The 54,618-nt window shown below is 39.9% G+C and overlaps 1 protein-coding gene across 6 annotated transcripts; it reads right to left on the bottom strand.

The window, feature by feature from the left end:
• Positions 1-4,997: 4,997 nt before the first annotated feature.
• epb41l5 (erythrocyte membrane protein band 4.1 like 5) lies at positions 4,998-52,000 on the bottom strand. Of its 6 annotated transcripts, none has more exons than XM_053496248.1 (26): positions 51,827-52,000; positions 49,733-49,936; positions 40,815-40,919; positions 37,405-37,447; positions 36,733-36,811; positions 36,596-36,640; positions 36,438-36,490; positions 32,709-32,829; positions 31,752-31,839; positions 31,519-31,607; positions 31,345-31,414; positions 26,609-26,778; positions 25,355-25,461; positions 25,215-25,239; positions 24,304-24,343; positions 22,866-22,990; positions 17,520-17,671; positions 16,236-16,327; positions 15,207-15,335; positions 12,681-12,745; positions 12,238-12,324; positions 10,162-10,243; positions 8,592-8,669; positions 8,410-8,466; positions 7,275-7,402; positions 4,998-6,339 (listed from the first exon to the last, which is right to left on the bottom strand). In XM_053496248.1, the coding sequence occupies exons 2-26, from the start codon at positions 49,910-49,912 to the stop codon at positions 6,276-6,278; spliced, it is 2,274 nt and encodes a 757-aa protein (XP_053352223.1). In that variant the 5' UTR covers positions 49,913-49,936; positions 51,827-52,000; the 3' UTR covers positions 4,998-6,275. The 6 variants fall into 6 exon arrangements, with proteins under 6 accessions (XP_053352223.1, XP_053352224.1, XP_053352225.1 ...); XM_053496249.1 differs by having other exon boundaries at positions 7,275-7,399; XM_053496250.1 differs by having other exon boundaries at positions 8,410-8,463.
• Between the last annotated feature and the right edge of the window lie 2,618 nt (positions 52,001-54,618).

Here is a 54,618-nt window from a genome sequence, read left to right as displayed (position 1 = left end):
TTCTCGGCTTGACAATGGTCCCAAGTTTGTGGGCACCTCACTAAAACACGTATATGGTATGTTCTTGCTTAACATCTCATTTCACACAATTACTGTACAAGGTAGTCAAAAAGTTTAGAGATTTGCACGCCACAAATCCAGTCGCTTTCGCTCAGACACCTTACAGTAAAACCCAGCAGTAGAATTGGCTATTGACGGTCTGGCCCCTGAGGACGAATGATGCACATTGTTGAGAATGTCAAAAAAAAGATGATAAGCGCGCATTTGGTCTAGCTGTGGACCTGCTTTACCTTTTTATTTTGGTCACAGTGATGATCGAAGGACTGTTGCTTCGTCTTGGGGTCGTGCCCATACACCCAAGTTTTGTCATAGGACGGGTCATCTACAGCATGCTGACGGAGTTCTTGGCAGATTTCAGCGCAATCTTCCTTCTGCTCCTGGTTTAGGAGCCTGGGAACGAACGTGTTGTCCATGATTCAGCACCAGTTGCACAGCTCCCGATGTACACAGGACCATGTCTTTTGGCACACTGACTTATGGAGGTTGGTGCTCCCTATAACTGTTCGTGCTGCCATCTGCCGATGTGTTACAAAACTAGTCTCAAAACATTTTGATACAACCTCATATTTTTATTCCCCCTGTGCTATTATAAAAACCTCCACTTTTCTAAAAAGGCTCTCCACTAAATTTAAAAGCGTTAGTGAGATCAGGTGAGGAGGTCCCGGGTGCAGTTGGCGTTCCAGTTAATCTGAAAGGTGTTCATTGGGGTTGAGGTGAGGGCGTTGTGCAGGAGTTCTTCACTCCACATCTAAATGAACCATGTCTTCATAGAGCTTGTGTTGGTCACAGGGGTATTGGAACAGGTTTCAGCTGCTTAGCTAAAGGGAAAGGTCCACTTTTTGGATATGCTTCCACTGGACAATATCAATCAAAAGCATGGCATTCTCATTCCTCTCACTCTTTTCTTGGCAATTATTCTTCTGCTGCTGGCTAATATCCCAGTAAGGGATACATTTGCACAAGAAAACAGACATTTGTCTTATTATTTTTTTTAAACCTATCCTTAAATCCAAAAACAGTTCAAACAATATTACAATATTAGTCACACATCTATTTTGAGTGTCTGATGTTCTACATTATGTATAATAAATAAATCCTCTTTTGCATGTGGATAGCTACAGAACACAACAGAAGGTAGTTCCTAGTCTGCTTATCAGTAAAAAGAAAAACTGAATCACATCACCACAGGTTTCGCCTCTCACCACTGACTCGCTGTCCTTTACAGGATCCATATTTTATTAGATTTACTCAGGGAGGTTATATTTTGAATCGTTGTCTGGTTACAGGATTATCTTACATTTACTTTCCTGAAAACCTTTTAATGGATATGTTACTGAATGCAAGTGTTTAAGGGGACTTCAACCCAGGAGTAGACAAAAGTTTTGGAGCCAGAGATACCATCCATCCATCCATCCATCCATCCATCATCTATTTTTATCTAGGCCAAATCAGGATCACAGTAGTAGCGGGAAAAAGTGGAGATATCCCTGTCTTAGGTTTAGTAAGCAGTAAAAATAACTATATAACCCTATAATAACCATGATATAAGTTTCATATAAAAAAAAAAAAAAAAAAAGTTTACCCCCAGGTTATGTTTTATACACTCAGTCAGAGCTGGAGTATCAGTAATGAAGCCTCTGTCCCCCCCTGCTGGGAGCTCATGGCTCCTGATGGTGCTGTACTTGGTGGGACCTGATGGTTCACTCTTAATTCAATTATTACATTAACATTCTACATCATTTAACTAAAAATGAGAGAGAAAGGGGGATCCTTTTGTTTCCTTAGCCCTGTACACCCTGAGACTTACAGTCTTTTCAAAGCATGGTTTTACATTTTTCCCCCACTACAGTTGCTATGACAACAATCGTTGATAAAGTACACTTTCCATCCATGGTAAAAAGTTTTAAAAGCTTGAAACCACAATCCTGGCACTCTAGCATTGTGTATACTTGTGTATTAAATAATAATGACCTTTAAGCAGACACACACACAAACACACCATCCAAAATATGTTGTGTTCCATTAGGGCTGGCTATTTATAAGCAAGAACTATGCTTGTAACATAACAGGACACAGAGAGAATAGAAACATCAGCCTATATTCATTACAAACCTTGAGCAGGTGAATGTAATACGACAGTGGTAACCTGTTTAGGGTAACTCTTAGCTATGAGTATTTTATATACTGTAGGGCAAAACTAGTAATATTTTGTTTAATTTAGTGTACCTGTATTTCAGCTGTTATAATACAGAAAATATTAGGAAAATATGAACCTACCAGACATTTACAGTATTTTTCCTGTATAGATGGAGACATAGACCCTCTGCCATTCACCCATTCCAAGTAACTGCTGTATTCTCACCAGGAGCATGGTGGATCTGGAGCCAGGAATATTCCTGGATGTAAGTCAAGAATACATCCTCGATTGAAAGCCAAACCGTTGCAAAGCACCATGCACACACAATACTACACTCATAAGCACCAAGGGGCAATTTAGCCAAGGCCCACTATCCACATGCATGTTTTTGGGAGGAAACCAAAGACATGTGGCTTGGGATAAAACCAGAAAGCCTGAGGCAGCAATGCTACCCACTGCACCATAATAAGACAGAATCTTTGTCTTTGCCTTACATACTAACTTCATATCAAGTGTAAAAACAAATATAGTATATTTTATACATATAAAATTGCAAGCAGCGATGAGTGGGCCCAAGCACTTATCACCACCTAGGCACATGCATTCAATGGGTACATACTGTACCAATACCATTATGAGTTTAAGGCATTGTCATGCCTGACCTGTTTGAGATATCAAAAATCCCTCCACAATTTTGCATCCTTGGTGTATTAAGATCACACAGACCAGGTTTGTTGGCAATCGTATAAATTCCCTAGGAGGAGTATCTCAAAACCCATTGGGTTGGTTTTGCAAACGACCCAACATAACTGACTTCCAGTTAAATGGAGTCCATAAGCCCAAGCAATGCAAAAGCTCAGTGAGATCTAAATGTCTACTGGGTTTCGTATGTTCTGTGGAAGTGATATACACAGCTACCATTAATCACACATCTGTAAGATAGCTGATCATGGTTAAATATGCAATAAACATAGGTACCATGAAGTACCAGTACCAATAGTATCATGTGTATGTCAGCAAAATATGGTAGACCATAGGTATATTTCCCAAGGGTTCAGTATTTCAGCTCACAGCTTGCTGGGTTTTCCATCTAACAATCTGTCATTATCTGGAGTCTTATATTTCTCACTCACAACTCTGGACTTTAATCTTCCAAATCTTGTTTCTAAAGTCAAAATGGCGTGTTTTCATTACTTAGCTGTCTGTTCTGTGCTTCGCTGTCATTTCTTGTCTGTTTTTTCCCTCGAATAATTTCAGGCTATCCTCCATTGTCTGATGCATTACTAATGGCCTAGTGTCATCTTCTATTTCTACTTTGGCTCCTAAGGCAGAACATTTAACTTTGTCTTTTAAACAAAAATAAATAAATAAATAAATCATTCTGTAAATTCTGCCTTAATTCTTCATGGTGTAGCTAAAAAACATTCCTTGGAGATTCTGGCCCATATTGACATGAAAACATCACACAGTTTCTTCAGCAACATATCGATAATGCGATTCTCCCGTTCCGCCACATCGCAAAAGGTGCTCTACTAGACTGACACCTGGTGTCTCTGGAGGACATCTCAGCACACTGAACTCGTGGTCATGTTCAAGAAACCACTTTGAGATGATGAACCATACCATTACACCACCAACTCCAGCCTGAATCGTTAATACAAGTCAGGACGGATACATGATTTTATGATGTTTACCCCAAATTTTGACCCAACAATCCGAACAGATATTTATTTCCTATATTACAGACTAACTGCAGTATAGTGAAGTTTTCATGGATTCCAAAAAAAAAAGAAGGATAAATCATGGAAGTTTTGAATATTTACGAATATCTAGGGTTTATAATATTTCCCATCTACAACACAGAAATGTCCATCCCTATTGCTTCTGTACATCACACTTTTGTCATCATTAAATGAACCCGCTTTAATACAGCACTCTGTGACCAGCCAGCACATTCAGAGATGATCTTCTGTGTCTTACCTTCCAGGTACAGGGTGTTGATGATCGTCTTCCCCATGATTGTGGTTGCATGTGCTGAACACTATACAGCGAAGCTGTAATTAATATGAAATTAAATGTTAATATTTTGAAAAACTGAATAAATTTTTTTCCAATAGCTGTCCTCTTTAAAACTAAAACCACAAAAATGGCTAGAAATATTAATTTTACATGTAATGAATCTAGAATATTAGAATATCATACTGTAGCATGATAGCTTTTTATATTCTAATGTCCATTAAAATGCTTTAAAAAAAAAAAAAAAAAAATCAATGCATTTTTAGTTTGACTTTATTTATTTTTGCATTATCTGAGAAATGCCAGGACTATCCAAAGAATGGCGGCGTTCCCTCCAATATTTACTGGATCAACCACTTTGTATAAACAATGGTGGTTTTCTGTCTGTAGTATTGGTATTTTATTAAATCCATGTCTGGCACTGAATCTTCTGCGTTCCTGACATGATGGATGAATGAATGGATGGATGGATGAATGAATGAATGAATGAATGAATGATGCATTTGATTACTCACTCTTTGAGCCTTTGACCTTCATAGAAATGCAATTCTGGCCAAACTTCCTAAATAAAAGGACACATTTCCCTCCAAAAACCATTAAAAACAATTTCTATCCATCGCACATAAGAGACCGAGAAATAAAGTTTATAGTCATACAGTAAAATGAGATCAGGGATCAGGATTAAATCATCTCTCAGCTCGATTTGTGTGTAGGACGACTTCTTCCTCATGCTTTCATTTCAAATGTCTTTAGGAAGGTGATACATGACAAAAAACAACAACAGTAGTGTTAAAATACATTTTACTTGGAGAACAAGCTAAACCATACAAAATGACAATAAAAGGTGCTCTATTGTTCTTCAGTGTAAATAAATGATATACATCAGTACAGTGATATCTAAAGAAGTCAGAAATATATCTACAGGGTGAGACAGCGTGCTCTTACCATAGAGAGAGAGAGAGGGAGAGAGAGAGAGAGAGAGAAAGGGGGAATAAATTAAAGACAGAGGGCATAAGAAACTACCACAGTTGTAAAGAATTTGACAAACGGATAAGCTGGTGGATATGAAAACACTTAACATTAATGAAAAAAAAATTATACAGTCTTAGAGCATACATATCAAAATTATTTTAGCATCTAGTGATATTTCAATATTTTTTTCCAGCTAATCTTCTAGGTACATGACCTGGATAATAAACGGTATGACAACGAGACGCTCGAAAGTTGACGATAACGAACACAGCTAGGTTATATACTAGCTAGCATTCAGCGCCGTCTCAGCGTTCACAGTCCCTATAAACAGTGTCGTGACTAAATGACGATTATCGTTACGTACCGCTAGCACTACATTTCCAGTGAATTGTCGTAGTGAATCGAAATCAGTTCCAGAAAACGAGGATTAATAAAGAAAAATATAGATTTATACGGTAACCAACTATAAATGTAACACCTGTTGCATACACTGTTAAAATAAGGCAGGTCTTAACGCAACTACGAAAATAAAACCAACACGGGTAGTGTGGATTAAAAAAATAATAATAATTATAATAATAAAATTGGCTCAATCACTTAAAGACTGAATGTTGTCCAGTATTACATATGTGAAGTGTTTAAAAGCTTATACTGAATACTGAACACTAAATGTCTCGTACCACAAGAAGCCGAAGGTAAAAAGATCATGTCATTACTATAAATTAAAGTTTCCAGTGTCAGGGATCCACAGTGGCGCGGCTGCTTGCTCTTTTCACAGTGAAGTACCAGGAGGATGCGGGAGAACAGCAGAGGGCAGAGCGGCACCACGGCTCACAAGTCCTCAGAGTCACTGTGATGAGAATAGCGGGAAAGTAGTGTCGTCTTCTGCGTCCTGCCTTATTATTACAGCGTGAGATCGCAGCGCAGCGCCGGAGGTGGGTCCTGGTATCATGGCTATTCTTGTACACGCACTCTTTCGAGTCTCTGCGCTGGAACGCCTGCAAGCGGTGTTCCTCTGGAATGTTTGTTGGGGGGGATAATTATTTTTTTTTAAAGGGCAAAGTAGTCAATACTGCTGGACATGAGTTTCTTAGAGTTCAGTGGTCAGCAGGCCCCTGGGTCTGTGGTTGTTCCTTGGGGGGTGAGCCACAATGCTGAACACACAAACAGAACACACAACATTACAATAATAGTACTAATACATTTAATGATGATGTAAAAGATGTACAGTCTTTCATTTATATTAACTTATAAAATAAAAAAAACCTTTGGATTCTTCATTCCGATTGGTTGCGTTTCATTTTCTATTAAAGTACTTTAAGCTCTAATCAGGTTTTATGATTATATGGTCGCTCCAGGATGTCGTAATGTCCACAGCAGGTCAATCACAGGGACGTTTATGGTAAACTCTACACATAATCTAACCACATAATTCCTGGGGTATAACTAAATGTTATGTAACATACATTGAAATTGTAAAAGTGAAAATGTGGAGACATTTTTTTTAATTTATGGAATGTTCCTGTGTGTCAACGCTTTCACTAGAACGGCTCTAGAAAGACTTTCTGATTATATATAAAAGAAATGAATAAAGAATTAGAACAGACATTATTAAAATGTATGCATTATTATGTAATAACATATAGGCTATTATACTGAAATAAAACATGGTTACACTTCTTATACTTGTAGTACATCAGTGAAGTACCCAAGAGGTGTTAGTAATGTCGTTAACCAGTCAGTGAAGTGATATTACATCCTTATTAAGTTCTTGCTTTACCCACGTCATCACCTACCATATTGTAGGGTTAGATACAGGGTTTATTTCTGTTTTTGCCTGTTTCTCTACTTTTCAAATTTTTTTTACTATAAATAAACATCCGGTGGTTAAATTTTATTTAAATTTCTGTATTCTGATAATACATTTGGGGACATGCGATTGCTCAAAAACTTATGCACCACTGCATTACTGATGGCTTCCCCATATATTCAAGTTGTGTTCCTTAAACCTGATTAGGAAAAACTACCCACACTAGGAGTTAGATGTGAAAGTTGCTGTTACATGACAATGACAAGGACCGAGACAAACCTGGTGGCAATCACATTATGAGTGTGAGAAAGACGCGGGAGCGGGGCAGGAGCGCCCCCTGTGCTATGCTGCGCTGCCGTCTTTACTTTGTCAAGCTCTAGGAGGCCGTTAGTAAAGGTGTCGGTCTGCTAGAAAAGGGCAGAGAGATGTGAAAGGCAAAGGAGGTCACTATGTTCACTATGTGTGAGCTGAAAAGTGAGAAGCGCACTAGATGACAAAATTAAGACAAAAAAAGGGCAAAAATGCTTCCTAAGACATTGTTATAAGTTATTAATCATGTCAGTAAGGAAATCGCTTTAAAATAGTGTGTATATGTACACACACAGAGAGAATATTCAATAATAAAAATAGTAAAAAAAGAAATATAAAATATTTCAACAATTACTTTAACATGAGCAATTTTTTTTTTTTTACATATTTTAATACTATAATTACTGCTATACGTGTTATATATATATATATATATAAATATAAAACACGTATAGCAGTAATTATAGTATTAAAATACGGTTAGGTTTTACTGAGCTTGCTGGAGAATTAGTTCTTCTGGTGACCTTGTCACACTCGCTCCTGTCTTTTTTTTATGCAAATCCCAGGAGTGTACATTAGGGTTTTTTTCCCATCTGAAAACTGGTCTGTCTTGTACTATATATTTCTTTCTTTAAAGCCACGCATATATTCCCCTGTAATGTTATTTATTCATACAGTATGGAGATACTGTATGCATATGTATTATGTTATATATTATTACGCATATGTGTGTGTATATATATACTATTATTTTGAACACAACTGTACACACACACACATACATAAAATGTAGTCAAAAATAACAAAAGACTAAATGTTTATTCACATTAAATTTCTTTTTGTGCCTAAAGTAACCAAGATGACTAAATGTGAAATGTTATATGCTTATGTGGCCTAAAGGGAAAAGTTTTTTTTTTTTAAACTTGTCATACTTAAAATGTTGCAAAATGCTAAATATATCACATCTGCATCTCCATATGTTTGAAAAGCTATATGCTTCAGTGCTGGAGTAATTAAATAAACAGGAACATGACTATGGCATATGGAGCACATGTGCTGTTCTTCCTGTCATGTGAACACTACTGCACTGTAACGGTGAACTTACTGGAGCTGCTGGAACTATCCACCGAGGTGTAATAATGGGTTTGGGCGGCAGCACCTGCTAGAGTAGCGAGAGAGAGATTGCCATTTCAGTTTGTGTACAAATGATAAACGTGTCACGTGTGCAGTCTGTCATCCTGCATTATAGAAACAGCGGTGGTGTAACCGCACGGTTTATGGACTTACTGCTGGTGCAGGATCAGTGAAGTCTATCAGGTTATCGACCTTGGGGGCTTTATGCACCTCCCACTCCTCTGTTTTGTCCTGCATTAGGAAACATCAACAACTTAAAACATTGTTCATCTTTTAGGCACTAGTTTTGAAATCTGCATGTGTCCTAGATGACCAAATGGCATCCGTCATATAATCCATTAATCATGACTATCTGAGCAGATCATAATTATCTGGGGTCAGTGAAATCAGAATTATGTTCAACACTAACTCACTCACTCAATCTCTACGCCATTTATCCTGTTCAAGGTCGCAGGAGGTCAGAAGCCTTTCCCAGGGAACTTCTTTATGCAATCTTTATGCTTCCTAGCAAACCAAATCCTTTTTCTTTCCCTGACTAGTCTCACTAATAATTGTTTTTCTTATTTCTTAAACACACAGCTGTTTAGTCCCAAAGTCACCTAGTCAATTAAGTTATCTCTGATCATGGTCGTTCCTCCCAAGTTGACATTACAACACTATCCCTCCAAATTTACTTTCCAAATACAGTTCTAAACCGAATTCTATAAATTTTAACATTTTCTTTGTTTGATGTAGGCTAATCGTTTGATTGGTCCCTTCTTAAACATTTTATTATTTTTGACAAACTGGTCTGTTGGTACTGGCTGTGGCATATTAGAACTAAAACACGTCAGGTTGTTGTGTTATTGAAGAGTTATCCCCTCTGACACTGCAAAACAACCTCAGAATCGATTTTGTTCCTATACATCTAATTTCTTACTTAACTGCGAGTTGCATTTCCATAAGTGTCACAAATTTATTTTGATCAGAAATAAAAAGATGACGGATGACACTGATCTTACTGACTAGAATAGAGAACTGCTTAAGCTCAGTGACACACATGAATACATAAATCAATAACAGCAGAACAGAAAAATGCCTTGAAAAACATTTTCAAAGTCAAACCGGGACTCATGATAAAATTTCTCATGAATGAAGCCACAAAAATAATTGACATTTACAGGCTGTACACATCAGTGAATGACGAGGGGATGGATCAGAACCCCCTGTTGCTGTCGTTCCAGTGAACAGTGAGTAAAACGCTTGATTCTTAGAACTCAACAAAGGACTTCCATAATCGTACAGAACTGACCTCGCTCCAAGCCATTTCCACATGTTTGGGCAATTAAAGGAGTTCCTGGGAGGCCAGAACTTCAAACGTGATCATGGCTAAGGCTACCTGAGAAAACTTTCTACCTTGATGGTATCCAAGCACTAGTGAAACACTGGGCAAAGTGCATTAGTATAGCAGGGGATTATATAGAGAAATAAAGTGAGTTTTTACTCTCATAACTGGGTTCTTATTCTGCACAACCAAAAGTTCCGGTTTGACTTAAAGGCCCCTTGTGGTTAATTACGCAAAAATCATCATGCTAACTAGCTCCCATAACCTACTTCATTCTATTGGGTGAACTATGCTATTATAACAATGAGTCTCTAATAGCATTTTAATTGAGTGCCTGAGAATGAGTGATAATAGACTCCCCATTCCAGAGGATGGAGCAGCTGGAGTAAAGTCTGTTACCTTGGGTGGGGGGGCTTCATTCACTGGTTCGGCAGGCACACTAGATAAAGAGGAGAAGGACTCATCTGCTCCTACTTCGGGGCTGAGGGAAGACAATAACGCACAAATGAAGCATGGATCAACATTTCCAGAAAAGCATTCAGAAAGTCAGACATGTTTGGGTACCCGCTAGCAAACCTCCATGTCACACTAACTCAGACCTGGAGTGTTGCATGACTGATATAAATATAGTTTTTTGCCTGTTCAGCAATTACCAGCACAGGGTACACGGAATTGCCTTCAAGAATTGATGAAAATCCTGGCATAGACGTTAAAAACATGAGATGTCTACATTAACAGGATTCTTTCTGGTCACTGAGGTTAGGGATATGCTTAGGCCTAGCATTAAAAAAACCCACAATAATATGGAAGTCAACTGAAATGCCCTAGTAGCCTGTGTGTGTGTGTGTGTGTGTGAGAGAGACAGAAGGATGGATATATAAGCAGCTCTGACTCACAGCTGGGATTCCAATGTGGAAATGAGGATTAGAGAACACCGCTACAAAGACAAGCCGTTTCCATGAAAAGATTATAAAGAACCCGAGACGGAGGGATTTGAGCGAGCGTAAATCACCGCCCCGAACCGAGCATTTTAGCATGCATTGTGTGCGCAACGTTTGATGCCCGACATGAAGGACATCCTTCTTTTTCATTTGGAAATGAGATTATGATCACATTTCATTTCCAATCTCTCCCCAGCTGATCCAACACCCCCTCACCCCATTTCATTCAAAATTCTAAGAGTAACAGGGATCCAGGGAACTGGTGTGTGTATAATCCTAAAGTATACATTTAAAGCACGTAAGCGGCGTTCGCTGGCCTTGTTCACATCGGCTCGCCTTCTGCCTTTCCAGACATAATCGAGTCATTCAGACAGTCGCAAAGGGGGAAATAAAAAGTGCAGAACACATTAAAAAGGACAAATGAGTCAAATCCTGAGGGCTTAGTGAGGACAACAGAACGTACTCTTCTGTCTCACCTTATGTCTTTGTGAATATCAAGTCTGACCAGATTCTGGACATTTTACTCAACTAACTGCACATCTATCTGTTGCATATAAATCATGTGGTTAAGTATGGACATGTATCCGGGCAGAACTGGGGTCATGTGACTTGGTGGCCGTCACAAACCAAGACTTCCTCTAGATGGCAACACATAGCTGGGAATGCGACTGCACTTCCTGCTGGGTCATAGTTTATATGTGTAAGTTGATTGCTGATATTCTTATAAATTATTTTTATAGATATTTTTAAAATACATTAATTTATAAATTAAATGATTTTATTAGAATAATCTCTTGGCTTTGTTGGTAAAAAAAATATTTATTTCATGGTGTAGAAAAACTTTTGAGAAGAAAAAAAAAAAAATATATATATATATATATATATATATATATATATATATATATTTATTAATTTCTTTTTTTGGTGGTGGGGGGGGGGGGGTTCCTGTAAAGTTTTGCTTGTGAGAAATGCTGTAAAAATGAATTAATAGAATTTATTATTATTATAGAATTTATTATTATTATTATTATTATTATTATTATTATTAATAATAATAATAATAATAATAATAATAATAATAATAATAATAATAATAATTTCTGGTAATCTAGAAACCATGTTTTTGTCCCCAATATAGAAGAATATTAATATTAATATATAATAAGAATATTAATATTCCCAATATAGAAAAATATTTCATACATGACGGAGTGATTGTGCTTAGTGGATGAGGCTTTAAATGTTTTTATTGCAATTTATAAAAAGACATTTGTGCATGTGTCCAACTATGAACTTTTGTGCAAACAACCCTTCCATATGATATAGTCATCATCTCTCAATATTAAAATATCCCAGAATCCCTTTCTGCACAGTAAGATAGACGGCCAGATGGCCCCTTTTAATCGGAGCGTGCCCCAGATCCTGTCTGTGGTCAACTGTCCCAGCCACAGTCCCAGAAGGATTACAGAGACTACGCATACACGTGGTCATTTAAAACTTAAAGACTGTTTGTAGTGATGTAGTAGGGACTTGCCTGCTGGAGCAGCTCTGCATCGGCGCCTCCCGACTGGCCGAGGTTAGAGAGGAAGTGCTCCCCGTCTGCCCCCCTCGACCCTTCAGTCTACGAGAGAGAGACAGACAGATATGTTAATGTCTGACACTGCCTCTCAAACTTCAATGCACAAAATATCTTCTTTCTGGGACGATAAAGACTCTGGCATGAGAATCTAATTCATAAAAAAAAAATGCACCTTGGCAAAAGGAAATATCAATGACAGTAATGTGGGTAGATGAGATTGGTCAAGCTGATGCTGATGCAGGTGACATCATCATGAAAGGTTTATACACGAACGTCTAACAGATGCTATACGCATTAATGAGCTTCACAGAGGCAATGAGATTTGGGACACGTTAGAAATAAATAAATAAATAGCAACACCACAAACCCATCCCCGTCCCAGTCGTCTTTGGTCTCACCTGGTTGCTGCTTCCTGGAGGTTACAGTTCTTTTCTCCTGTGCCTCCAATCTCTTCTCTTGTCCCCTGAGTGGACACAAACAAACAAGCCATTTATAATATTTGAAAAGTTTAAAATGTTTATGTAAAAAGTCAGTCGAGATCCACATGCAAGCCACTGACTTCACCAGACCACGATGGGGTTTTGTGAATGGTGATGTTGAAATGGTGGAAATTCTGACGCTGGTTAAAAATATCACACCACAAAGCGAACAATTTTATTATAAAAGAACCATCTCTTTTAAATTTTGTCCAAATTAGGTACATATGCTGCTACTGGGTGACATGGACAGCTAACATACAGAACAGTATGGTATGATAACAAAGCTAAGAAGCAGTCAGAGAGATGTCACTGTGGCGCAGAGGACGTTTGCAAAATGTCTCAGTCACGTTATTCTGCGATATTGGAAGCCCTTACACTAAGATGCGACATGTACACCACCAGATTTTTTGTGGATGCTTTAAAAAATTTAGGAGTTAAAATGTTTGTGTGTGTAGATATCATATCATAGGACCGAGTATTATAACATCACTCTAGTTATTCGAATATACAGTACATTGTAGAGACTGACACCAAAGCCATCATGCCTGCGCTTAAGTATTAATTATACATTTTAATTACTTGCAAGATTTTAATCAACATCTTATGAAACTTAAATTAATTACATTTTAGGTTAATTACTTAAAACCTCCCATTCAGTTTGTGTTCTGGTCGAGGGGTCACCACGGTGGACCGAATGATCCGCACAACAGCTTGGCACAGGTTTTACACTGGACACCCTTCCTGATGCAGCCCTGCCGTTTCATCCGGACTTGGGACCCGCACTCCATCCAGTTTCCCATTGGTTGGGAATCGAACCTGGACTCCCACATGGCAGGTGAGAAACCTACCACTGAGGCACCGGGGCCCCTCGTATGGACACAAGTAATGGAGCGCTAAAAAAATATATCAGGTGAGGCACTGCGATAGCTGAGCTGCATTACTGGAAGGTTTAGTGCACACCCTGCTTACCAGGTACTGTATCACCATTTACTCATCAGTTTATTGATTCGATTTCTAAGAATTTCTCTTTTCATTAACTTCTGTGAGCATCAGTGATGGGCAGTCACCATGGGCAGTGGTAGCTCAAATGATTAAGGCTGCGAGTTACTGATCAGAAGGTCAGGGGTTTGAGCCCCAGCACCACCAAGTTGCCACTGTGGAGTTCTTGAGCACGGCTGGCTGACCCTGCACTCTGACTCCAGTTTCACTGGGCTGTAAGTACTTGTGACATTAATAATAATATTCAATTATTTATCATCATCAGTGGATGTGTTTCGGCTCCCCTGAAGTACATATCTTGCTCAGTACTTTTGTGTTGACTGGTTAATCATCAATTGAGTAATGAGAAAATCCATCCATCCATCTAGGAACCTCAGTAGTCCAACTAGGGACCATGGAGGCCATCGGGTGATGATAAAAAAAAAATCAGGATTATTGAAATTTTTATAAAAGGTGTTAGGGTTTTCGGAGACATCCTCTCAGAGATGTCCCCCTTTTGGATCCCAAGACTTCCCCATCTTCTTCCTCATGCCTTACATGGGAATACATCCTAAAGCCCACGCCTGGATGGATGTTTATGCAACTTCCTCCCTGTTTGTTCTCCCCGGAACATGCTAATTACTTTCTGATCTAACAGATGTACATAACATCTTTCCTGGCCAGCGAGCGTGTCGGAGCCGGCGTGTGAGCGCATCTGGGCGTGGCGGACACTTTGAGCCCTCATTTAATCCTAATGATCAGGAAATCTGTCAATTTTGTAAAACATGATGTAAAACTAAACCTTCTAGTTCTTTAATATGAACAAATCTTAAATTCTTTTCTATAGTTTTATTATTTAATACTAAATTACTAAATGTAATACTTTAATACTGTACAGTAGCTCAATGCACAATTATCCTATTAAGCTACTACTACCACTCAGTCAGGAGGGCCGAAGACCCGTTTTTTCTCCGAACCCCGTGACGCCAGCCGACCGCATATTTTCGAACTGCTCACTCTCACACCGTTAGGGTCGGCATTACACACTCGGATTACAGCGCTATCCGCTCCTTCCGCTTGCGTGAGCTCACAGACGCCCCGGATTGGCTGCAGAGCCATGATTAATGTGGGAGCACTAAGTACCTCTCATCCCTCCCCTCTGAGAGAACTCGGCCAATCAGCTCTCTCTAAGCCTCCGGCTGCAAGAGGTTACAGCATCACCCGGGAATCGAACCAGCGATCTCCGGATGATAGGGCGAGCTCAATGCACACGTTACTACTTTTATGTTGTATCAGTTCTGGAAATAAGGCACCTACAGTGGAAGCCTGATGAAAGCAACGTGTGTGATGTGTACAATGGACCGACTGGAGGATTTTTGACTGGAAAATTAACATTTCTCTTGCTACTGCGATCAAATTTGTGTGTGCGTGTGTGTGTGTGTGTGTGTGTATGTGTGATGGAGGTACCCTGAGCACTGCCTCGGCCTGTGCTTTGAGAATGTTGCTCTTGAGCTCATCTGGTGCCTTAAGCTGGCTCAGGACAGGACTGCTGCTCACACTGCTCAAGCTCTTCTCCGTCAGCTTCAGCACCTCCTCCTAGATAAACACACAGCGCCAGTAAGAAGGGACGGTGCGTAAACTGACCCTGTGGTTGATTTAGGATTTAAATAAACATGACGTGTTACATAAGTCTTCACCCTGTTTAAACTTGTCTACAGCTTTTCATACTACAATATTGAAAGAAAATGAAATTAACTGGCTTCCCTTCTATACGATTAATATAATGTTCAACCTCCAAAGGTACAATATAAATCACTACACGGTTTAATTAATTAACCAGCCGTTTCGAGGTTGGGTGATCATTCATCCTCTCCTGGCGGTGCTGAAGAATTCGTCTTTTTCAGCTTTGCAATTCCGGATGCTGAAACATCTTCTCATCCTGTGACTTCCCAATTTTTTATGAATTCCAATTTCCAGGTTGTCTCACTATTATTTTTCACAGCACTTTCTCCCCCCTCAAGGTCACTACGAACGCTTGCTCTATACATCATCTACATTTGCAGCAAGTCATCATTTGACACTGACAGTATAAAACATTCCTCGGACCTAAATCACCTTGAGTGCAACATGAATGAGCTCTATTATAATCTATAGATCACTGGAACTGCTGAGCAGAGACGAGTATTAGCATGGGAACCTATTAGAGATGAGCTGTGGCCTGACTCCAGGGCTCTACAGGACCCTAATCTGTAGTGTTGTGTCCTACTGTCAGCTTCAGCATATGGACCAGAACAGCAGGAGCAATGGAAAGAAACATCACTGAACACTGCGGGAATTCCCTTTCACGTTCTTATTTAATGTAACGTATCGATACTAACTGAAGTTTCAAATGAGGTCAATGGACCATGACGGTTGTGTTTATTCGGATGATTTGGTCAGAAGTGACCGTGCATGTGGACGCACACTAGTGCATTACTTCTAGGTGGTTGAACTGACCTGGTTGTTCATGTTGACATTGATGTTGGAGAGAGCGGGAGCAGAGGTCGGCGTGCTCTCGATCTCCAGCTGCTTTAGCCGAGCTGCCGCGTCTGATCGTTAACACAACGTAGATCATTACCCAATACACATGGTGCACACACACTTCAACTGAACTGAACAACCGCACATATCATTTACACGCTTATTTGATGAACAGAGCTAGCACATGTGGCATAACAACCCTTTCTTTCCTCTCTGCCCAATACTGATTATATATACTGTGGGTATTTGTTAGATGGGGAAACTGGTTTAAAAACAAAAACTACGTTTTCTCTGTTCTGTGTAATTGCTCTTTAATCTGTAAGCTGGCGGAGTTTTTTAGAACAGAGGAGTTTCTCAGTAACATGATAAGCTGCGGGATTTTTTTTCTGATTAACTTCGAGAGGGGGAAGAAAAGAAACAGGAACTGCTGTACAAGAAACTAACAGGAAATATCTGGTTCTGTGGACATTCCACAATATTCTATTTAATACTATAAAAAAAAAAAAATAATAATAATAATAAAAAAAAAGAAGTTGGCACTGCTTTTTGTCAGCTTGCATAAAACGATTCAATGATTATTTCCCCATAACAGCACAGATCGTGTTAAATTCCTCAGTACACCAGATCATTACTACTGCAAATACGCTGTTGTCTTGCATTGACTTGGGACTTGAAATGTGAATTGAAATGCTCCAGTATAAAAACTTACAAAGCAATTTCTAACAAAAATACGAAAATTATAACTTTAAAACAGGCAGAAACTGCCGATACAGTATGTACAAGGGGCGTTCAAGTCAAACAGGGACTTTCAATGGCGCAGTAACAAACACCAAACATGAAAACAAGCTTTATTTCTGTATATAATCCCCTACTAACCTAATGCACTTATCCCAGCATTTCACTAGATGTTGGATACAATCGAGGTAGAAACATTTCTCAGTGGGTCAGAGCCACAATCGGATTGCCTGCTTCAGGTCTGAAACGCTGACCTCCCACGAACTCCTTTAATGTAACGTGAGGCGTCTCTTTCGCAAGAAATCTCATCACAAGTCCCGGTTTGATCTGAACACTCCTTGTACCGAAAAATGAAAATGACGTTGCTTTACCACTTATATTTTCTAACCTTTTTTAAAATTGCAGCAATATGCCTAAAACACTCATGACAAATCAGTAGATTAACCACTGTACTTGTCTTGTATATGCTCCCTGGTTATATCCTCTGTATGTGTGTGTGTGTGTGTGTGTGTGTGTGTGTCTCACCAGCCAGAGACAGGTTCTCAACGCCTGTGCTGGGGGCGGACGCAGAAGCACTAGGCCCTGCCTCTTCAGACGAGCCTGCCGTCGCCATGGGAACAGGTGTCCGCATGATGTCGTCCACGCAGGTCTCCAGCAGGTCCACGACATCGGGCATGCTGGTCAGGGGAGTGAATAAGGCATATGAGGACCAGCTTACTGGATACTGGCGTAGCTCATTGGTTTCACTGTGACACATGCAACAGATCCACCTTACCTGGTTATAAAGCAACGATCCGCCATAATGAGCTCAGCCTGCTTTCAAACAGCTAAGACAGTACAGCAACCAGTGCTTGGCAAAAAACCAAACAGTATAGACGAATAGAAAATCTCCACACATTTCAGTTCTAAGAATTATTATAATAATTCATGTGAGATCTTGTTCAGGGTTGAAAGGAACCACCTTCATAAAACTAGCTGGGTAAAGCAAACTAGCGACTAGACATGGTCTTGCTATCCCAAAGCATGCATGTTAAAGCAACTAGTCTTTAATACCAAAAAATAAATGGATACATATTTCTGTATATAGCAGCCTATAAGATGGTTATGTAATAGGTCTGTGAGATATACTGATATACAAGTATCACAATCTTAAGAAGTAGACTTGGGATTAATAATAATATTGCTGATGTAACTGATGGAAGATCAATTTCTTGCAACTTGAATGCAAGATATTTTTAATTGCTAGCTGTAGAATTACCTGATTTCCTTGTCTTGTTCTTACAGTCTGTTTTATTCTTTTTATGCTGATTTTTATTACACTGCCTGGCCATAAAATAAAAAGTCTTTCTTCAAAACAGTCAATTTATTGGCCTACATTACAATGACAAGAATTGGGTTAAGACTTGTTCAATGCATCATTATAACTTGGAAATGCAGTGCTGAATTGTAAACGTTACTGAAGAAATGTGGACGGAAAAAGATGATCTCAAATGGTCATTTAAATGCTTGAAGTTGGGTCTTAAGTAGAGAGCTGAGCCATGTTTAATAGTGAAAGTAAGAGCGTTTACATACACACACACACAATGTGATGAGAGGTCACAGGATTGGGACTAATCACTCGTTAGCGAGAGGAATCAGGACAAAATGGTTTAAATTTGCTAGAGAGCTTGAAGATTGGACTTTGGAGAAATGAACAGATGATGAGTCCAGACTGTACAAGCCTCTGGAGGCAGTGTTATGATCTGAGGTTGCTTCAGTTGGTCAGGTCTAGACTCAGCAATGTTATGCGGCAATAATATAAAGTCAGCTGACGACGTTAATGTACTGAATGACAAGGTTATCATATCAAAGAACTGCTTGACCGACCACACACGCATGCAGATGTACACACACATCCACACGTACATACGTACTGTACTGGCTCAATCCTCAGTCCTACTGTACCTGCAGTACAGGTGCTACGCTTGAAGTTAAAGAAAAAAAAGCACCAGATTCATTTTCCATTTTCTTGTTTCCTTCTAAACTTGGTGATGTTGCATTACAAGGCAGTGTGTAACACACTCTGATCCTCTTTCACGTTCAGCAGCTCCAATGTGATTGGCCAAGGTTGCTGTGGTTAACGAGGACGAGATATACTCTGGCTACGTTTACATTACAAGCCATGTTTTTTGATTCAGATTTTTTGGTCATGTTTGCATGTTATGATTGTTCACCAGGGACACTGATCCAACTCGAATATGAATGTGTCGGATATACTATGGACGTGTCCAAGCCATATTTCTCGCTGATCACGCATGCACAGAGGCAAAAATTACAATAAATCATCTTTGAATCAGGCGGTAATGTAACAGTAGCTTGTGATCTGGAGAGTATAGTCCACTCTCTTAGACTTCCAACTTGCTGGGATTTGAACTTGCGTAAATGTACTGGATTAAATAGTATGAAGAGTTTCCAGACAGTGTTGTCTTTTTCTTACACTCACTTGACCTTAGATTCAATTATTTGGGCTAATGTAAACCTTCTGGTCTCTAAGGAACAAAAACGTGTACCCAAAACATGAAGGAAGAGCTTTTTATTGGCAATTAATGGAATAACAAGCGTCTTTTAAGAAGGAAATAGTGCTTCTTATTAAACCTGTATAGCATTATATAAGCAAACAGGCAAAGGTTGTTTAAAACCCAAAATACCCAAAATAGTGTTTATCCTACTCCAATTTTACAGAAACAAATTATATACTATACATATTATTTAAAAAAAAAAACCTTCATCTTATACTTCAACTAAAGCAAAATCGAAACCGGTTGTGTACTGGCCCGGTTGTGTCTGGTAACGGAGAGGTGTCGATGAGAAGGAGCAGGACTCCTGGTAATCAGCTGCTCATTATACATCACAGCCGCTCTGGCCAGTTTCAGTCCGAGGCTGACGGGAGAGTGGGTAAGTTGGACTCGGGTAGGTTCTTTCAAAACAGCAGGTCCTTCATCCAAACACACAAACACACACACACACACGCAAGCGCAGACTGGGTGTCGAGGACGGGCAGGGAAGAGGCGGCTTCCTGGGAAGATGGGTCGGAGCCAAGTCGTCATGCTGGTGGTCTGAGTGGGAGGGATTTCAGAGGAGGTAAAGCGAGAAGATTGGAATGTGGAAGACTCGGGGGAGTGTTTGCAGAAAAACAGGAGTAGGAACAGATAACACATGAACAGAGGAAAAGGAATCTGGAAAGACTTTGAACAAGGGCACATTAAAAGAAATCATTTTAACTCTTGTAAAGAACAGTTTTGCTGTGAATAGTTTCAGCAGGCTATAGGTCTCCTGTGTCTGAGCTCTATAAACACTGGACCATTACGGCCTGCCAGATGTGAAGCTATGAGTTTTCTTCATCAGGGATACAAGCTCCTCCATCTCCACACAAATCCTTCATATTTTACTGTATATATGAACAGTACACGGGTCCAGTTCAGTGATGCTCGTGCTGTGCATGGTTCCAATGTGCCCGTGGATAAAGTCTTACAGTGAAACGGATCAGAAAGATTACTTTACAAAACAAAAGAGTGGAGATACAGTATAAATACACCAATGACCAAAGTAAGGCACTTGCGAGCATAAAATTGCTGTTTAAATTAAAAAGAAACAGCATTTCCGGCCATGATTTAAGGTTAGTTAGGCATGCATTCCTGATCATTGTTACCAGTGCATGCGTGTTGCATAAAGAGATGCTCACAGACAAGAAATACCTCAACACTACCGGCATATTTTCAGGGAAAAATGTCTCTTTTGTTTGCTGAAGCTGAAGGATGTTATTTTTTGCTTGAAATTAACCAGCCCAAACGTCTTTCAGGATTGCAATGATCTTGTGCACAAAAGTGAGATCCATATAGACAAGGGAGCAATGGATGGAAAAACTCAAGTGCCCTGACCTCAACCCCACTGAACACCTTTGAGACGTCCCAGGCCCGCTCGCATTCCATCACTAACCTCACTACTCTTATGGCTAAATGAGCACAGATCATTTACGGAAATCCTTCTCAGAAGAGTAGCGGTTATTATACCAGCACGGGGAGACTGAATCTAGTCGAAGGATTTAGGGCAAATTTTTGGGTAAATAGTGTTTTGTATGTGTTAAGGCCATTAAGGTCACTCTGCTGACCTGGAGCATTAGGAACTGCTCTGATCAGAGGTGTATAAAGCAGATGGAAATAAAAGCATGTCAAATAGGATGTGCACTTCTGGGCGTAACTGGGAAAAATGGGGGGCTGTACAAATTAGAATTAATTAAAGGAAAAAATAAGAGTCATGTGTTATCTTTCCTGGTGTAATGCCGTATAAAAGGGTGTCAGATTGATGGTATTCTTAATCCATGATCTTAGATGTAGTGTTTTTAATGACTAACATTTAGGTACATGGAATGTATTTCTTGTTTTTGTATAATTCTATGATAATTAAATCATCAAACCTAATTCATGTCAGTGTGGTATTGGTACAGTAAGTGTCCTTGTTTACTTATTGCTCATATCAGGTCCATGATTAATGCTCAAGGATTCTTGTCCATTGTTTTCCTTTTTTTTGGCATGTGACTGGTTTTACAACTTATTTAGTCTAGATTACCTCGACTGTCTTTAATGTTAAAATTTATTCTTCTTATTTATATATGCAGAAACTGGCTCTTCCTGTAAAGTAAACAAGACACAAAGCAAGCGTCTGTAACCTAATACGATAATTCTGAAGGTGATTAACTGCACATACAAACTCAAACAGAAAAAGGCCACTAACTCCCAAGAATCTGTCAAATAAAATAAGTAAAGTCCATAAGACCATTAAAATCTGACCGTGGAAACACCATTATCTTCTCAAGAATTAAGAACTCAAGCTGAGGTTTGCTTTAGATCTACTATCCCGATCGATCACATTTTATTTGGGTTGTGCACGTTAATCAAACCTCAAGCTGGAACGATATTGATCTTTTAACACAATGTGGAGGTTTTACACTTTTTCTTTTTTTTTTTTCAGTTAGAGCAACTCCTCTCTGGCTGTTTCTAAAGCATGCTTATTATACAAGTAGATTAATAAAAGATCTGAAACCATGGTAGAGAAGAATTTTGATTTGATCAGAAAGAAGCCAAGGCTTGCAAAAGACATAAAAAAAGAGGAGCGGATCAAGTCGAATCATCCTTTAGATTTCTGAATGTCAAACACATTTACCACGTCCATTGGATTGGACTGATTGGGAAAGCGGAACAGGACGATGCCGTGCTGAACCCAAGCCGAAGCCCATCCAGAAAATCAACTGATCTGCGCACCCAGAGCTGTAGAACTAAAGAGTACGTACCTCACCTTATGGACAGGCCATTTCAGAACATCAGACTAGAAAAATGCACGCACAAAAAAAAAAAAAAACAAACACCAGGATACTTTAATAAGAAGTCAAAAGGGATCAAACTTTCATAAAGAAAAACCATATCCACAGTTATTTCAGTCTCCCCTTATGAAACACTATAACCTCATATATTTTTAATATTCCAAGATGTTTGAAGCAAAGCACCGAGATCTTTCAGATGGCCTCAGGAGACACAAAACCAAACTAAAAAACAAACAAAAAAAGAAAATAAGAGCGAGCAGGGAGACGTGAAGCCTGAAGGCACAAGCAATGGGCCACTCCAGAGCAGTAGCAGCTGGCGTCCTTATGTCGAAGCAAAGTCAAGCACACTTACAATCAGTCACAAACCACACACTAATACTGCACCGTCCCCACCATCAAACTCCAGTCTCTCACACACTCACGCCCACACTGCTGCACCATCTAAATGCTGGGAACGCCGAGAGCACGGTTAGAGAGAAGCTAGCATGATTCAGTTACAACTGCAAGGCACTCACCTTCTCTTCACTGATTGGCTACCGCCAGGACTCCTAGGGAGAGCTTCGATGGTCAGCGGACCCTGTGCCGAGGGCTGGCTGGAAACCGGGGACACTCCAGGCCATGCAGGCTGAGACTGGATATACTGTGCAGGAGAAAGGAAATGATTAATAAACAGTAATGAACTGTATCAATAAACACACAGCCAACAAAGACAATGTAAAACAGCAGCTAGGAATTTTAAATATTTTTGCACTAGCTTGTAATAAACCATGAGCTGAAAACAAACTGACCTGTAAACCAATTCAACCTTATTTTACATGTACATTTTGCACCCAAGTCAAGCACGGTATAGCATCATTTTAGATTGAAAAGGGATTAAAGAAAAAACGTTTCAGAACATTGCAGTTATATGTTTTTAATGATACACCAAAATAAAATCACCTATTCTGGATATGCGAGTGTATGTGTGAGTGGAGGGGGTGTTGTTTAGTCGTGATGTCTTAGTAACGGCTTTTGCTGCACGGCTTAATGCCACAGAGAGAATGCAACCAGGTACAGTGAAACCTCGGATCGCGAGTAACGCAGTCTTTGCTCGTTCCGCAAAAAAAAAAAGTTTTATTAAATTTTTACTTGGAAAATGAACAAGTCTTGGTTTACGAGTACCGAGTATCATGTATCACGCATTCGCTTCTTGTTTCGATGCCGAGCATCATGTGATCACAGCTGAGACAACGTTTTTTCTCTCTGTTGCGCTGCAGAATTTCGGGTAATTGTCTCCCCTGCTGGGTCTTAAGAGGGCGCGTCTCTTACTGGTATAATCAACATCCGTGCACACGTGTACTGTTTCTTAAAACACACGTGTCCGCGTGTGTAAAGCAAAAGAAAGTCTCATTACAGAGGTCAAAAATCCATTTTCTCCCTTAGCCCGTCGTTATGTGTGCGCGTGGAATTTGACACTGTGGCAGTTCACACAACTCTCTCTCTCGCACCTTCGATTGGAGTTGTCTCACTTTCTTATTGGACCGAATTGCTGGGAAAAGCTAAAAGTAACAGTGAGCCATTTACTGGTGCGACCTGCATTAACTGATTATGATGTTGATTACAAAAAAAAAAGGTAAATATAATACATTCACAATTTACACATTTAAAGAACGAGTTCAAAAAGTGATGAACAGAATTAATTAAGGGTTGCCAGATCGAACATGATGTTTCTAAACCATAATCAATTAAAACCGGACCCAATAAACAGGGATTAGGTTCAATCTGGCACCAAACGTTGAAACACGCAAATAGCGTAGAGGAACGCAGACAATAATCATGTGCATGTTATCTTTTTAGTTTTCTTTATGACTGAAATAGCTGCAAAAAAGGCAACTATTTCTATTTTCACCCTTTTTCGTTCATGTCCATGCAACCTAAGAAAATTCACTCCATCACGCTTAATGTAGTCCATACCTTTGTCTCTTGACTGGGACTTACTCCATTATTCTGGTTCCTGGAGAAATGAGAGATAAAACATTACTCACGGGATGTTTTATGAACTAGCGCGGAGTGCTTGACACTGACCTTGTGATTGGGTAAAACGATAGCACACGTACACACACACACACACACGTACACACACACACACAAGTACACACACACACACAAGTACACACACACACACAAGTACACACACACACACAAGTACACACACACACACACAAGTACACACACACACACACAAGTACACACACACACACAAGTACACACACAAGTACACACACACACTCCCCAGTCGAAGTCATTCACAAGGATAAACACGCAGCTGCTCTTATCTTCACCGTCAAAGCCACATTCTCACGTTGGGCGTTTGGTTTCAGTATGTAAGAGAAAACATCTTGTACATTTTGTCACCTAAGAGATGACAAGTGTGTTTTATTAGCCACTCTATGATTCATCACACTTTGCCTAGGGATGTTAGTTATAATCATGATAATCATCTGTAAACAATTTATGCAAGTGTCCTTCCTGTGGACGTTTGCCCCTTAGCCCTATCAGTCAGTAGAACAGTAAACCCAGGCTTAGTGAGGATCCGAACCGCGATATCCTCAGGCAGAGCTCACTCCTGAGGAATGTGAAGGTCCTGGATCGTTTTCCTCAATGAACTGCTCATGTGTATTTGTAGCAACTCTTATAGAGCAATGCGCATTTAAAAAATAGTAAAGACCCTGTGTTAGATATATATGATTGAAAAGCACAGACCTTAAATCAAACCTGGATAGACTACGCATGCACACTTTCTCTCTCTCTCTCTCTCTCACACACACACGCACACACACGTATAGAGAACTCACACAGAGTAAACACTACACTGAAAAACTTACGCTTGGGATTTGGGAACGTATGGACCTGTGAACAGACAGAACAACCAAAATTATCACATAATGTTGAAGGTCGACACAAAATTATCAGTTAAATTAAGGGGGGGGGGAGGCAAAAAAGCAGTTCCTTAGTCAGTCATCACCTCTGTTCTGCATGGTTCTCCTGGAGTAGCGGCGACTGGGCCGCCTCTCGAACGTAGCCGATCGCCGAGCTTTGTTACCCTTCGTGGTCTGGTACTCTGTCTTTCCACTGCCCAACAAAAATGTAAAGTAAGAGACTAATAAGATGATGAGAAAATGGAAACTTTAAGTACAAAGGGTGTTCAAGTCAAACCGGGACTCTTGGGACAGTGTGCTAGAGTAAGAACTCCCTTTATTTCTCGATATAATCCGCTGCTACACTAATGCACTTATCCCAATGTTTCACTAGTGCTTGGACACCATCAAAAAAAAGAAACGCTGAAGTTATTCAGTACACTGATTGCTTCACGTCTGACATGTTGGCCTCCCAGGAACTCCTTTAATGGCACAAATGTGTGGAAATGGCCCAGCTGCGTACTGGACTGCTGAGTGATTGTGTGTACAGTTCCCACAGACAGATGCGTCTCTCCCACAAGTTGCTAGTCGATTTTCAAAAATCAGCCGTTCCACTCACCAAATGTTCACGGCAACAAGTGCTGTAGCCTCCGAGCCGCCTTAGATATGAGTCTCATCACCGTGCATCACTGTCGATCGGTTCTACATCTTCATTCATAAAAATTTCATCACCCAGGAGGCCCAGGATGACTTAAACACCGCTTGTATTTCCATCATAAGCGAATAAATAGAAACGTACAGAGGAGAGAGTGGAGAGAGAAAGGAGACGGCTTTCTTTGTGAAAGGTTTAACTGGAGAATGTCAAAGCGTTAGGCTGGCAGCTGGAGATAAGATATGAATCCACAGGTAACATTTATCTACACACACACACACACACGATGGCCTGGGAAAACCTTTCAAAAGCTTCTGTGGCCAAATTGACGCAAAAAAAAGCCAAAAAACAAAGGAAGTGCAATACAGATGCCAAAATCACTGCTGCCTAATTATGATCTCACACACGTCATCACTGTTATTAAGAGACTATCTAGAGCGAGGTCATCAGCACAGCTGGTGAAAGTGAGACGGCTGGGACCGGTAATAAAAAACAAAGACAACACTGTTTTAAATAACTGAATAAGTGACACCGCCGTACATCATGACTGTGCTCTGAGACTCTGATCTCTAGCAGGTTTAACCCTGAACAGCTTTACGTAGCTAATAAAACAACCTGCTTAGACGGTGCAGGAAATCGGTCCGGTCAGTGAGCTGCAAGTCATTCATGCGCAACACTTTAATCCCAGGTGCTGCGAGAGATTCGGTACCTGTATCTGAAACGGGAGCCCATGCGGATGAAGCCCGAGCGAGAGGATCCCTTCTGGACGGGGCCGCGCAGCCTGAAGAAGGCATGATGCTCCACTGCACACTTCCATAAGTGCTTACAGGCCTTGGGATGATCCATGCGAAATACAAACGTGTGCTCCTGCTCTTTGCCCTGTTGGAGAGTCAAAAACAGCAGAGAAACGTTCAGTCCAGTTCCACGAAAATGTGGTTCTAAGTAAAAGAGCAAATCTTGCAGGTATCCGAGAAACAACAACAACAACAAAAAAAATAGCTGTGTTCCAAGAGAATAGTTTAGTAAGTGGGACTACAGAATATTTTCTCAAGTAAAGGGAGTCATTTTAATCAGTGCAATGCAAGCCAGGTTTCTTAAGAAACTGGACTGATTACAAGCTTATAAATCACATGGAGGAGGAAATGAAAAAGTGAAGGCAGCATGCTTGGGCAAAATTGAGTATTTTTTGTTTTTTAGTTAACTCGGTAATCAAGCATAAAGTTACGAAGTATAAAATCTAAGAGAATATTCAGAAAGACTTAAAGAGGAGAATAACAATGCACTTAAACCACAACTTTGCTGAATATAAAGGAAGAAATCTAATCATCTCGAGCAGGGAGCAGTGAAAGAGCTCCAAGTCAACATGCAGTCAGTATAAGCCATATAACACACAGCAATAACTGTCTTCAAGTGGACTTGGAGCACACTGCAGTCATTTCCGTGAAGTAGAACATTCTCTCAGAAAAAACAAAAACAAATAAAATCCTGGACTGGTTTGATCGCCAAACGCATTGTGTTTTTGCAGGACAAGGCAAGACTTCATACTGCAAACCGCAATGTTTGTGCATTACAGGAACTCGGCTGGGAGTTCTTGCCACATCTTCCATCCAGTCCTGATCTCTCTCCAAGCCATTGCCACATGTTTGGGGCCATTACCTTGATGATATACAAGCGCTGGGGTGAGTGCATTAGTGTAGAGCAGAGGATTATATAGAGAAATAAAGGTTTTTTTTTTTTTTATCACTCATAAATGTTGTCTGGTTATTCTGCCCAATCAAACATCCTGGGTTGACTAGAACGCACCTTGTCGTTAGCCAAAGTCTCAGCCGCTTTATAAGTTGAGTAGTTCCAGGAATTTTGAACAGCATCGGAGTAAGATCTGGACAAATTCTAGACTTAAAGACTATGAAGCAACCAGAACAACGGTCGCCAAGGATTACAAAAGCAGAAGACAGTTTTGAGTGATTAGTTCATCGAGTTTTCCAAGTGATGCATTGGAAAATCATTTCCAAGTCCATATCCCAGTGATGTCACAGCCATCCGTGGCTAAAAGTCCAAGTAGGACGGACGGCATGCCTTTCCTGTCAGATAACGCTTAATCGGGAATTTTCTACATATGCTTCTCTATGTTGAGCAACAGCTTAAAAGATGCAATTGGCTGGATTTATGCGTCTGAGAGGAAGCACGCATTAGCCTTTAACCTCCTTTTCTGGTAGCCATTAGATGATGAAGCAGAGCTGGCTTCTTTATGGATGAAATGGAGGAAACAACTTAAAAAATTGAAAGAGACAGTGGCACTACTGTGTGGTTAGTACTGTTGCCTCACATCTCCAGGGTTGGGGTTTGAGATCTCCCTTCTGTTCTGTTGTGCATGTATGGTTTCCTGATTCTTGCCGAGTTTCCTCTGGGGACTCTGGTTTCCTCCCACAAACCGAAGACCTCCCACAAAGGGTGTTGGTAGAGCACGACTGGGTGTTTGAGTGTGTAATGTGTTGACACCCTGCCCTGAGTTCCCAGGAATATGCTCCAGGCCTTCTACACAGGAACTTACCTTAAATAATGGATGGATGGACGACAATAACAGATTACCTAAGAACTTTTAATGGAATAAATAAATACACAAGACATTGTAGAATATCTATACTTCTAAAAAATAACCATTGTTGACAAATTTAGAAATAGGAAAGTATGGTCTACTGTTATGGTCTGGCATTTCTTTTGACTTTGGAGGAGTCCAAAACGGCTCACGGAGCTGAGACACAAAAACAACCGTGCTCACCTGAATAATCTACTGCGTAGACGCACTCATAAAAGTGGTCTAGTATCACTGGATGTCATTATTAAGGTGAATTATTGCCTATCGTCATGCCATTAATTGGACATGACCTCTCCCATGACCGCGTTACTGGAAAAACACTGCCATCTTTCTTTATTACGCTTCACCCTATTCGCCTGGCGTTCAATATTTAATTACGTGTTAAGAGAATTTATGCGCGTGGAGGCGTAGAGACCGGCTTGCATTTTCTTTGCTCTTAATGACATACATTAACTGAGCTTAAATCACAATGGGCTGAGTTAAGATAGTGCTGATGTGTGTGGCTGAGTGTCTCTCGGGACCCGTGTGTGTGTGTGTGTGTGTGTGTGTGTGTGTGTGTGTGTGTGTGTGTGTGATGGACAGCTTTTTATGTCCGCAGCTCCGATGCTTTATAGAGTGCTAAGTGCTCCAGATGCCAGACATGCCTGAGGGAGGGCAGTGGTTAATTAACTCCTGCTGGAGATGAGCCAACCTCGGCCAGGCATCGCTCCACCCAGGAGTAGTTGTGAAACGTAATACACACACACACACACAAACCTATAACCTGTATGTTATACTGTACATCATGTTACCAATATACTAAATACACAGAACCATACCACCAAGCATGCGTGCATCTTTGACATAAGCAACCACTATGGCTTTAAGATAACTGGCTTATTTTATCAATCTTTTATTAAAGCTGTTTGCAGATGTTTGTAAAAATTGTATAATTTTTCGTCTTTTAAAAGCTGATTCTCCTCTGTGTGCACGTTGAGCAGCTCAAAACATGTTCTCAACACAGCTTGTGTAAATTTCGACAGTAAAATATTTGAGATATATCTGTTCATCTGTTAGCAAGCTTTTGTATTACCTAATAAAAAAAAGCGGTAAAGTGCTCGGCCTATTATCTGGAGATCGCGAGTTCGATTCCCGGGTGATGCTGTAACCTCTCGCAGCCAGAGGTCTAGAGAGAGCTGATTGGCCGAGCTCTCTCAGAGGGAAGGGATGAGAGGTACTTAAGAGCCACATTAATCACGGCTCTACAGCCAATCAGGGGCGTCTGTGAGCTCACGCAAGCGGAAGGAGCGGATAGCGCTGTCTTCCGAGTGTGTTACTCCGCCCACAATGGGACAACAATGGGTGAGCGAGCAGTTCGAAAAGATGCGGTCAGCTGGCGTCACGTGGTTCGGAGAAAACACGTGATAGTCTTCGGCCCTCCCGACTGAGTGGTCGTAGTAGCCTTAATGTGGGAGCGCCCTAGTGACCGGGAGGAATTGGATACCACTAAAAAAAAAAATTTGGAAGAAAATCTGGGATCCAGATTTGAATTTTGGGGATCCAAATTGAATTGAATTTTGGGAATCCAAATTTTTGGGGATCCAAATTTTGTTTGCAGATATCCAAACGCTTATGTTTATGCTCCACCACGAGTTGTTTCGGTACTAGAGTGTGAATAAGTTTTACTCATCCTCGTAATATTAGCGAGTGCTAACTAGGCATTTGTTAGTAGATTGTGGCTATGCACAGACGAATCAGCTCTTTTTTTTCATATGGCACCATTTCTTTTATCCAGATTGCATGTCATATTATTAAGTTTTCTTTACGGATTTGTGATGGCTTTGTTATTGCATTTTTCATATTCTTTAATCAACGCCAATGATATAACACTACTGGTTCTCACACAATCAAATAAGATCACAAATAAGAAATTTCATCTCGACAATGTAATCCATATGTAATCCACACACTCTAATCCTTACAAAATCTATTGTTTAAATAGGAATAGGAAATAAAAGATTTTTCATGAATACCAAATCCTGTGGGTAAACCCTCATATGACTCATCTATGAATAATTAAATTCAGTTCCAGCTTCATTAATGAGGCCCAAAGTGATGTCCAGAAAAATAAGATCTTTTAATATTTGGACCATTGCTGACCTAAATTACAACAATTATGAATAATGCAGAAACTTGCATAACTTTATGACATATATACTTTATGTATATCTTTAAAGTTTAACTATGAATAAACAACTTGTGGTTGCCATGGAACTCTGAAGCGTGATCCTCCGGTTACTCCAGTGTTCTCCTACAGTCCAAAGACATGCAGATTAGGCTAACTAGGGTTCCCAAATTGCCCATAGAATGAGTGTTTTTATGTGTTTTTACACAAATGTCCTGCGATGGATTTAAACTCCGTCTAGGGTGTACCTTGTGACCCAAGACTTGGAGCCCCCTGCGACAATGTATACGAGATATAGTGTTATAGACGATGAGAGAGTGAGTGTGAGTGAGTGAATGATTTATAGGTCACTGTGTGGCGCGACAAACAAAAAACATTCCTCTGAAACTGCTCAGGTACAGGGACTGGAGTGAAAATGAGAGGCAGAAACTTGGCGAAAATGACAGGCAAAGAATGCCTTCAGGAAACCTGAAGAACTTTTCCTCAAGAATACATTAAAAGTACGAGAAAGTCTGGCTCTTTGAAGAAGAAATGATGGAGTGAAGGCACATTTCTCCTACTGTAAATATGGGCAGCTCTGAAGACATTGTAATCATATCAGGCAGATAAGACGGACAGGAGGATTCTCTATTCTGAGAGGTTGGAAAGTACACGGCGTTCTGTATTTTCAGGTGTCCTGCATTACCTGTTCGTCGTCCTCCACCACCACCAGGGTCAGCTTGCTCTTTTTGAAGTCTAACCGTGTGATCTTGGGCCTGAGCGAGGTGAGAAACATATGCACATGATGCAGAAAATTTGTACACATACTGTATAATGCTTAAAAAAATGGGAAAAAAAGTACTTTCTGCAAACATCTTACCAAAAGAACAGGCCGATCTTGGTTTCGCCCTCAAACACGAGCACTCCAGTGGGAGTCAATCCCAAACTGTACTCATTTCCATCTCTGGCCTGAAGGTGGAACGAACACAACTTACTTGATACATGCAGATTTGGATAAACCACACTTGAAATTGTGCCTATTCATATTTATATTATTACTATTAATTTTATGCACATCCATACTAACATTTCTGCAAAACCTTAAATTCTTACCTTGACCATATGCATGTCAACTCCATACATCTCCAGCCACTTGGCCTTATTCAAGTAGTTTATCTCAGCCTGTGCAGGCATCTGGCCCCTGCAAGATAGCGAGACTCAGCAGAGGAATTTCGTCACAGTTATCTTGTGACCTACAAAAGCTTTCAGCCTGACTGACCCTATGACTCAGTATGAAATTATACTAAATAATGTCCATTTGGAAGAAAGCATCTAACGTGATTTGAGGTCAGACTATCTTAACCTGAACCACACGCATGTGTGGCCTTCTGGAAAAACCCTTTTTTTTGCATCTCAACCAGACGTGCTAGCGTTTAATTTCTACATTGGAACTAAGAAATTGTCTGTTTGCTGAATCTCGACTAAACTAATTTTGGTCAGGACACTTCTATCAAACTGTGGGAGCTCAATGTGTTAATGCTCCGAGTTACTGCTTGGAAGGTCAGCAGTTCAGGCCCCAGCTCCATCAAGTTGCTATTAAGATCAAGGCCCTTAACCCTGTCTGCTCCAGGGGCTCCGTATAATGGCTGACCCAGTGCTCTGACCTCAGGCTTCTAACAAAGTGGGGATATGCAAAAATTAAAAACTTCACTGTAAAACCTGTGCCAAGCCTTTGTGCGTATCGGATGGTCCTCCATTGCGACCTCTTGCCGGGAGCAGCCGAACAACCGACAACAACTCAGTGATCAATTTATGATTGTGTTCTTAGACGAGTTAAAGCTTGCATTGAAAAAAAATGCTGGAAATGAATCCAACACTCCAGCCAGCAGGATCTATTAGGACCCTCTACATCTTGTGCAGATTGCAAACTACTGCATTTGTCATAACTCGCACCCAAATCAGCAGGGTTAAAATTGACCCATATGGAAGATACGGACATAATCCAATGAGATGGATGACATCCGCACGCTCCCTCCTCCTGCCTCCCACGTCCTGTCTTGACGCAGTTACCTGCACTCTTTCCAGGCGTTGTAGATGGCCAACTCCATCTCCTCCGTCTGCTCTGGAACAAAGCGGAACTCCGACACCAGGTCAAGGCCATGCTCTGCAGGGTCGTAGTCGCCCAGCTCAGCTAAGAGAGGTCAAGAGGTCAGGGGTTAATAATGGAGTGCGCAGTGGAAGTGGAGATACTGTTACTACCTGAAAGTTTATTACTATAGCAGCACATCCTGAAATGTTTTATTCCTTTTATACCCACAGTTATTTGCCTTGTGACATGACATGCTGGTTCCTGTTACATAAAATGAATAAAAAGTTATTTAGTCTATTTTTCTTCTCTCTTTTTAAACGTCCCATATTTTACTATTTCTTTAACAGGTTGATACAATTCTCAGAAATCCTCCATACTTTGCTTGTTAATGCTACTGAGCCACATGCACACCATTATAGCGCAATTGTTTACGCATCAAATTTGTGTGACAACTCATTCATTTCAAACAACGGATGCAATTTTTGGAAAAATATATGCTTGAAATTTTGCACTGGAGGATGGCTAGCAGTTAGCCGGCTGTATTTGTTTCGGTCCAGAAGAAGGAAGAAAGCCAGACAGTGCTATAACTGCAATGAAATCCACGTGCTGCCGGTGCTGACTGATGAAATCAGAACCCTCTACACATGTGCAGAGGCAAAAACTCATTAAAATCACATGACCACCTATTAGATTTACATCTATATACACTATATTACACCAAGTATTCACTCCAATTCTTAATCCATAGGGTTTAACATGATGTTGACCCAAGCTTTAAAGCTATAACAGCTCCAACTCTTCTGGGAAGACTTTCCACAAGGTTTAGAAGTGTGTTTATGGGAATTGACCGTCTTTCCAGAAGCGCATTTGTGAGGTCTGTCACCGATATTGGACGAGAAGGCCTGACTCATAGTGTCTGCTCTGATTCATCCCAAAGGTCAGGTTGAGGTGCAGGCCAGTCCACAGCAAACTCGCTCATCCAGGTCTTTATGGACCTTGCTTTGTGCATTGGTGCGCAGTCATGTTAAAACAGGAAGGAGCCCTCCCCAAACTGTTCCCATAAAATTGTCCAAAATGTCTTGGACACATTTTGGTTTTGTCTTTCCTTTTACTGAAAATAAGGAGGCAAGCCCAGTGACTGAAAAACAACCCCACTCCCGTTCCAACATGACTGCGCACCAGTGCACAAAGCAAGGTCCAAAAAGACGTGGATAAGCGGGTGTGGTGTGGAAGAACTTGACTGGACTGCACAGTCCTGACCTCAACCTGATAGAACAACCTGATGAATTAGAGCATGTGAAGGCATGCGAGTGAATATTTTGGCAACATACTGTAGTGTAATCTAGAACCACATGCAGTGACTCAGATAAGAGGGTAAAAAAAACAAAAAAAAATCAGAATCGGGTCACTTTATACTGGTAATGTAAACAGTCAAATAGCAATGAGGTATAAGCTAGGTATACACTCCTAAATTACTATAAATATACTGTATACTGTATGCAGGTACACAGATTTGGAAACAGTCTGGTGTTATGTTTTTTTGCACTGTATGCATTAACAAAATGTAAAAAAAAAACAAAAAAAACAATGAAGTAGCAGCCATTTACATTTTAATGCTGATGTATACGAGCTATTTGCTTCCAAAATGTTCGTACAATAAACAGCAATTTGGACCGCCAGAGTCCAGTGTGTGAACGTGTCAGTGTTCTGGATTAGGGGGCCCTCCTTCCCAAACATTGCTTTCACTAAGAGTTAGAAACGACAGGCACGAGCTAGGAGAGAGCCGAGAGAGAGAGAGAAAACCAGTAATATGGGTATGGACTTTAAGAAAGAAAAAAAAAGATGCAGAAGGAACATTATATTAACATACGCTATGCACGTTTCATCCTGTATTCATAATGCATTATATCTCACATATAAAACTGCTGACTTGCTTAGAGACATTCCTCAGCGGAGACCGGCTGCCCTTGTTCAGCAGTTAATCCGCGGTAATGACACGTCTACCCTGCTGTTCAGCGTTACAGGAACCTACAAATGAGCAATATCTTTTCCATGCGTGGTGTCATTATGCATTTCCCCACCGGATAGCAAGAGCAGAACATGCCAGAAGAGAGGACGGGGAAAGGGGAGGGTCTGATCAGTGTATACGGTGTATTCCGACGCGACTCCTGCACTGCATGGTGAAGAGGATTAAAGAAGCCACGTGCTCTGTTTCTATAAAGATCTTACACTCGGAGGAGCAAAGCCTCTGCACATGAGTGCCAATGATTTATGGATTTAAAAAACAAGCTGATGGGGAAGGTTTTATTCTAAAGAAGTACTTCGATACATATTTTACGATAGTATATAATATTGTATGTGATAGTATTACACTATGACTACATCTAGCCTGAGTAGACTGATCTTTTTAACACAAGTGATACAAACTCACTGGCTAATAAGAAATAACTGCTTATTCTTACATTTCTTTGGGGCAGGGGAGGATTACAAGTATTACAATAAAAGCAGAGAATAAAGGTTTACATTATATAATTAAAAGTATAATAACTAAATCTAAAACTGATAATTTCTTGACTTTTAATTAAATTATTTAAACCTTAAAACATCTTGCAGTAAAAACTAAGACCTTTTTAAACTGGGGGGAAAAAAACCCTCCTGTCACACCGCTGTTGCTATGGGGTGTAGGTGAAATGCTATAGAGCCGTCCATTCATCCGTGTGTGTGTGTGTGTGTGTGTGTGTATCCACCGTCAAGAACCTCGATTTTATTCTATAGGTCACATGTCTAGAGCAATTTTCATTTATTAGCTTTTGTAATTAATCTTCCCATCTGTCCAATTATGGTTCTTTAGTGCGATATCTCAAGACCAAGTGATTAATATAAAGTACAATTTATATAAATCCAACAAATGAACTTTTTAGCATTTTCCAATTCTGGCACAAGACACCAAAAAACTTGCCCAAAAAAAATAAAAATAAAAATAATCACACCTTGTTTAAATTTTATATGGAGAAGATTTGGGGGGGAGTCATGTTAGGTTTGTGTGAAAGTTTTATATGTTCTCTGTTTCGTGTGCAGCCCAGGCCACGCCCCCTCGGCTCATACACACACACTCTGATATTACAGGCATTATTTACACATTATTAGTTTTTGTCTTCCTCCATGTTTAAACTGCATCCCTGGTTATGATAGAAATGTGAAGTTATGCTTGTTTGACAGATTTTGCACATTTTTCCAACCGATATTAGAACATGACAATAATCGATTGATTGGTAATAATTTCCTATCAGCTTAAGCTGCATTTCAACAGTTTTAACAGCACAATCCAGTGTGTACTCACAATACACTCATTTATTTGTGGCAGCCTGCCTCAGTATCAACACTGATATGCAAATATTGGATTCATTAATTTCTATTTTTTTTTTTGTAAGTAAAATGAGTCAAATCTTAAAAATAAAAATAAGAGGTGTTAAAATAAGAACTGTTTGTGCGTGTGTAAAACGTTCATGTTAATTCTTTAACTCAGACTATAGTGTTTTTTGGTATTTACAAATACAATAAAAAAAAATCCAATACTTAAATGGCTTAGAAACATTAATTATAAATCTGTAATTAATATATCTAATTAATACATTGTAAATGCATCTGTTAAACTAACAATAACATTAATATCTCCCGTTCACACGGAATTCATTTGTGTCATGACTTACCCTGTAGAGAGAAGGCTGCCAGCTCCACCGCTGTATCGAAGGGACACTCTAATCTAGGTTCAGGACACGTTTTGTTAGATTCCTATAGAAATATTTTTCCCTCGAACAAACAAGAATTAGTTTTTATGATAATCAAACATTTCAAAGGTTTTGCTTACTTGCTGCTGAGGATGTCCTGCTTCAGCTGTAGGACAAATAGGTACCTGTGAAAGAGTAAGACACGACCATCAGTCAGTCGGGGAGGCCGTCATGGTCTTAAAAGGTGTTAGGAAGGAAAAGTAAAGCTGAAACGCACCGTGTTAACTCCTCACGGAGGTTGTTGGGCTCTGAGGAATAGAACTTAACCCGCATGTGCAGACAATACGGAGGACCGACTGAGGCACAGAAGACAGAACAGGTCAGAAGCATGAAGGAATCTACGAGGGGCGTTCAAACCAAACCGGGACTTATGGTAACATTTCTTGTGAATAAATGCGCAACCCCGATTGATGTTTAAAGAAGACTTTCCAAATTAAAAGGAGTTCCCGGGAGGCCAGAGTTTCAGACGTGAAGCAGAAAGGCAGATCATGGCTCTAAAGTGCTAAAGAGAAAGGTTTTTACCTTGATGGACTGGCGCTAGTGAAACTCGTGTGTTAGTGTAGCAGGGGATTATACAGAGAAATGAAGGTAGTGTGTGCTCTAATACAATCAAAAGTCCCGGTTTGACTTAAACATCCCTCATGGATATGATTTTGCTTTTTTAATTGTTTGCACAAAGTGAAACGTTTTTACAATGATCAGTCCATCCATTTAAATCATTAATGTAGCAGATGAAGAAATGATAAATTCTATATGTTATATCCAACACTAAAAATTAAAAAAGGCATTAATGGAAACATTTAATCTTATCCCTCCAGACACAGCACAGGCACATACCAACGAAATAATTCAAAAGAGATAAGATACAGAAATGGTGCACACAACTTACTTTTGACTTGCTTTTTAATGCTTTTTGTCACATCCAACCAGTGCTGCGAAGAAATAAAGATTTAGACATCAGTAGATCAGGGTCAACAGTCTATGGCTGTAGCTATCGAATGTTTTAGTAATCAAGTAGTCTACCAAAAATTAATCGATTAATCGAGTAATCGGATAAAATCAATATTTGTTGCACGCTGAGCAAATAATTGCAATGTAAAATATAAGAGAAACAAAGATTAATTGGTTTTTGTTTTTTTAAAAAAAAAACTTTTATTTTTTTTAAATGCTTACAGCATTTTATCATTATGTCATTATTCACAATACAAGGAATAGCTTAAAGTTGACTGAGATGAATTAAGTGCATTACAGTGCAATACATTCCTATTTTAGAGCCTGTTCTCAGATGCAAAAACAAACAAACAAACAAAAAAAAGGTTTTTCAAATGACTTTAAGGGTTTAAAAAAATAAGGCACACATTAAAATTAATTTTATTATTTTTTAATAATAAATTTTTATTTTATTGTTTCTTTCCGTTTTTCAGCCCGCAACAGTACGCTCCTTCATATAAACACACAGCTAACTGTTTGCGTCTCTTTTCGATATTTGGGTGACGTAAGCGCTTCTTCTTCGTCTGTACTGGCGGCTTGCATCCGTGTCACGCCAAACAAATAATCGCGCAAAAACATAACGCAAGCTTTTTAAATTCATTAAAAGAAGCTTCAAGGCAGAAGATTTTTTGTAATCGAATTACTCGAGGAATCGTTTCAGCCCTAAAACATTCTTTACATCAGATTAACAAGGTAAACATGTTGCCAGAGGGATGTGTAAAGAAAAAAAAAAAAAAAAAAAATATATATATATATATATATATATATATATATATATTATAAAAAAAACTGAATCAAGATTGTCCTTTAGTACTGGTTTAGAGACGACAAGGCATTACTGAGAAACACGAAGGATTTATTTTTTTTTGCCTGGACACATGAGTAGAATAGCAGGGAACATGAGACGCACAGAGAGAGAGAGAACGAAAGAGAGAGAGAGAGAACTTGTGCTGATGGAAGAATTGAATGTCTCCGTCTCCTCTCCCCCACATTCCTCTCATCGGTCTTCTCTCCCTCCCTCCCTCCCTCCCCCATCCTGATTCCATCTGACACACTGCTTCTGCTCACCAGCTACCAACTCAGACGTTGACGTTAATGAGTCTCTAAATTATAAATTATAAAAGAAGCCTGACATTAGCATATTCTATTACATCACAGTTCTCTGGAATTTGACTCTGATTTGCTCAGAAGGTGTTGATTAGTTCTCTATACAGTACAATAGTCTTCTGGCTGCTGGTAGTTCCACACATGCAATACATTGATATTAAAATTGTAGCAGCTAATTGATAGTGGCACGTATAGAGGCTGTCCAACATAAAAGATACTGACCCGTGACGTGTTCAGATCGCTTACCGCTAATAAAATAAAAATTACAGTTCATGGTGTTATATTTGGGCCCATTCCTAAGACCAAGTTACAGGGTTATAATTCCATATACTGAGAAACACATTGTACGTCGTTTCGTTCCGATTTCCTCCTCCTAGCAAGATTTATTACAGAATATCTGTTTAAGTGAATCACCCTGAATATTTTCCCCTCTCACATACACTCATGTGCACTGCTTAATTGTACCTTCGCTCGCTTAAAAACTGTCTCTCTCGCCTTCACTTTGTGCTTATCATGGTCGCCAGATCATACTGACAAAATCCCCCTATGTAGGGCTGAAAACTGGCTCACTTTCTGATAAAACCAGTTCAAAAACAAGTACTTCCCATCAGTACTGAACACTGAACAGGGCGTAACCTTCAGCACAGGCCACTAAACAACAGTGAATGAAAAACTAGTCCACATCATCCATGCATTAAAAAGTTAAATAAATAAATAAGTTCTTTAATTAAATCCTGTGTCATCTTGCACCATAATTTAAGAGGCGAGTATTAAAGGTGGAAGAAAAAAACAATTCAGTGATGCATTGTGATTCTTTTGTTTGGGAATTCATGTACCAAATACAAAATGAATTTTATTTTAATGAATTTTGAAGTTATATACACTACCGCTCAATAGTTTGGGATCACTTTGAAATTTTACTGCTTTCCAAAGAGAAATTAAATTAGTCTGAATAGGAAAAAACATGCTGAGTTAGAAATAATGATTTTGATTGAAATTGATGAATGTGTTCTTCAAACTTCATAAATAAATAAATAAATAAATAAATAAATGTATTTATTATTTAAAAAAACAAAAACACATTTTGCAGCAATTCCAGCCTACCAGACATTCTAGCTGCCCATTTCTCAAGACAATCTGATGAGATTTCACCCCGTGCTTCCTAGTGCGCCTCCCACAAGATGGATTGGCTTGATGGAGTCTTCCTTCGTACCGTACGGTCAAAAGCTGCTCCCATGACAGCTCAATAAGGTTCCGATCCGGAGACTGGGCTGGCCGCTCCGATTACAGTCAGAATTTCGCTTTAAACTTTGTTTGTGAAATGGATAAAATTGTTTGTGAACGGCATGAAAATGTGTTCTTCTTTGAAAAACTTAAAGATTTACACCTGATCCCAAACTTTTGAGTGGTAGTGTATACGTTCGCATTCTAGGTGGTAAAATGTCACTGGGGCTGGTGTGCTCTAAACCATTCGCACATTGCCAGGCAGCACAGCATCCTGTGTAGTAGAAGTGATTTATTTATAATTTAAACAAAATCTAAAAAAAAACATTATCACATGGGGAAATTTTTAGAATCATGATACTTATCGAATCGGCACATAACGTAGGTATTGTATCGGGTGGCCTCTGGTGATTCCCATCCCAATCCTAGTGAGGATTGGAGTATCTTATTTTAAGATTTCGTTTACACATTTGACGTCTTAAATGATTTTTATTTAAGACAACGGACGAGAGTTCCATGCTTTAAGGTTAATGCAAAAAGTATAAATTTAATGTATGACCAAAAATCTGATCCGAACTGTGGGTTTCGTGAACAGGTAGTAAACAAAGAATCAGTGCTTTGTAACAGATTTACAGCATTGTGGTTTCTCAGTAACACAACAATGCAATGTTGTACAATTTATTTTTATTCCAGCTTGATTTTTTAGATGTTCAACAATATTAAACTTCAACAGATTTGTCATTATTTAATGACCATAAAGGAATTAATTAACATGCAATCCTGGGCAATTTCTTGAGGTATAGGGGAAATCAAACTCCATTATCATCATGTCTGTCATAGAAAACCATCAACTTCAATCCACCATGTTGTTTCCTTTCCTATATTAGCACACCCCTTCATGCTTTATTCTACCATAACCAACACTAGAACCCACACCATCATGCTCATTCAGTCAGATATTACAGATGCGGCTCTTACCGGCACTTGTGCGGAGTCCATGAAGCGCAGGCCGAAGTAATCCTTCTCAATGATATCCAGGTGATACATGATCTGGTCAAACAGCTCCTCACCTTTGGCTTTTTTCTGTGGAGACATGAAGCAGCTTCAGAACTTTGAAGCCTAAGGCCTCGTTTCTGACATTCATCACGGACATAAGGAGAGCCAAAACCTTCAAACAGTTTATAATGAAAATGATACATACACACACACACAACTGTGAGGAAGCACTAAAAGGTAATGTTTCTGAAAGCTGTTACATGCTTCTATTTCGAAAGTGTTTCAGCAGTAATATATCAGACGGCTTTCAGAAACACTACTTAAGAGCAAATCCTCAACTATTCCACTTATACAAAAAAAATATATTTTGGATCAAGCTGGGCTTGGAGAAGAGCTGTACCAGCCACTCCCTCCAGCTGTTGCTTGAGCACACACCACAATCATCACGAGACCTACAGAGAAACTCAACGACTTCAGTGCACATACAAACGCACAGAGTTAGCGGTGCCTACATGTAACATTGAGCTAAAAAAGCAATTATCTGTACAATTTAGATTTGAAAGCTCAACAGCAGGTCTTTAGCAACATTCAGAAAAGCCCTCTGGTTACAAATAGAGACAATGACCTGCCGAACTAGCATGCCTAAGTCACAGTCTAGACCACGGCTGGGCCAAAACCCAAGGCCTTGAGCATTGACTTCAATCTAAAATGAAAGGAAGGAATCCTGTTTTTCAGTTAAATCAATCTCGACAGAAAATAACAAAAATTTGACGTTTTCTGCCCACTGTGCACCAGGTGTCTTAATACAACAGTTAGTTCTACCCGAGCAATGTGATTGGACTAGAGAGACATTTCATGAATGGTGATAATAGACCGTAACAGCACTGGGACGTTAAACTACATGGATCACTCCACAGTACTTGAAAGAGGGGAGATCAGCTGCCTGCCAAAATCCACATTCAAAATCAGTCATGCAAGCAATTTTGGCAAGAACACGTCTGATAAAGTTGTGTCCCCCTAAACAATACTAAGTCGCTCTGATTGTCTCTGAACTGTTTTGTTTTTTTCGTTTACGGCTACAAACCTAACTAGCTGCTAATACAAGGCACAAACCCCTATCTAACCCCTAACAAAGGGCACTACTTGTTGTGAGGATCGAGGGATTCTAACCTGCACCGTAGACAGCGCATGAGCATTCAAATTAACGCTATTTGGAGGTAGCAGAGCTGAAGATGTTGAGGTTCTCTTTGGGGGGTGACAAGGATGGATAGAATCAAGAATGAGTCCATCAGAAGGACAACCCATGTTAGATGTTTTGGAGATAAAGTCAGAGAGGGCAGACTGAGGTGGTTTGGACATGTTCAGAGGGGAGATTGGGAGCATAGTGGTAAAAGGATGCTGAGGTTGGAACTGCCAGGCAGGAGGTCTGGAGAAAGACCAAAGAGGAGATTTATGGATGTAGGATGTAGGGTATGAAGTTAGTTGGTGTGAAAGAGGGAGGTGCAGAGGATAAGGTTAGATGGTTCGATGTGGCGATGCCTGAAAAGGAACAGCCGAAAAACAAAGAAGAAGGGAGTCAGAAGTTAGCTGATATCATAAAGCGGAAATATATAGTAAATCTCCTAGGTTTTATTAAACCTGTCCACCACTGGTAAGGATGTAAAACTATATTTATGCCTGTTAATTACACTGAGATTAAACCATCGGTGGCTAACTGTCGCGGTTAGTCATTTCGGCCAGTTGCAGTTGAAGGATATCTCCTTGGCGAAGAAAAATAACTGGTGAAGTAAACACACAAATCATAATTCGTTAATGGATTGTCAGATGGATGGTCAGATTTGCTGCGGTTTTCTGTAAGGAGTCTCCAGTGTCAGTGCTTTATAGAAGTAATAAGTAAAACCTTCCTGTTCATTTTTTCCATGGCATTAAAATACTGTAATGGATGGAAGCTACTGCAGTATCTTGATTACATGAAGTCTGTTTTTTTTTATAACTTCAAGATAAAAAATTTTTTTGAGGACATTCCACATTCCTGCTTTTCAAAACTGTAACACTTCATCTTTAGGTTGTAATGCGGTTGTATAAAGTAAGGTAATGAGTTTGGGTGCTGCTTGTGAGGCTGGGGGTCTGTGGCTTGGTGCTGGTCCTGAGTCGACGGTGCAGGACGCTCGTCCAGGCCCCAGAGAGTTGGCATCGTGTATAAAGCATCTCGGCGTGCCTGCGGGAATTCACACAAAGGCTCCATTGTGCGCTCCGGCGAGCCGCGGACTCCTAGTTCACATTGTTCTGCTGGGGGCTTTCTAGCGATCCGGCTTCCGAGGCGCAGCTACATTCCTCAGCTGCTTCCTGCGTGCAGGTCATCAGGAGGATAGAGACGGAAGAAATACGGCTCTCACTGCCATGTCCTATGAATGCTGGAGCCTCGATTGCGATCGGACTCCTGTTCTGATGAAGGATGAGACATCAAATTACTGACTCATGGGTGTGCTGTGGAGCCAACCACATACTGGGTGCGGGGTAATGATGTGGCATTTAAGGGTACTTTAGTTGTAACCCGTGGAAACCCTTTGAGAACGGCACCTTTAAGATACACACGGAAGACAGTAAATGTTTGTGCAGCTGGGGATATTTACAGGCCGGCTTTTATTTCTTTTCTGCACGTCTCTAGGCTGAAGAAGGGCTCGACATTTCAACAAATGGCAGAGTGATGGGATCTATAAAGCTCGCGCTGGCAAGTTCAACTTATGAGCTCTCGGTCTGTGAATTGCTGACTCAATTCATTCGATCTGATTTAAGTGCAACCCGCATGTCAAGCTGAAATGGACCCTGTAACTCTTTAACCAAGCTGGTAAATAAACGCCATGCTCTGGAATAATCTTTGGAAAAAACATGGGTTTAGAAAACACGTAGAAAAAGGTTTTCGAAATGCTTTCACGAACTACATGTTCAGGACAAGAAAAAGGTCTTTGTTTCAGAAAGGTCAAACTACTGGCATTGGAATTGGGCTAAAAAATATGTCCAACATTACTAAAACCTGAAAGGATAGTGATCAATGATCATGATATGAAATCACTTAAATAATCACAGCAAAAATCAGAACCATGTTTAAAGAGCATTTCTACATGCACAGTGCAACAAGAACTCTCAGGATTGGGACTAAACAGCTGCATGGCTATAAGAAAACAACTGGTTAGTGAGACTGATCAGGACAAAAAGGTTTCATTTTTCTTGATAATTTTCTCATAAGTCCGTATTAAAGGGTGCATCAGGGTAATAAGGAAAGAAAAAGCAATGCACCCATCATGCATAGTGACCAGTGTTAAGATCTGAGGTTGCTTCAGTACTGTAGGTCAGGTCTAGGCTCATTAACGTCATGTGGTAATAAAATGAAGTCAGCTGACAACCTGAAAGTACTGAATGACCAGGTTATCACATCTATGGAGTTTTTCTTCCCATATTTCAGGACTCGCATTGTGACAGAGGGGTTCTGGGAGCATAAGGGAATCATTTTCACATATGAACTGAACACCACATTGTGCGCTGCAATCAAAACATCACTGTCCAACATCACTGAGCCAGCCCTGTCCGAGTTATTCATCATATTCACTTGCATTTATGCGCTGATGTGACTAAATTAAGCACCGGCAAATGCTCTGCGTTCTGGTTTTACAGTTATTGTCAAGAGGAACGCATCATCAAGCTGTTTAACTTTCATCGTGATCACTGGAGCATTCAGTACATACAGCCTAAGGATGAGTATCTTCTCTGTTATAGATTAAAGGGAATCTCAAACAGGAGACTTACAAGATTTCTGCTTTGAGTACAAAATAAAGGAAAACAGATTTAAATATCTGAAACAAGAGGTAGTAAAAAAACAAGTAGTAGTACAAATTTACAAAAAGACAATGAAAGTGTCTCCACCACATATTCCTGGACTTAAATCAAATTCTTTCAAATAAATATCCTAACCATTAAAAGTGCAAAGACAACGTTTTTATCCATATTTTATAACTTTTACTGATTACAGCTAGTCATCATACAACACCGCATCCAAATAAATAGCTTACAAAACAATAATTTTTCTGGTTCAGGGCAGGTGAATGGACTTTAATACAGACGTCCAAGTTAAACTTCCAAACATCGAGAAGTGGGGTGTAAAAAAAAAAAAGAGAAGATGATGATGCAAGATGGTGGTGATTGATCAACTCCTAGTTTAACATACCTTTAACTGTTATAAATGGTGGAAAAAAAAAAAAAAAATCCACCATCACCTTGTAAACCCAACTTACTTACACATGAGACTACAAAGCAATAAAGGCGAGAAACTTTACCGCCCCAGATTATATCACGCTAAAAACACTAAATATGCCCAAGTGTGATTCATACTAAAAGACGCTAACAAATCAGCTGCCTAACAAAACAAGCTGTCTAGACAAATGGCTGTCTTAACAGACCAGAGGCTCCATGTCCGTTTAAACAGTAACTCCTTTAGATTCCTATCTTCACGCTGGAACTCACCCCCCCACGCACACTTCTTTAGCTGTTAATAGTTTCCAATGCCACAGCTCTACAGTACTTAACCTAGAACTCCCGTCGCAGCATTACTCAATTCAGTTCATTTTATTCGTATAGCGCTTTTAACAACTGATATTGTCGCAAAGCAGCTTTACACACTCAAAAGAATTATATACGTTCATCATCTACAGCACGGCTAGTCGGGGTCACTCACATTCAGACCTACTGAAGGTGTATCGAGTAAAAAGTCTCACTTCAGAAAGATCTGGATGTTTATGGAGTCATCAGCCAGTCAATCGTGTTGCAGCATTCCAGCGCATAAAGTTATGTAGATACAGGAGTTAATATTCACACATCCTACATCAAAATGGCGAAATGTGTCTGTGAGCTGCTGATATCCAACAGGTTGCTTTGAGTGTTTCAGAAACTGCTGATTGTCTGGAACTTTTGTGCTGGAGAGAAATTATGACAGAATGACCCGAGTGGTTGGAGCCAACAGGACAGCTATGGTTGTTCCAGTAATCACCCTTCGCAACCGTAGTGAGAATGATAATTCTGATATTGATAATCAAGGACGCACATACATTTGCCTCTTGGTTCAAGGTTTATTAAAAGAGTTCAAGCGACACAATCCAGCATTTCCCATACACATACCGCCATACTAATTTTATCATTTAAAATGGATAATTAAGTTTAATTAACATATAAACATTTGGCAGATGAACTTATCCAGAGCGACTTACATTTTATCTAATTTTTTACATCTGAGCAATTGCGTGTTAAGGGCCTGGCTCTGGGGTTTAAACCTGGGAGCTTCCAAACCATATTCCAATGCCTTAACCACTAAGCTACACCTGTTCAATTGCACGACCAGCATTGATTCTCGCAGCTGTTGTTTTACAGCACACGTGAATAGCCCCGCCCCTTCGTGTGCACGCATCAGCTGTGCACGTGAAACGCTCGCGAATTTGCAACGGTTTGAGAGGCCGAACGATCAGTTTACAGGAAGTGTTCTTACAACAAAAGCGGTCAGTTTTGTGCCTAAGCTCTCGGTGAAAATAAAAATGGATTGTGAGCAGGCGACTGTTCACAAAAGGAATCGTAGAGACCAGTCTCTTTAAATACGTTATTAACGCGCATGCAAGGAGCCTGGCTGGTCAGGATAGCTAAACTAACGTTAGATTACATTAGGGGTCTCGAGGTTACAACTACATGCGAAACAAACCCGTTGGCTGATACATTTTCAATTGATTAAGTTCTTAAAAATTAACCGACTAAGATAAGTTTAAGATCAGAAAAAAAAAAGAGAAAAAAAAATAATTACCTGATCTGAGGATTTTGACTGTGAAAGGTCTCAGGTTTAAAATTTGGAATCAACAACATAAAATCCAAAATCCAGCACTTCAGGCTGGTGGTGGTTGTTAAATGCTGTAAGGAAATATTTTATTTTTGGTGCCTATTGTTGATTACCAAGCACATCCTTTTATAACATGATAATGTGCCGTAAGTCATCTTAGACTGGTTCATTCATTAATTTATTAATTTTTTAATACCCTGGGGGTGCGACGCGACAGTGTTAACCACTAAGCAACCATGCCGGTCCTAATATCCTTTAATGTCCTTCATAGTCACCAGAACTGAATCCAACAGAGCACCTTTACAATGTGAAAGAACAGCAGCTTCACAGCATGCATGTTACGCAATCATGTCAACATGATTCTCTAAAGAATGTCTCCAAGATCTTGTGGAATCCAGGGCAACAACAATTGAAGCTTAGACCAAAGAAGGCCCCACCCAGTTTTAGTACAGTGTTCATAATACACTTGCTAATAAGTGAGCATGTGCATTAGGAGGCTGAAGGAGAGGTCAGTAAGCGCTGGGTACACAGTAAGCGGAGCGGTCACTTGGCTGGGTATTTCAGTCGGATTGAGGAATTATGTTTAGTAAACTGCAACTGTTCAAGTCATAGCTCAGTGATTATAACTACAGTAGGAAACAGAGCTGCTTCGGACATTTGACCCTTAAATACAAACCAAAACCTACACATTTTTAAGCATAATTATATGCTAGCTGCAGTGCAGAGTAACGCTGTGAATGATGGGTAGACTGTTGATTCGATGCGATTTTTTGCCCACTGCCATGTTCAATTCAATGAAATGTGAAAAAGCTGCACTTTAAGTATTGAAAATAATTAAAAGTATCCAATAAGCACTAAAACACTGTCGAAGGTGTGTAGTTGATCGTTTAATGCTGTCTGTCATACAAAGCAATGATCTTTCCCTGCTAACACACACCATTGCAGTAGGTGGTGGTACAGTATTACACTCTACCACAATCCATTACCGCAAAAACAAGAATTGATACATTTGCCAAACAAGTGTGTTTGCAGAAAATGGGCACAGTTTAAGTTTTCTGCAAAATCAGTGGTATTTATTTAAGGGATATTTCAATCAAAAATCTGTGAAATCTATTGTACTACGGTCGTACACAATAGGAATCCTGTGGACACCATTGGCCTCTACAGTCTCTAGTTACACAGTTTGCGAGTGTTCCACAAAACGAGCAAAGATTTTTTTATAAATTGTGACTTGAAATACGGTCTTGGTTTACGAGCACCCAGTATCATGTATTACGCATGCGCTTCTTGTTTGGAGTCCGAGCGTCACGTGATCACAACTGAGACAGTGTTTTTTTTCTTCTCATGCACTGTGGAATCATCTCCTCTACTGGGTCTTAGTGTGCGTGTCTCACTTGTATCAACATTCGTGCACGCATTTTCTCCCTCAGTCTGTCGTTATGTGTGTGCACGTGCATAATTTGACAGTGTGCCAGTTCACACATACACACTCACTCTCTCGCCTTTAGTGTGTGTGTGTGTGTGTGTGTTTGTAAACCGGCACGGTGTCAAATTATGCGTGCTCTTACACATAACAGGCCCAAACACACACGCACACACACGGCACCTGCGCGAATAAATGGAAATACTTATCGGTCAGGATTTATTTTTATTTATTAGTGCAGGTTAATTTGTTTTATTTTTACTTTATATTTTGTATTAATTATTTTTATGTATTTATTTTTTGAAGCTGTGGAACTAATAATTTAAGTTTCTATTATTTCTTATGGGAAAATTTAATTTGGTTTATGAGTGTTTTGCATTACAAGCCCGCTTCCTGAACAAAATATGCTTGTAATCTAAGGTTCTACTGTACCTAAAAACTCCATGACATTTACCCTATGCTGATACTACTAATAATAATGATGATATAAACTAACGCGTGATAATTATATACTGCTGTCGAGTGTACAAAAAGCACAGGCGATTTTTTTTTATTTATTATTGCTTATAATCTATTTATGTTAGTAGAAATGGAGGGGAACGTTTCACTGATGTATTGCGATTCTTTTTTGGGGCAATTCATGTATTTTTTGTCACTGACTCTAAAATGTATTGTTTTAAAACATGTAAATGTTTGCGTTGAAAAAGGTATATCAAATTTATAAAATCGTGTTTCCTACAGAATCGCAGTAAAAATCCGGCACCTGTGATATCGTATCTCCTGTTAAGGAATCCTGTGGGATTTTTTTTACAGCCTTTCTGATTACATAAATAAATCTTTTTTGGCGATTAATTGTGCAGCACTGATTTTATGTAACACAGCAGCAGGATTTTGATTGATGAGTAACAACATTACAAACTGTAACAACATTAGGAAAATGCAAACATAATGAATACTAAAGTAAGAACGGATTCCTTTAAAATGCTGAAGCTGGACATCATGAAAAATATTTTTACGACAGCGATTTAAACCATGAACACAATACACAGCCTCTGTCAGAAACATACTGAATGTATTAGACAGCTTTATCATGAGTTAAAAACAAGTTGTCAAAAACTTTCTTGCTCCAGGCACATGATAAAGGGAGAACAAAAACAACTTCACACATTTACTACACTACCCACAAGATGATTTAAACACTACTCTTGTAGCCAAAAGTGTACTAAAAGGAAACGTTCCTGACTTGTGAGGTTGCCTGAAGCAGCCGTTGGCCGATAATGAGTTGGGGAAAACATTTCTGATGAGGTAAAGGTTTAACAAGTGACAGTTCTGAGTCAGAGAGAACTGCATGAGCCAGATATACCTGCTGCAATCCAAAACTAAAACTTTACTCACTTAACAATCCTCAGACTTGGGCTACAGGTTACTTTCCTAAATAAGCCTTTAAAACGCAGACAAACCCAGAGTTTAATCTGGGATCCTTACTTTATCACTCGTCAGTATTCCCCCACAGCCCAAATCCCAAAAACCTCCCCCCCTGAGGCTTAATGGCGATTCGTCAGCTCAACCAAACTGCGCTGGATTCCAAATATAAAAGGTCCTTACCGGCAAGTCGACGCTGACGTCCGTGCCATCCAGCAGCGACACCCGGCAAGTGATGATGGACGTGGCATCTCCGGCTGCAGGGATATGCGTTTGTGCACGCTGGGCTTCCCGGAGCCGAGCTTTCTCAGCGTGCTTACGACCAGAGCGCCGGCCCAAGGTCCGTCGCAGGAAACTCAGCATGACTGCGCTTTAATGTGGCCCAACCTGAGAAAAGTGATAAGAGAAGAATGTGAATTTCCCCACATCCATACACAAATGACCTATACTGACCTGGAGAAATGGTTACTTCTACTTCTGATCAATTATTTCAGACAAATCTATTTAAATCAATCATTTGTAATGTAGCAACACAAGGGGTCATTTTGTATTTAGACAATGTAGCAAAACCAGACGAGGAACAGAACGCAAATCACCCATTAATCGTAGATAAACAACAGTACTACACCAGGACAGTTTAAAAAAAAATTTTTTTTCAAAAAACAGTTAAAAACTAAATTACACTAATACAATTTTATTACGGCGCCCAAACACTGCCGAGCATTGGCCCACTCACCGAACATTGTTTCTCAACATCCAATATCTGCTCTTTGTTTCACTAAGTATTATTTCCCACTGTCTAATCACTAATGAGCATTGCTTCTAATTGTCCAATGACGTATCATTGTTTGCTAATGTCCAATCACGGATGAGTATTTTTTCCCAACGTCCAATCACTAATGAGCATTGCTTCTAATTGTCCAATGACGTATCATTGTTTGCTAATGTCCAATCCAGGATGAGTATTATTTCCCACCGTCCAATCAAGGATGAGTATTATTTCCCACCGTCCAATCACTAATGAGCATTGCTTCTAATTGTCCAATGACGTATCGTTGTTTGCTAATGTCCAATCCAGGATGAGTATACTTTCCCAACGTCCAATCACTAATGAGCATTGCTTCTAACTGTCCAATGACGTATCGTTGCTTGCTAATGTCCAATCCAGGATGAGTATTATTTCCCACCGTCCAATCAAGGATGAGTATTATTTCCCACCGTCCAATCACTAATGAGCATTGCTGCTAATTGTCCAATGACATATCGTTGTCTGCTAACCTCCAATCATGGATGAGTATTCTTTCCCAACGTCCAATCACTGATGAGCACCTTTTCCCGATGTCTAATCACTGACGAGCATTGCTTCTAAATGTCTAATCACTGAGTATTCTTTCTCAACCTCAAATCACTGATCATTGTTCATTCTTTGTCCAATCACGGATGAGTATTATTTCCCACCGTCCAATCACTAGTGAGTATAGCTTCTAATTGCCCAATGATGTATCCTTGTCTGCTAAAGTCCAATTCAGGATGAGTATTCCTTCCCAATGTCCAATCACTGATGCGCATTACGTCCTAATGTCCAATGTGTGGACCAGAACCCAGGACGTCAGGGTGTGAGTTCTGTCCCACCTGCGGCTCTGGGCTTTAATCCAAATCATACAGTCAGTAATAAACAACTGAACCTGCCATGATTCACACACACACAAACACTCATCCATGTTTCACAAATAATCATCTCACACACACACACACACACACACACACACCTGATTTACTGTTATTGACTAAACTATAAGAACAAATAATAATCAAGCGAGTAATATTTCACAAACACCGCATTTCTGCGCATTAAGTGAATCAGTGAGCGATAATATAAAGGTTAAAACAACACTTGACACGATTCCACGTTTTCAACAACAAAAAAACACCATATTTGTTCATAATAAATTTTATTTATTTATTTTTTTAAGTGCGTCTTTACACTTCACGGTCCTAGCGGCTTCCAGAGCCGACCTGCACGAATACAAAGCGCGTTATTCCTTTCCCAACCGTTCTCCGACAGACCCGCCTCCCGCACTGCGATTGGCTACTTAATCCCAAACAGAGCGTTCCGACCAATCACAGTTCAGATACTCAGACCCTCCTAACCAATCGCAGCAGAGAAGGCGGGATCTTCCCGGATTACGAGTGGGGGGAAAAATATCGCCATAGCAGCGCATAGTGATTCCACTTGTTGATCCAGCGATGCGGAGACAAAGCGGTAAGGGTACTCACAGCGGCGGCGGCGGCGTGTCTCAGTCCCGGAGAAAAACACGCTCCTCTCACAGCACCGCGCTGCAGCCCGCCATCCCTGCACACAGCCTCGCACTTACACAGCGGAGAGCTACAGCGCTACAGAGCTTCTCCAAACTTCCACCTGATCTCCCCTGGTCCCAAAGATCTACCACTGAGTTTTTCCTCCCAGTCAGGAAATGACGTCATATAAATCCTAACGAGTGGATCTGCATTTAAAGGGCCCGCGTTGGGTCGGAAATAAGGAAGAGGGATTCTTCTTGTCGATATTTTCTTCTTCTTTATATTATTAATAGATATTATATGTATTCACAAAACAGTGATTAAAAAAATGATTTATCTTATTTTGTCATAAATTAATGCAAACTTTTGCACTTACCTGTGGGTATATAATTCAACTTGTTGCACAACCCAATAACCTCCAACTTGAAAACTACATTTGAGGTCTGAGGGCAAGGAATTCTATTGATTGTATTTCACTCTACTAGCTCAAGTAGAAGGTTAAATGCTGAGCTACAATTCCTCCATCCCATCAATCCATTCCCATCACATCCCATCCAATCAAATGGCACCAAACCCCATCCCACTCGACTCTATCCCATTCCAATCCAGCCACATCCCACTCCCAGAACCCATCCCATCCCACCCCATCTTACCCCTCCCTATTTCATGCCACTCAGCCTCATCCCATCCTACTATGCCTTGCCCTGTCCCATCTCAATGTGCCCCATACCATCCTACGCCTCCCTGTTCAATCACATGCCTTTTCATCTCATCCCATCCCACTCATCCCACCATGCCCTGCCTCATCCCTTCTCACCCCATCCGATGGCATTTCATCCCACTCATCTTACAATTGCCAATACAAATAAACTTTTATTTTGTGTTAGTGTAGGATTGACATCTTGCTATGACTAAGTCATTTTCATGGTAAAAACACTATTAGAGCTGTTTAATTATTTAGTGTCATTTGATTTGAAGCTGTTAGGATTCCATGTTAATTCCTGGTTTAAATAGCAAACCTTTGTAAACTATTACACTATTAACCAATAATCACATTAAATATTATTATACACTTAATAAGAACACTGTTAGAACACTTTATAATTCCACTTATAATATTAGCCGCAAATCCATATTTAGTTTTTTTGCATTTTTAGACACATATTGTTAATACACGTGATTGAAATGCATCATTTTGACAGGTAGTGGATTTTGCAGCAGCACCACCCACTGGTCATTCTGAAAGGTCTCTGATTACGTGGATGAAACCACCCAGTTTATAAATCAGCTTCTTTTGGAACAGTGTGAAGAGGTCATTTACTACATCCTGACTCACAGCATTGAGTAACAAGTGTTGTGCGCCAGATAAGTCCTAAGTACTGAATGTCATCTGTGACTAATTGACCAAGAGGGAGCAACAATGGCAGTATTTATGTGCGAGTAGAAAGAAGAATTTAAGCTTGATAAAGCATTTCAGTGAGCAGGAACAGAGCTTAAACTCAATTATTAAAAAGCAGAAAAAGCAAAGACGTGTGGATTTGTCTCTTTTTTAAATATTGGGATCATTTTGTAAAAGGGAATTCTGTAAGGGTAATTTCTGATAGGATTGGGTCCAGCTGTAATGGACCCCCTATTTTTTAAGGGAAATTCAAGGTTGAGTCAACTAATATTCTCACTCTGGTTATATTAAAACTTCTGTTGGCTGGACCTTCCCATCAGCGCTTCTTGTTCAAGGCTGCTGTCTCCTCAGTCACTGCTGTGCAGGTGTTACAATAGCTCATTTGTAACTCTGGTGCAAAGAAAAATAAACTCCCCAATTGTGATTTGCACAAAAAGAGATCAGCGCGCAGTGTTCAGGTAGAGCGTAAACAGAAGCGTTTGGATAGCTAAAAACAATTTGGACTGACACTCTAAGGAAGATGAAAGTTTCCTAGAGAGAATCGTTACTGGTGACGGGACACAAATTAATAAGTACAAGACTGAGAGTAAAAGGCAGAGTATGGAACGGAAACTATCAATCGAAGATCAAGGAAAAAGTCAACAAGCAGCTGGAAGATTGATGCCTAAACATTTGTAGGATTCTCAAGAGCCAGTATTGGAACATCATCAGGAAAAAAAGGTTCAATAATCCATGCTTATTGAAGAGCTGAAGCCTTAACTTCAGATTAAATGCTATCTGACTGCTATCCAGGGACGTCGATTCCCAGCCCAGATAAAATGGGAGGGTTGCTTCAGAAAGGGCATCTGGCGTAAAACCTGTGCCAAGTTGTAGTGCGGACTGGATATTCCGCTGTGGCGACCCCTTGCCGGGAGCAGCTGAAAGACCAACACCAACTGCTATCCAAGGACGTTGTGATCTTGTATGATGATGCACATCTGCACACTTCTGCTCACACTGTCGACACTGGAAAAACTTTTGTTTTTTAAACATTTTGAGGTGTTAAAGCATCCTCCCTATAATCCTGATCTCATTTCATCTGGCTTTCTCCTGTTTGGTCCCCTGAAAGCAGCCCTACGAGGACCAAAATTCACTTTTGATGAAGAAATGAAAACAGCGGTGCATTCTTGTCTCACAGCTCAGCCTAAAACATTTTATAGGGGAATACAAAATCTTAACAGATGGACAAAGTGTAATCAAAAGCAAGATTATCTTGAAAAATGATGTATTTAGCTTTTTTTTTTAAGTGAATTAAATATTACAGCCATAGTGAGGATAATTTTTGACTCACCTTGTAGGAAATGCTTAAAACCAATAGATGCTTATTAAGTTA

Source organism: Clarias gariepinus, chromosome 5 (genome assembly GCF_024256425.1).
Source record: "Clarias gariepinus isolate MV-2021 ecotype Netherlands chromosome 5, CGAR_prim_01v2, whole genome shotgun sequence".
Lineage (NCBI taxonomy): Eukaryota > Metazoa > Chordata > Actinopteri > Siluriformes > Clariidae > Clarias > Clarias gariepinus.
Note: the sequence above shows the minus strand (reverse complement) of the source record. Positions and strands in the feature narration are given on the sequence as shown.

Bases quoted from the DNA above. Each gene is read 5' to 3' on its own strand.
- epb41l5 (XM_053496248.1), bottom strand. From the start codon at position 49,912: ATGCTGAGTTTCCTGCGACGGACCTTGGGCCGGCGCTCTGGTCGTAAG. The intron at 40,920-49,732 runs GTAAGGACCTTT...ATGTCTCCACAG, and splicing joins ACGTCAGCGTCGACTTGCCG to AAAAAAGCCAAAGGTGAGGA. The intron at 37,448-40,814 runs GTAAGAGCCGCA...ATTTCTTCGCAG, and splicing joins TGGACTCCGCACAAGTGCCG to CACTGGTTGGATGTGACAAA.